The 72089-nt window shown below is 37.2% G+C and overlaps 2 protein-coding genes and 4 non-coding genes across 7 annotated transcripts; all 6 read left to right on the forward strand.

Moving 5' to 3' along the window:
* Positions 1 to 12499: 12499 nt before the first annotated feature.
* Trnal-aag (transfer RNA leucine (anticodon AAG)) lies at positions 12500 to 12581 on the forward strand. The gene has a single exon. It is a non-coding gene; the product is annotated as a tRNA-Leu (tRNA).
* A 7277-nt stretch (positions 12582 to 19858) lies between these two features.
* On the forward strand, positions 19859 to 19940 carry Trnal-uag (transfer RNA leucine (anticodon UAG)). Its single transcript has one exon. It is a non-coding gene; the product is annotated as a tRNA-Leu (tRNA).
* Positions 19941 to 29095: 9155 nt separating this feature from the next.
* On the forward strand, positions 29096 to 32217 carry LOC149116602 (uncharacterized). 2 transcript variants are annotated; one of them, XM_089282340.1, is made up of 4 exons: positions 29097 to 29359; positions 29805 to 29945; positions 30528 to 30653; positions 30977 to 32217. In XM_089282340.1, exons 2-4 carry the CDS (start codon positions 29839 to 29841, stop codon positions 31080 to 31082), a joined length of 339 nt encoding a protein of 112 aa, XP_089138466.1. In that variant the 5' UTR covers positions 29097 to 29359; positions 29805 to 29838; the 3' UTR covers positions 31083 to 32217. The 2 variants fall into 2 exon arrangements, with proteins under 2 accessions (XP_089138465.1, XP_089138466.1); XM_089282339.1 differs by lacking the exon at positions 29805 to 29945 and having other exon boundaries at positions 29096 to 29359.
* Positions 32218 to 43360: 11143 nt separating this feature from the next.
* Trnal-aag (transfer RNA leucine (anticodon AAG)) lies at positions 43361 to 43442 on the forward strand. Its single transcript has one exon. It is a non-coding gene; the product is annotated as a tRNA-Leu (tRNA).
* A 3591-nt stretch (positions 43443 to 47033) lies between these two features.
* On the forward strand, positions 47034 to 53463 carry LOC149116603 (uncharacterized). The gene is made up of 3 exons (XM_089283466.1): positions 47034 to 47270; positions 47458 to 47598; positions 48661 to 53463. The coding sequence occupies exons 1-3, from the start codon at positions 47189 to 47191 to the stop codon at positions 52815 to 52817; spliced, it is 4380 nt and encodes a 1459-aa protein (XP_089139592.1). The 5' UTR covers positions 47034 to 47188; the 3' UTR covers positions 52818 to 53463.
* A 1958-nt stretch (positions 53464 to 55421) lies between these two features.
* Positions 55422 to 55503, forward strand: Trnal-uag (transfer RNA leucine (anticodon UAG)). Its single transcript has one exon. It is a non-coding gene; the product is annotated as a tRNA-Leu (tRNA).
* The last annotated feature ends 16586 nt before the right edge of the window (positions 55504 to 72089 follow it).

Below are 72089 nucleotides of genomic sequence, written 5' to 3' on the forward strand. Positions count from 1 at the left end.
TTATTTCAAAAGAAGACTCGTAAAAAAGTTCTGTCATTATTATTTTTTTATTATTTTTTTTTACAATACTACACTTAATTACTTCTTACAAAAACTTAAGTTACTTACATCACTCTATCACTGCTTACATATTACAATACCAATCAACATTGCTTATAATGTAACAATATCACAATATTGTTATATTGTTATGTTACAATATGACAACCTCTTTAACAGGAGTTAATCCAAAATAACAACGATATTACTAATAAGGACAAAAAATAATAATAATACTGTACTGCAACTAACACATACAATACTACTACTGCTACTAATACACTATTCTAACAAGTGACGAAAGTAAATATGGGCGAAAAAATATATAGGGCCATGAAATACTAAGTTAAAGCTGTTCAAATGAAAAAGAGAACCTAAATATCATCCAATTAAATTGTCTGTTTAAACAAACTTTCAATGGAGAGAACAGGGAATTATACTGACAGGAGTATTTTGTATCACTTCTGTTGGAATGCGTTTTGTGTTCCTCGTAAACAAAAGTTAGTTTCTTATTTATGTTTCCACTGTAAAAATGTCTCAGATTTTTTTTATCAATACAACACACTTCTATACTCGTTGACCATCTGTTTTATTTGGCTCTTCAGTCACTGCTCAATCCGACCAACAGTATTTATGCAATTCTCAGCTACGGTGTTTTTTAGTACATGGTAGGCTTTGGGAAACAGCAAGTGAATATTAATCTACATTAGTAAACGTTTTTGAAGGAAAACACATCAGTTGGCAGAAGCTTGACAACTCACAAAGAATATCGGATATCACGTGCAAGATTTTTAGTGCACAGCAAAGTTCATTAAGTCAGGATTACCTTGCATTTAGCTGCTCTCTTCAAGAGGCAAATATTCAAATAAAAAGTAAACGCATCCGAACTAACTGTTGGTAACAAACTGTGTATCATTAATATCCTAAGGCAACACACAGGCTTGTCCAAACTAAGAAGTCTTCCCTTCTTCCCTTAAAATCTAAAAACAGCCTGGAAAAGTTAATCAGCAATGGGTTGTGTACCATTTTTCATATGATCTGTGTGATGCAGATTATGTGGGCTATACAGCCCGACACCTATTTCAACGCGTTGCTGAATACAAAAACTCGGCGATTGGGAAACATTTTCTTGCAGCTCACGGCAGTAATCACCTACTGGAGAAAGAGCCATTTTAATATTTTGAGAAAATGTCAGAGCAAATTCGATTGCTTATTATTCGAAATGCTTTACATCAAGAAAGTCAGTCTACTTTGAATACCCAGACGGTCTCAATACGTGTGGAACTTTTTGTTTAACTAGTAGCATTTTGTTTGTTATTATTTCCTAATTAGCAACCTATGTCCTTAGGGGTGTTTTAAGATTTGTTATTTCTAAACTTTTTGCCTTGATAATGATGTTAGGAAAACTTAGAAACGTCGTCTAACTTTTAAGCTTTCTTAGCCTTATTTTTTATAATGTTTCTAAAAAAATTTTATCGCAGTTTTTAATAGCTAAACGTTTTTCAAAACCTATCCTGTAAATTGTTATAAAATATAGAAAAACCTAGCAGACTTACTTATCACTAATGTCGGTTTAGCACATGATTGGTTTCCTCTGCACGCTTGGATAATAAAGAATTTTGATAAATACCGAAGATGACATATTAGAGATTAAATTTAAAATGATGTTACATTTGCTCTTACTTGATTAGCAAATATTGCACGTGAAGATACTATACTATTCGCATTTACAACCCAACTTAGAGTATAAATGCTAGCGCAGTATTTCCAACTCAGTTTCCACAAAATGTTAAATGCCTGAACATACAAATGTTTCTGGCTTTTTTAGGGCTCAGTTGTTTTCACACAATCTGTCGACATAATAATAATTACATTTCACATTACTGTAATTTAGCTCTTCCTGATAGTTAACTGTGATCGTGATGATATTGCCAATATCCTGGTTACATATATTTCATATATATTGCAACACAGACTAAAATAAATAGATCATATATTTATGTTTTTATGCATAGTGCCAGCTTCCGATAAAGTTCATATTAAAAGTGATATTTAGAAACGAGTAGGAATGAGCTAGTGTTTCAAAACAAAAACTTAGAAACAGGATTTTACAATGACACGATCATCTTAATAGAAGTCATGTCAAAGAAGGCCCATTTTGAATAAATGACCGACACCGACGTTTTTCTCAAATTTGTCGTCTTTAATTTTAATCTGCACTTCCTTGGTTGTACCTTCCTTGTGTATTTTCGGTCTTTACTTTTTTTCTGTAATTAGTATTATATATTTTTACCTAACAAAATTACGTTCTGCAATTTTTACTACTTAGACATTGTAAATTAGTGATATTTATAGGTTGTACATAGTGATTTTAATTAATTTTCTTTTCTGTTTATTTCGAGGGCCATTAGTTTATCAGTTTTGTTACTGTCAAATGTTACCCTCTCCGATAAAGTCTACCACTGCTACTACTACTACTACTACTACTACTACTACTACTACTACTACTACTTCAGAAAAAATGACATCAATTATTATGACGCCGCTCCCTTAACAAATGGCTATATAGTACATCTTCCGTTCCCCTCTACTAAGAAACTCGTCTACTGTAACATCGCCACTCCTTATTGTCTTACAACGATGTAACAAAAGAGGCTAAAGGTTCAGCCAATTGTTTTCCTGGTCACTGCAGGACAATATGTTCTCCCCCTTACTGAGATGTATATGCAGTTTCCCTGGAAACGTCTTAGAAACAGGAAAGAGATGGTTTAAAATGGTAAAAACAAAAAAGACTTCTTATTCAGACAATCACTCCTGTCAGTCAGACTTTCTCGATTTGCTTTTTGAAAAGCATGAAAATTTTAAATTTTCATATGAAGATATGAAGTATTTAGCTAATAGTGGCCATGCATGTTTCTAAAATTATAATGCATCAGTGATTTCCCTTGATGATATAGCAACTTCTCGTCTGATTTTAAAACGCAACACTTAAAGCTTAGATTTGCCCGGGCACTCAGAACAAACTCGAAAATATCTCTAATGACTGTGTTTCTATAATTATTGACACCTACCCCAGAAAACCATATAAATTGGCAGGTAAAGATTCAAAACCTCATTATCCTATTCTAGCATTTTGAGAATTATACAACGATTGCCAAGCTCAAAAAATGCAGGCAAACGCTTTGCTTCTGCTCTGTCTTGCGGTGATGATAATACCGCTTTGGAGTTTTCCTTTAACGAAACCAGGAGGTAAGGTTAGATTATAACTGAAATGATTTGTTGATGTTTTCGTCCATGTACATACCCTGCCGACGTTGTGTTCCAGATTGTTTTTTACTCATAAATGGTCACGTGAGTAGTCTCCTGGGGCCTACTAAGTGAATTTAGCGTCCAAAAACCTAAATACATTGACATTTGCAATTTCATTCTGTCGATTTTTTAATTATTGCATTAGTTCTTTATTGTTATGTTAGTTTTCTGACATACATTTCAAAGTGAAAAAATGCTATTTGTCAAATAGAAAAATAGCTGGTTCAAACAATGTTGCTGATACGTTGAATAAAAAGAAAATTTTAAGCTTCAGCTTTGCCTGACTGATAAAAAAAAAAAAACAGAACAATCTCGTACAAAATTTTATATAGTATATTAAAATATTGTATTTCACAGGGATACACAAGGGTGTTGAAAGTCCTTCCGAAGGCATGTCAATTGAAAATGGATTTAAAGACAACAAAAAGACTAGTGGCGACCTTATTAAAGAGGGTGACTTGAACGATCCACGACAAAAAGATGACGAGGAGAAAAATGGTAAGAGATGATTTGTACTGACTTATTTTCTTTGTTTGATAGTTATGTGGTGACAAAGCTGAACTATTTTTTAAGTCTATTCAACTCTTAAGCTTTTTGCTGCAGAAAGTATATAGTTTGGCCTTGCAAGTGTATTTATTTGTCAGTCAATTTTTTTCTATTTGGGCTGCCATTTATGCTCCTTTTGAAGAAACTCTTGAGCTTAGGCGGTACCCCTTAATGAATACCTTTTAAGAGCAAATTCCCACAAAAATCAAACAAAATCAAATTTCTTCCGCAAGGCTAGAAAACACAAATTCGCTCGTCTTTTGCATATAGTTAGCCCCTAACAAGAGTGCAAACAGGCTGTAGTTTTTTCCTTGAAATAGTTTTGTCTTTCCGAGAAAAGCGACATTTACGATTTAACTTTCAGACTCAATTTCATGCAATTTAGCGAGTCCCAACTGGGCTGAAAATCGACCATTTTCATTCGATTCGCCTTTCGCAACTATTGAGCGCAGAAAAGTGTTAATACAACCAGCTTATTGCAGAACTATTCCTTGTCTAAAAAAAGGACGATTTCAAGAATATTGGATTAATCTAATTATTTGGCAGTAAACTAAACCAGAGTGTTCTCCAATATTGGGTTGGTCAGTCGGTGAAAAGAATTGTCATTTTGACCATGTGCCATGTCTCGGAATTCCGAAAGATTTTAGATTTTAACCGACACTAGAATAGGTCTTTCAATATATGTAAACATAACATGGAACTAATTAAACCAACTTTATCGGTTACTATGACATCAAAATTAACAAAAACACACAAGCGCGACATCATTTCAAAAGTAACATAATGCGAGTCACTTAATTTTCGCGTCATATTATGTTTGCAACACTTATTTTCCGTTTTACTTTAATTTCGTAATTTTTTAAATCACGAAATTCGCGAAATTAACGTGTCGCGAAAATTTCAAGTAATAAGGTAGTTTTTCTAAGCTAATATAATTAGCAGAATCTGCAATATGAAAATTTCACTTCCATTTTGCATTTAAAGATGATTCTAAAGACGCTGACAAACATTACGGCCAGGACAAGGACGATGACAAAGATGATGAGCAAGCTGACGATAAAGACAAAAACGATGAGAACAATTATGATAAGGATGATGCCAAGGACAATGACAAAGACGGTAAAGATGATGATGACAATAATGATGAGGATGATGATGATAGCGATGATGACGGCGATGATAATGACGATGATGCTGACTATGACAATGACGATGATGATGATGATGATGATAATGATGATGACGACGATCATAATGATGACGCCGATGATGATAATGATGACGATGATTACAAAGACGATGACAAAGATGACGAAAAAGAAGACGACGAAGATGAAGACAAAGATGATGCCAAAGATGATGACAAAGATGATGACAAATATACTGACAAAGACGATGACAAGGATGACAAAAATGACGGTAAAGATGATGACAAAGGTAATGACAAAGATGACGAAAAAGATGACGACAAAAATGACAACAAAGATGATGACAAAGATCACGACAAAGATGATGACAAAGATGATGACAAAGATCACGACAAAGATGATGACAAAGATGATGACAGAACTGACAAAAAAGATAATGAGAAACACGATGACCAAAAAGATGACAAAGATGATGACAAAAATGATGCCAAAGACGATGAAAAAGACGACGACAAAGATAATGACAAAGATGATGACAAAGATGATGACAAAGATGATGACAAAAATGACAAAAAAGATCATGACAAAGATCATGACAAAGTTCATGACAAGGATGATGACAAAGATGATGACAAAGATGACGACAAAGATGATGACAAAGGTGATGACAGAAATGACAAAAAAGATAATGACAAACACGATGACCAAAAAGATGATGACAAAGTTGACGACAAAGATGATGACAAAGATCACGACAAAGATGATGACAAAGATGATGACAAAGATGATGACAGAAATGACAAAAAAGATAATGACAACCACGATGACCAAAAAGATGATGACAAAGATGATGACAAAAATGATGACAAAGACGATGAAAAAGACGACGACAAAGATAATGACAAAGATGATGGCAAAGATGACGAAAAAGATCATGACAAAGATCATGACAAAGTTCATGACAAAGATGATGACAAAAATGACCATAAAGATGATAACAAAGACGATGACAAAAATGATGACAAACACGATGACAAAGGTGATGAAAAAGACGATGACATAAATGATGACAAAGATGATGACAAAGATAATGACAAAGATGACGAAAAAAATGATGACAAAGATGATGACAAAGATGATGACAGAAATGTTGACAAAGATTACGACAAAGATGATGACAAAGATGACGACAAAGATGATGACAAAGATGGGGACAGAAATGACGACAAAGATGACTGCAAAGATGCCGACAAAGAAGATGACAAAGATGATGACAAAGACGATGACAAAGATGACGATAAAGATAATGACAAAGATGATGACAAAGACGACAGAGATGACGACAAGGATAATGACAAAGATGATGACAAGGATGATGACAAAGATGATGACAAAGATGATGACAAAGATGACGACAAAGATGATGACAACGATGACGACAAAGATGACTGCAAAGATGCCGACAAAGATGATGACAAAGATGACGACAAACATGATGACAAACATGACGACAAAGATGATGACAACGATGACGACAAAGATGACGGCAAAGATGACTGCAAGGGTGACGACAAAGATGATGACAAACATGACAACAAGGATGACGACAAAGATGATGACAAACATGACGACAAACATGATGACAAACATGACGACAAACATGATGACAACGATGACGACAAAGATGACTGCAAGGGTGACGACAAAGATGATGACAAAGATGACGACAAAAATGACGACAAAGATAACTGCAAAGGTGACGACAAAGTTGATAATAAAGACGGTGACAAGATAATAACAAAAGTGATGACAAAGATGACGAAAAAGATGACGACAAAGTTGATGACAAAAATGACGACTAAGACGATCAAAAAGATGATGACATAGATGATGACATAGATAATTATAAATGAAGCGTAATTATTTTTTATCATAAAGGACATTAACTATCGTGATTAATAATTGTTTTACTAGTTTTTTTTAACTTGTCGTACCAGTGAATGTGGATTAAAAACATTGAAAATGATATTTCATTGCTTGATTTTGCCAAAGATCCATCCGTTTCCAAAACCAGGGAATTCTATCTATTTTGAAAGGCTTGGTAAACATCTCGCGCTTTTCGATAAGGGCGGATTTAACAAAAAGAAATATCCGAGATTGCAGAAAATTCCTTTGACACAATTTAAAACAGGCGAGAGCAGCGAAGGCAAGACAGTTTATGTTCGGAAGCGAGGTTCGATATCATATTAGCGATGGAGAACTTCTCCCGAGGTACTTATTTGCTGTTATCAGTAAGGACCAAAAATGCCGTTGCCGTTGTCGGGTAAATGGGAGTTTTTGATAAGAGAACGTGGAGTTAACAGCGAGGTGATTGTAGAGCGGGGCATTTGTAAGGCGTAGTTCTTATTAACAAATTGACGTCAGTTTTAAATGCGTTTGTCCTGTTATTGATCATGAATTTCATCATATAAGTTTGCTGCAGACTACTTTGACAATCTTACAACGAAATTCATTGACAATAACAAGACAGAACCATGCAAAACTGACGTCAATTTGTTTTTTTGTTTTTTTTACAATAATTCATGTGTCTGTCCCCTTATTTCAAGTGAAAATTAGCCTGAGCGCGAGCGAGAATTTCTGCAGTTTTAGTAAAAACTGTTTTCGTACGAATATGAGTGCAATTAAGGATTTACCTACTAGTGATATTTGAAAATTCTCTCAACTTTAGGCGACTGCAATTTGCAAGAATTTTCAGATATCGCGATCAGTGTAAATATTTAATTGCTCGAACCTTCATACGATTACTCATTTATTAAAAGACTGAGAAAATCACGAAAGCGCGCGCATTAATTTGCACTACAATAAAAGTTGAATCTTAACGATAAATTGGACTGCTCTCAGCCAATCAAAAAAAAAGTAATTTTCTTAGTCATATAAATTGCTTGATTACTGCTATGGCAATTTTTTCACAAAGTTTTTGCTGCCTTTACCGTTTCTCAAGTAAACTCATATCATTGTTCGTTTCGTTTGACGAAGAAACAGAAACAGAGAAAAAAACTCAGAGGGCCATGTCCACGAGCAAATTTCATTTGCTAGTTTTATTTGACTTTTTTCCGGTACAATTCAGCTTACAAAAATTAACAATCAGATTTAAACAGAATAGAACAAGCTCCGTTACCCTTTGCTCTTGGGCTTTCCTACCCGCTAATGCCCTGGATCGACATTTATATTCTAACGTTTTGTTGGTTGCATTACTATGAGTTTGTATGAAACTCTTCTTGACAAGTTTGTTTCCCAGATAAATCAGTTCGATTTTCTAAGTACATTCACTTAAGGATCAGAAGATGGACACCCCTAGTTGATAAATAAATCAATCAATCAATCAATCAATCAATCAGGATACAATGCATTACCTCGCGACCGTCTAAAAACATGACGTAAATCTTGCGAAAAAAGGTCGTGAACATAAGCTTTCAAACCTCGCCTTGAAATCAAGTTTGATTTCATTAACTAAAGAATTACCTTAAATATCCTTTTTGATCTTTTTCTCAGCTCGTGAGCGGGCGGAATTCAACAAATCCTGCAATCTGATTGGTTCCTGAAGCGGGCGGAATTTTCTCATCCGAACCGCCACAGAGGGTGGAATCCGTCGAGTTTATCTATTTTCGTGAACGGAACGAGCGGTAATCGTCAATCTTTCGCCCTTTTGACTCTTCCATCGCTAGATCGACGATTATTCAAGGCAAATTTATCTCTATTCACCTTTAAATGGCAAAGAAAGGCACTGTAAGTAAATTCAATTGAGTTTTTTGAAGTTGTGAAAGTTTGTTTGGCTGTTTGTAGCTCGGCGCTGTAATGGCGCGCAATCCTTTGTGTGTGTGTCTCTGAACAATTTTAAGTAAAAAATGAGTCAATTTCAGTCGAGTTTAACTCTCTGACCGTTGCTTTATGTGAGAGAATTTCTGTGGAATATACTTAACGAATTTTCCTCGCTATCTGCTACTCAATTTACGGTAGAAAACACTGATTTCGAGTAGTTCGCAACGGTTGATAGAAATTGTTTTTGTAATACAACTGACTTCAATCTTTGCTCGAAATTTCACACCGGAAAAACACTTTCGGAGAACTTAACTGGAGAACTAAATGCAACTAACATAAAGTAGTTCGAAATATATCCGTTCTTTAATTCATCCTTCGTTGTCTAGTATCTGAGTTACTCGCTCGTTCGCTCGTTAGATTTTTTCACGAATGGTTTGTAGACGGCGCGTAAGCTAATTTAATGACAAAGCTGCGTAAACAAACCGACTTGTAAGCCAATTTCCCCCAAGAAAAAACGACAAACATGTTATTGTCCGGCTAAGGGGTGGTCCGTATAGTGAAAAACTGTGACCTCGGGCTTAAAAATGCTGCCCACGGCCTGCGGCCTCGGTCAGCATTTTCAAGACCTCGGTCACAGTTTTTCACAGTACGGACCTCCCAGCCGGCCAATAACATATATTTATTATACATTGAACTCACTATCTCTTTTCTGATTGGCCGAAAGCGTACAGCGAATTTTCGAAATCAGCGCCTGTGACGTCATAACTGCAGATTATACAATAATCAGGTCAAGGACACTCAACGTCACGGTTAATCATTATTATTCTGGATATCACAAAAAGCCTCATCCAATAATTGTTTAATATTCTTTAACACCCACAAATTTTATTATACTCTTTTAAGGTCAAACCCCTTAACTTTTTTTAATTTCTTTACGAAAACGTAAGAAGAGAAAACATTTTAAGATAAACACCACTACGATATGAACAGCTTCTACTCATTGTCGGTGAAGCGAACTACACTAAAAAAAAGTGTAAACCTACACGTTACATGATATTATTATATCTCTCAGTTAGTACGGGCGCTGTGATTGGTCAATTCAGTAGCGGGCCGTACTTTACGGTACGGCCCGCTAAATGCAAAAGTTTGTTTTAGTCGCCATGCAGAATGTCTCTTGAAGAAAACTTTGAAACATATTTAAAGGAAAAGTACGCGAACGAAGAAAAAGGACAAAACACAGAAACAGATAACCCAAAACGTTCGAGTCGGTTTCTTAGAGTTTTCACAGAAAGACGAGCACGAAGAAGATGACTCGAGTCAAGAACTAGATAACTTCATCGCAGCCGAAAGGTCGTCAAACACAGTGAAAAAGACGACGTACGAGTGGAAAAAATTTCAAGTGTTTTGCGAACAGCAGGTCAATGGAAATTCTACTGTAATGAACATACCTGCTGCTACTCTCGACAAGCTCCTTGGTAAGTTCTTTAAAGACGCGCGCAAGCAAAATGGCGGCGAATACGAACCAGACGGTATTTCAAGCTTTCCAAAAAGCATACACCGCCATTAAAAGAGTTAAAGCTGCCCCTCATTATCCTCCAAGATGAAGATTTTCGTCGTTCCAGGGAAGTGTTGGCAGCCAAGCGAACAACTCTCGTGAATCAAGGACGAGGAAACAAGCCAAATGCGTGCCGTGAATTAACAACGGAAGAAGGGGAAAAGTTATTTGAGAGCGGCGAATTTGGTTGCCACTACCCTGAAGCACTTCAGTGTACATTGTGGTGGTTCTTTTCCCTTCCCTTTCGTTTCCGGGCTACGGATGAGAGCAGGAAACTGTGCTGGGGCGACTTGGAGCTTCAAAATGATCCAGAAACAGGCAAAGAAGTTTTGGTTTGGATAGCAGAAAAAGGGAGCAAGACCAGAAAAGGCATGGAAGGTGCTCCCCAGCGACAGTTCAACCCAAAAATATTCGCATCGGGAACAGAAAGATGCCCGGTCCGCTTCTTTAAGCTTTTTGAAAGCCATCGTCCGGAAAAGGCAAAGGCTCCAAGTTATCCGTTTTTCCTTGCCATAAATCACAAAGTTTGGCTTGAGAAACCAAATGGCTGGTATAAGCTGTCACCACTCGGTAAAACCAGATCGGTAAATTTTTGCCTAAAGCAGCGCAAAAGGCCGGTCTACAGGCTTGTGGAAAGAATATTGCTAACCATTCGGTTCGGAAAACAAGCATCTCACGGTTACTTGATGGTAGAACTCCAGAAAATTTCGTAGCACAGTTAAGCGGGCATAAAGATTTACAAAGTTTGAGCTCATACAAGTCTGCTTCTATAACACACCGGCGAAAAATATCAGACATCTAACAACAGAAAGCTTCTCCACCGGGTTTAAGTTCAAATGCACCAAACTTTGTCTCTGTTGATGGAACAAGCTCGCAGCAATCTTCATTTGCCCAACAAAGAAGCTTCAGCTTCCAAGCGATGCCACATCCTTCTCTCTTCGCATCAGCAAACATCGGTTCAATTTCCAACTTTAATCTTGTTCAGCCTGCACCGAGTGATACATCTGGCAGCTTACATGAAAACGCCGCAAAACACAAAAAAACTGGATTGTAATCATTGAAAGAAAATTTTCCTCAAGTTGCTTTCGTTCGCACTGATAAAATTCATTCATTCATTTGACGCTGACATTGAACAAAGTTTGCACTTTCTACGTTTTGCCCTTCATAGTTCGGGCATTTGAAAATACTATTGTCGACAACGGGAGTTACTTGCAAAACGTTTTATCACTATTCGTTACAGAAAATCTTTGTAAACTTGAACTGTTGTAATTTTGCATTATCTTGGACTTATGAGTTTGAAATTTAAACGAACGTTTTGACAACTCAAGTCGCTTTTTGTGGAAACCAATAAATTGTCCTCACGTTTAGGATTTGACGTGCGTCAATCATCAATGGTCGTTCTGCTTGATTGAAATCTTCCCCATCTCTTTGAACCCAGAGATATAATAAATATCTTACTAACCTCGTTTTCTCGGACCGTACTGTAAATTACGGATCCTCGTTTTTTCCGCTCGGATTTATGGCCCTAGCGCGAAGCGAAGCGCGATTAATTTTAATCTCAAACGTAACTGGAGTTGGCGTAAAATTTTTGCCACGAAAAAAAAAAAAAATGAAGCTTAATATGACGACCAGCTTCTGGTCATTTTTTTCCTTGCAAGTTTCCATGTATATGTCGAATGAAGAGATATTCGTGTTATTGATATCTCACCCAGTGAAAGGCAAAACTGTTTATTACAATTGTTATCGCTAGAGTTCCGAGTTCTCTAGTTCCCGCGTAGAGCTGCCATAGATCGTAAACATAGGTTTAGCAACTCTATTGACCAATCAGAGCGTGCGTACCGTCTCAGTTATTTCATAAACAAGGATATTCCTAATTACTACAACTTCTCCGTTTACAAAATCATGTAACTGATTTCGAAAAGTACTACTGGAAATATGCGAAGGAACATGCCACAGTTTACACAGGTTTGAAAGACTAAGAAGAAGCTGTCTATAAAGATTTTTAAAGATAATGTTTATTCTAGATGATGTGGCAGGATATAGCTGTTAGCGCTTCTTGTCATGTCCGTGTCAGTTGTCATCTGGTAGCGTGGCCGAGTGGTCTAAGGCGCTGGTTTAAGGCACCAGTCTCTTCGGGGGCGTGGGTTCGAATCCCACCGCTGCCACTTCTTTTAGACCAATATTTGTTGGCTATGAAAATAAGCTTTTTAGAAGGACGATTTTCTTTTTTATAGAGTAGTAATATTTTAATTACCCAATTGCAAGGAACATTAGAATTGTTGAAAGGAAGTAAATTCACTGATTAAAATCTACAGAATTTGTTCTGGCAGAAAAGAGAGACGAACGGTTACTGATGGAAGCTATACTGTAAGATTATTGATTGAACTGGCAATTATAGTGAGGGAATCTAAACACCGGTCTAAAATCATAACAGAGAACTTGAACAATGACGACCGCGACCCCGAGGACAACGCTTAGTAAAATGAATTTAAATTTTACCTCAGTTCAAATTTCCAAATTGTCTAAATCTGTTCAGAGCGTCTATTGGTCTCAGAAGTTGCTCAAGCTAAATATGTAGTGCTAGCGTCCAATTCCAAATAAATATACGAAAAATAAGCCACCGTCGTTCGTGTTCTCCAAAATGCGCAGAATTTAGTCATTTCACGTTGTTGTTGTGCAGAGGACGGCAAAGAAATGTACAAAGATTTACAGCGCACGTGCGTAGTCATTGTTCTACTCATTAAACCTTTTGTCCTGACACTTTCAGTTGATTTATGCCATATCTACAATTCTTCAGACTTACGGAATCCCGCTGGAACATGCTTCCCATAAATACCAGTTACTTCCCTTGACGTGTCAGGGCTGACTGCGTTGCTTGTTTTTAGTTGCTTCTGCCGACCAGAATGCAAAGGGTACTGGCATGTGCGTCGCGGGCGCCAGTTTTTACCAAAGTGATTTCTATGTTTCTCACAGATCCATTGTCCTTCGAGCTATTTAGGGGAAAGGTCATGAGGCAAACCCAACCTGTTGAGAATTATCTCAAATTCTTATATGGAACCTATTACCTGGCTGAGGTGCCACGTTTGCGACTGGACATCGATATTTACCGCCAAATATCGTACGTCAGACGACGTACGATATTTCGCGGTAAATGAGTATACTTGATGTAGTTAGAATTGGAATCACATGGCTCAACCATTTTATATTTTTTGATACAGACGCAAACTATTACGCATTTCCTTTCCGGTGAACTGATTATATTGTAACATAAGGCTTGCTATTTATTATTTTATGTCATTAACTTAGCTGTCCCTAAATCATAGTTCAAGTCAATGGATAAAACCTTTAAATTTGTAAAGAAAAATATTCACTATAGTCTAACAGGCTTTTTTCAGCAATGTTAACTATGTTGAGATACCAAAATGCTTTTGGTTTCCTTGGAGAATGTGGTAATTTGATTGATTTTGAAGGAATATTTATTTTAGGCATATAGTATTCCTGTTTTCTAATGGTTACGGTTAAAAAATGTGTTTCTAAAATTGCTGTTGCTTTTCAGTCATATGTCGAAGGTCCTCAGTTCTCTATTTCAAAAGAAGACTCGTACATAAAGTAAAGTTATTTCCATTTCCAATGTAACAATGTCTCAGATTTTCTTAATCAATAAAACACACTTCTTATTCCGTTGACTATCTGTTTTATTGGGCTCTTTAGTCACTGCTCAATCAGACCAACAGTATTTATGCAATTCTCAACTACGGTGTTTTTTAGTACATGGTACGCCTTGGGAAACAGCAAGCGACTGTTGATCTACATTAGTAACCGTATGAAAAGGAAAACACATCAGTTGGCAGAAGTTTGACAACTCACAAAGAACATCGAATATCACGTCCAAGATTTTAGCCCACAGCATGACGATATGAAGTATTCAGCTAATGGCGGCCATGCATGTTTCTAAAATTATAATGCACTAGTGATTTCCTTTGATGATATAGCAACTTCTCGTGTGGTTTTAAAACGGAACACTTAAAGATAAGATTCGCCCGGGCACTCACAACAAACAGTCGCAAATATCTTTAACTACTGTGTCTCTGTAATTATTGACGCCTACCCCAGAAAACCATATCAATTGCCAGGTAAAGATTCAAAACTTCATAATCCTAGTCCAGCATTTTAAGAATTATACAAAGATTCCCAAGCTCAAAAAATGCAGGCAAACGCTTTCCTTCTTCTCTGTCTTGTGGTGATGTTGATACCGCTTTGCAGTTTTCCTTTAAGGAAACAAGGAGGTAAGGCTACATTATAACTGAAATGATTTGCTATTATTTTCGTCCGTGCACATAGCCTGCCGACGTTGTCTTTGAGATATTTTTTACTCATAAATGGTCAACGTGAGTAGCCTTCTAGTGCCTATTAAGTGAATTTAGCGTCGAAAAACCTAAATGCATTGACATTTGCAATTTCACTCTTTCAATTTCTTAATTACAACAATGATAATTCTTTATCGTTGTTAGTTTTCTGACATATACTCGAAATTGAAAAAATACTATTTGTCAAACAGAAAAATAGCTGGTTCAAACAAATGTTGCTGTTTCGTTGAATAAAAAAAATAAGCTTCAGCTCTGCCTGACTGATAAAAGACAGAACAATCTCGTACAGAATTTTACATAGCATATTAAAATATTGTATTTCAGAGGGATACACAAGGCTGTTGAAAGTCCTTCAATTGAAAATGGATTTAAAGACAACAAAAAGACTAGTGGCGACCTTATTAAAGAGGGTGACTTGAACGATCCGGGACAAAAAGATGACGAAGAGAAAAATGGTAAGAGATGATTTGTACTGACTTATTTTCGTTGCTTGATAGTTATGTGGTTACAAAGCTGAACTGTTTTAAAAGTCCAGTCAATTTTTTTTTCGTACAGAAAATATACAGTTTGGCCTTGCAAATGTATTTATTTGTCAGTCAATTTGCTTCATTCCTTATTCTATTTAGCGTGCCATTAATGCTCCTTTTGAAGAAACTCTTGAGCTTAGGCGGTACCTCTTAATGAAAACCTTTAAGCTTAGCGGTTTCTTGCACCTCACAAATTTGAGTGTGGCAAGTCTAAATCATAAAATGCTTAGTTGTATGGCGTTCTTTTCTAATCAGAGGCTATGGATTGTCTGTACTCACTTTCGCTACAAGTGATCGTTAGAATCCCAGAATAAAGTACTCGCTTCAATTTATTTAGATTCAAATGAATAGTGATATACATAAAGCTAAATTAAAGATACAAAAATTGAAATGAAGATCACTTTTGCAGATTGTCGCGTCCAATTCGTTACACAGTTTGTGGTACTGTGTTGTCGAATCTTCGAAATCTTGATCTTGCGTGCTCAATTCAGCAGCTTACAAACTGTTAATGTAATTACTTTTCGCAACACGTTTGTTTCGCAATTTTGAGGTGGGCTTATTTCGCGACACTTAAATTCCGCGATTTTGCGAAAATTTTGTATTTTTAATCACTTTCACTGCGCGTTTTTGAGTAACACAGAATTTATTTCCTTGGCAATGTTACTTTAACATGTCCTTGAATTAAATAAACCGACTTTTAACGAAAGTACTATAAATTCAAAATTAACAAAAGCGCAACAGTAACATAATGTGAGTCACTTAATTTTCGCGTCAGGCTATGTTCGCGACACTTATTTTCCGCCTCATTTTCATTTCGCGATCTTTTTAAATCCGAAATTCACGAAATTAACGTGCCGCGAAAATTTCATGTAATAATATTAGCAGAATCTGAAATTCTAAAACTATTCGATGGATAATTTTAAACAAGTAGTTAATATCAAAGTTTCACTTCAATTTTGTATTTAAATATGATGATAAAAACGATGACCAAGATGATAACAAAGATAATGACAAAGATGATGACAAATATGATGACAAAGATGATGACAAGGATGATGACAATGATGACGACAAAGATGATAACAAACATGATGATAAACACGATGAAAAGGATGATGAAACAGACGACGACAAAGTTGATGACAAAAATGACGACAAAGATGAAGACAAAGATGATGACAAAGATGATGACAAACATGGCGACCAAGATGACGACAAAGATGATGACAAAGATGGCAACGAAGATGACGACAACGATGATGACAAAGATGATGACGAAGATGACGAGAAAGATGACGAAAAAGATGTTGACAAAGATCATGACAAAGATGACGAGAAAGATCATGACAAAGATCATGACAAAGATGACGACGAAGATGACGATAAAGACGAGGACAAAAATGATAACAAAGATGACGACCAAGATGATGAAAAAGACGATGACAAAAATGATGATAAAGATGACAGCAAAGATGAGGACAAAGATGACGATAAAGACGATGACGAATACGATGATAAAGATGATGCCAAAGATGACGACGTAGATGATGAAAAAGTCGATGATAAAGGCGACGATGACGAAGATTATCACGACAATGATGAGGACGATGATGATGAAAACGATGATGTCCAGGAGGATGATGACGATGATGACAATAATAACGATGATGACGATGATGATGACGGCGATCATGATGAGGATGATGATGATGACGATGATGTTGACGATGATGATGACGACGATGATGACGACGATAATGACGACAATGATGACGATGATGATAATGGGAATGATAATAGCGCTATTCATTACCACCTTGACGAAAACGAAGTCGGGAACCGAGACAGGAAAGGAAACCAACAGAGTTATAAAAACGGTAAAATACAACGTGCCCAAAGAGGCGACTTCCTCACATCTGGAGGTTACACATACATTAATGCGTTTGCTAGTGTATGGCTTAGCGTTATGATAACTCTCTTACCAGTCTTTCTCTATTTTGTCACTGACATTATTGTTTTACTTTAGATGGCTGACTTGTGTCCATTTGAGCCTTGGATTTAGCTTTTTGAGCAAGAAAAAGACGTATTTGATATATATTTAATATTTAAAGGTGTAAGTTTTTTGATATTTGCTTAGTCCATATTTTAGAGGAATACAGGGTGGATTTGCGAAATCTTAACGAAGGCGCCATATTTACACCTTCAGGTCACCTACTGATTGGAATGATCTTTATTGGGATTACGTTTTTTTGTGCGCACATGTTGAGTGAAATCAAACAAAGTGACTTAAATTTACACAGACTTAACATGAAGCAAATTACTTGTTTATTTGTCGTGTTTCAAAAAAACACTTTGAACATTTTTTTAATAGTTTAAATTGCTTAGTAAGCAGATTATGCCATTATTTCAGAGAAATTGTACACTTGACGTTGATTAGAAGGAATGTCTTTTTATTATAAACGTTGATTTATTTAGTTGTACTGACGGTCCCACAAGCACCTAGCTTCAGTTTAATCTTAACTGAGTATAAATACATCATTATTATTTTCATTATAAAGGACATTAGTTATCGTGATTAACAATTGTTTTACTAATTGTTTAACTTGTAATACCAGTGAATGTGGATTAAAAACATTGACAATGATATTTATTTGCTTGATTTGGCCTAAGATACATTCGTTTCCAAAAACAGGGAATTCTATCAATTTCGAAAGGCTTGGTAAACATCTCGCGCTTTTCGATAAGGGCGGATTTAACGAAAAGAAACATCAGAGATTGAAGAAAGGTCCTTTGACCCAATTTGAAACAGGCGAGATTAGCGAAGGCAAGCGGAAGCGGAAGCGAGGTCCGATATTATCGATGGTAAACTCCTCCCGAGGTAATTATATCCTGTTATTAGTAAGGACCAATATTGACGTTACCGTGGTCGGGTAAATGGGAGTTTTTTATAAGAGACTATGGATTTAACAACGAGATGATTGTATGAGCGGGACATTTGTAAGGCGTAGTTCTTATCAAAAAATTGACGTCAGTTTTCCATGCGTTTGTCCTGTTATTGATCATAAATTTCATCATAACGGTGCCGAAGACTACTTTGACAATGACAAAATTCATTGTCAATAGCAGGACAGACACATGAAAGACTGACGTCAATCGTTTTCAATAAATTATGTCATAAATCATACATTCATATCTCTGTCCGCTTATTGAAAATGAAAATTAACCAGTGAGGGAGCAAGAATTTCTGCAGTTTTTGTAAAAAATAATTTCATATGAATGTAAGCGGTTGCAATTAAGGTTACGTTTCAATTCACTCTGCTCAAACTAACGGAAATTATTTTACTCTTAAATGTAACACATTCAAAACAAACAACACTGTTTGATGGTTGGATGCTAAGGCATTCCAACCGCATGAGAAATAACAAAGTGAAAAAGAGAAAGGAAAAAATATTACTGCGAAAAAGCTGATTATCACCATCAGACTTAAAGCGCTTAGAACAGCCCGGCTTAGACTTGTCGGAATCTTTCCTCAGTTTTTGTCCGCAGCATTCTTCGCCTCCCTGAGGCATTTTTCGTCTTCGGAGTTTCAGACCAGGTCATTTATCCGACTCATATTCTTGAACCACTAGCCAGCCGTCTTTGCTGCGGTCAGCAATCTTATTAACTTCTGCCTATTGCGAATGATTTGTTGTGCTTCCTGCCCCAAACTATATACTTGACTGGAGTCGTCAGTACTGGTTTTTATTCGGGAAAGGACGCTTTCTAGTTCGACGTTCACCTCAAACTGCTTATTGTTACCCTTGAATTTGAATTCCGAGGCGGACCTCTCTATTTTCAACTGATCTTCTATCTGCTTTCTTCTTGGTTTCCAGTTGAGTATTAAGATATCCCTTAAATCAGGGAGAAAAAAGACTCCGTCCACCAACTCTGAACTCTAAGGTTTAGGATTCTCTGGACTTTCTTTCTCTTTCGTTCTCTCAACAATAGATTCCGAGTCGGATATCACAGCGACTGAAACGAACGGCAAACACTTCGGAAACTAGAACGCGAGAGAGAGAAAGAAGTACCTCGTGCTAATGAATATATGGTATCCAATAGCCAATCAAAAGGTGCCACAGATACTCCCGCAAAGAATTGCTTACATACCAGCGGAAAATACATATTTACACTAAGAGTGATATTTGAGAATTCTCTCAATATTGAAAGAGCCTTTAGGCGAGTACAATTTGAAAGGTTTTTTTCAAATATCACGAGTAGTGTAAATCCTTAATTGCCCAAGCCATTATACGATTAGTCATTTATTATATGACTGAGAAAATCACGAAAGCGCTCGCATTAATTTGCACTACAGTACATTGGCCTGCCCTCAGCCAATCACAGTGAAGCAATGTTCTCAGTCATATAAATTGCTCAGTCATTGCTCTGGCAATTTTTAATAAATTTTTTGGCTCGGTTTAAATTTCTCAAGTAAAACCATATCAGTGTACGTTCGGATTCCAGATCTACAATTAAAGTTCACGAAGAAAATACCTCCTCCGTCAGATGCTTGGTAGCGTGGCCGAGTGGTCTAAGGCGCTGGTTTTAGGCACCAGTCTCTTCGGGGGCGTGGGTTCGAATCCCACCGCTGCCACTTTGTTATTTTACCTTATCATGATATATTTGTTTCGTTATGTCGTTTGATGAAGAAACAGACACCATATCCACTGGCAAATTTCATTTGTTAATTTTCAATGACTTTTTTCTGGTCAAATTCAGCTCACAAAAATTGGCAATCAGATTTAAAAAGACTAAAACAAGCTCCGTGACCCTTTGCTCTTGGGCTTTCGTACCCGCTAATGTTCTGGATCGATATTTATGTTTCCCTGTTTTGTGCGTCGTGGTAGTTACATTATATCTAAATATGAGTTTATATGTTTTTATATGTGACGAGTTTGTTTCCCAGATAAATCAGTTCAATTTTCTAGGTACTTTCACCTAAGGATCAGAAGATGGCCACCCCTAGGTGAGATGTATGGTATCAGGAGTCATAATCGGGGACGGAGACCGTAAGCGCGTACAATTTCTAGTATTGGGGTTGCCCCCATGATATGGGACAATAATTCTATTTTTTGAAAAAATTGCGCCATCGCCTGCGGTGCACGCGCGTACATGCTGCGAGGATTTTTGCGGAGGTCGCGCGGGGGAAATGGCGCCCGAAATTTCCGAAATTTTTCATGTTTTTGGCCCACAACTCAACGCGTTTAGGTCTGTTGGAATTTTTCTTCAGTATTTTCGTCGTAAGCTGCGCCAGTTTGAGTGAAGTAAGACAGTGTCGAATTTAGGTATTTTCCGCTTTAAGCTTATATATATCGCGCTGACCAAGTTGTGTTCCGACGGATGCTTCTTTTACATGAGCTGTACATTACTCCACTTTAAATTTAACATATGTTGAAGATTAACAGCTTTTCCATTACACAGCAAAAAAACTAGCTGGATATATTTAGATATAGCAGAGCTTCAGGAATTCAAAGTTTCCTAGCTCTTCTTGCCACACGCTTGCGAGGAATTTGCCAGTCTATCGCGACTGAAAAGTAAAACAAAACAATTGCTATTTTGGTCAGCCTGAGTTTCGCCTGAATTGTAAGCAAGGCTTGATGTTTCATCAAGGCCCAATAACTTTACGTCCGTAGATACTGCTCAGTTTTATTCGTGTAAAAATCCAGTAAATTCTCTGTTGTCGATGAATGAGAGCGCACCCCGATGCGTGTTTTGTACAGTCAGTAAACATGACAAATTGTACTTCCGCCGCACTTTCGTGTGAAAGCGTACATCGAACTCAAACAATAACTCTATAGTTTTTAGATCTGTTTACGATTGATAAATGTTTGAGAACATATTAATCAAAAGCTAAGCTGAAAATATGTGAATAAAGCAGAAATAATCAGCAAAGTTACGATGACGCTTTCTTTAATCAACTTCGAATAACGGTTTCGATTTTGTTGATCGACTTGTCAAAACTCCTTGTCTATTTTCATTTTCGCAGTGTAAAACTTCAATATGCTTATGTTGAAGAAACACACATGATGTTAGTAGCCCTTTTTGCGTTCGTGAAATTTGTTGCAGCATCTCAGCACAAAAGATAACGAAAGAAATCTTTGTCAAGATTTGTTGACAATTGAAAACACCGACTCGGACTTGAAAGTGCACGAGCTCCCCTATGCAAATGAGCTAATTGTACGTGTCAGACTTTCCTTTCAAAACTTTTGCAAACTCACCAAACAAGCAGAAACAATAAGAAACCATCAAAATAGGTTTGGTTATGATTAACCATTGTCTGAGAAACTCACAAATTAACTCGATACCTGAGTAGAGAGGTTTTTTTGCTATATTCTTTATAAATCAGAACAAACGCAAAAACATACGCGTAAGCTTACAACTAGCGCGAGCAGATCTTATTATTCATTCCCAGCGCGAGATTGAAGTCTTGTTTTTGACCCTGAAAAACCCACCTTTTCCGTTAGCTCAGAGCATAAAACTACATATAAGCGCCCTGGTTCGTATTCCCTGCCTTATTCCTTGCCATCGCTGTGAAAAATACGCAAGATAGTATCTCAAGGTCTCTCAACTATCACCATTTGATCACGCAACGTGACAATATCCACGCGAGAGCCCCCGACATGTGCGTGGATCCGCGCGGGTATATGACGTCAGGATGGCGCAATTTGTTCTAAAAATAGAAAAACTGTCTCATATCATAGGTGCGCGCGGATCCCAAGACTTACGGTCACCGTCCCCGATTATGGCTCCTGATGGTATGTAAAATAAATAAATCAGGATACAATGCCTTAGCTCTCGATCGTCTGAAAAAATTAAGTAAACCTTGCAAAAAAGGTTGTAAGCATAAGCTTTAAAAAACTCGCCTTGAAATCAAGTTTAATTTCAGTAACTAAAGAATCACCTTAAATATCCTTCTGTATTTTTTAACACGCACAAATTTTATTATACTCTTTTAAGGTTGAACCTCTTAGTTTAACTTTTTTAATTTCTCTACGAAAACGTAAGAAGAGAAAACATTTGAGATAAACACCACAATAATATGAACAGCTTCTACTATTTGCTGATGAAGTATATTCCCACATTTTTATTAAAGAAATGTAAAACTTAATATTAGATGATAATAGAAACCTTAGATATAAATTATTTCGGCCAGATGTACGTTAGCTTCAGTACACGAAGTGAAATAGAATGACACCCTTTCTTACAACCATTCCGAGACTTTTAAGTCATTTTGAAATAACACAAAACACATATAACTCATATAGATTTACCTACCAAATTTACAAACCAGATGGAACGCCAGAGTCGGGTTGTACCAGAGGCAGAGAGAACTTTAAGATTTATGTTTTTATCGGGTTTCCTGATGCTATATTTGCAAGGTTAGTTCTCTTAATGATGTCCGTATGTAAGTTCAATCCTTCAATTTATCATATTTATAAAAGGGCTGAAACTCGAGATATTGACACTCTTGTGAAGTGCTAATGCATGCACGCTAATATTAAGTGGTACTTTTGAAGCTTTTATAAACGATTTGATACTGAAAGAAATGAGTACTTATTTTAACTATCCATAGAAACGCGTAAAAATTCAGCAGTTAACAATGTATTTATCCTGCCATAGTCAGGAAATTTCCCAGGCTTTTTTTTTGTGTGGAATCTAATTTCACCTAAGCAATTTAACTTCAGTGTATTACTCTTTTAGATCTCTAAAATTCCTCCTAATAATAGCAGTTGGTAATAAGGTTAAGAAAGTGTCTTTTTTTTCAGTAAACTGAATTCCTTTCCGTGTGTAACGGAACGCTGTTATGATAGTGAAGAATAGGAATTTAAAGCTACAGTGAATACAATCCTTTAAAACGTTATAACTGTCCTTCTCCTCGTTCACAAACACCCTACTTACGTTAGTGTAAAATCAACAAATCAAGATCGTAAGAAATGGCTCACTTTAATCTAATTTACCACTAAGAAAAAGTAACCCCAGTACAACGTGATGCTTTAAATAAGTAAAATGGACATTTTAACTTCTGTATTGTTTCGATAGTACACAGTTACAATAGTAAATAAACGTCTAGACTTGCAATATATCGGAGATTTGAAAAAGAAAAGGGGAAACGGAAAACTCAACAATAATTACCTCTCTGTCCCTTTTTCCCGGCAACAAATCATACATTTCGAAATATAAGTGCTAAAACTTATTTACAACCAAAGTTGTCAATTATTTAAAGTAGGAAAGTAAATCAACACCATGCCAATATATTTTCTATCCTGTGATCACGTGCGATATTTTAGCCATAGGATGCCATATCCTGGCCAAAGTTCATTCATTGTCAATGAATAATTTAGCGTTTAATCAAACATCTTTTAATGTATAGATTTAGCCAAGCCTAAAATCGTAGCTCCTGATTCTAAAAATTAATTATAAAGGAAAGAAGGATTTGTTTAAATTTTTTCTTGGATCAGAAACTCAAAATATAATCAATCATGAGCATGTAATTGTTCAACGTGTGGGTTTGATATTCTTTCCAGTTAAATTTTAATAAACTATACCCACTATAAGCGTAACTTAAAGATTGTAAAAATTACGTACACAGAACATCAGGGACATACCAAGGGACAATTGTACAGGGAATATATCAGAAGGAAAGTCCACAATGCACCAGAGGTTAACTTGCACCAAAAGCTTGCCTTTGCATGTACCCCCTCTTTCTTTCCAGAGTAATAACCTGACTTGAGCCTGTGATCCAAAAACTAGTACCGGGTCAGCTGTCAATAAGTTCTAAACCTGAGCACGCGATATGGTCACATAATACTCGTCAGTGGAAACCTTGTTTTGACAGCTGTCAATAAACCATAACACGGATGAGCAATATCAAAAATGCTCTTATGTTAATGGTGCTATCTTAATTTTCAAGGTATTCGGCTTGGCGCACGGACAGTTACTTGACAATCAAAATTTTTAGATCGATGGGTTACAAAATTTTCGAAGGCATGGGGCTCCACTCGCGCACAGGAGCTCCGCTATAATGAGGTTCATTCCCTACTACTCAGGAACTGTTACTGGATTACCTTGAATTATTATTTTTTTATTTAGATAACGCCAAAAATTAAATTATAAGGAAGGAAGCAAATTATATCAGGAAGCTATAAGTATTTTACATTCACTATACAACTTGGGTATCCTACTGAAAGGTTATAAGGCATTGGTACATAGATCAGCCAAGCCAAGATATGTTTGAATTGACACATCAATAACATTACAGCAGAATGGATAAACAATAATTATATCCTAGTAATATACTAATATAATTTATAAAAAAAAAATTATACTGAACAACAGTTTGATCCCACTAATTCGAACTCAGCCATTTTGAATTCCTCGTTATTTCGAACTCAAAACCATATTCCTAATGGACTTGCACTCAAGTCAAATACTATCAGCTATTTCAAGCTATTTTTTGTTTCTCCTGGGGGTTCGAAATGGCAGGGTTCAACTTTATATAAAAGCAAAATTGTGTGTGAAACTTTTCTGTGTTATTTCTTCCAAAAAAATTATAACTAATAAAAAATTTAGGGCAAAGAAATCTTTTCTCTTTTTTTTTTTTTTTTCTTTTTTTTTTATTAAAAATAGCATTTTTATTTATATAATAATTTAGGATGAGGGGCCCAGTTCTCTGTAATAAAAATATATATGCATATAAAAAAATTTAGGGCAAAGTTCTCGCCCCATCCAGTTTTCTTTAAAAAAAATTATCATTTAAATACAAATAAAACATTTGGGGTGAAGAAGTTCTTGCTCTGCCCAGTTCTCTAAAACACAATACCATTTACTTAAAACTGTAATAAAAATATCATTTACATCCATATAAAAAGAAGTCCTTGCCCTGCCCAGTTCTCTGTAAAAGAAAATATCATTTACATACTTATGAAACATTTAGGGCGAAAAAGTTCTCACCCAGCACAGTTCTCTGTAATAGAAATATCATTTACACACATTTATTATATGGCTTGTGTTTGTAGCCAGTATAACGCGTGCTCTGATTGACTAATTCTAGGGCATTATTCTCCCATAAAATATGACGAGAAAAACATTTCAAGTGTCCGTTGTTTGTTGTCGATAAACAAGGAGAATGTAGAATTCTTTTAATATGCATTAGTTCACCTGTTTTGTGCAGTTGGTAATGATGAATGCATGGCCAGATAAGTGCTCCAATTCACAGATGGCTTTCTTCTTTTGATTTTGTTTTTTAGCCCATATAATTGACTACTTATTAACCCCGAACGTTCGGTCTTTAAGTGAAAATCTCAAATCTCAGCCTTGCCATATTGACCTTGCTGTCGCTCGATCAATACTGCAGGGTCTCGGTTTAAGATTTTCCTATAAAGACATCATTCTCGGTTAAATAAGTAGTTAATAAAACTACTAGAGCAAAGAAGAGGGGGGAGAGAGAGAGAAAGCAGAGAGAGGAGAACGCTGTCACCAACTAAACTTTTTATATGAATGTAAATGATATGTTCATTACAGAGAAATGGACAGGGTGAGGATTTCTTCACCCTAAAGTTTTTATACGCATATATTAAATGATATTTTAATTTACATTGTTCATTACTGAATATAGCCCTTTGCACATAAGACATCACTGTACATGCACCAAAGCCAGACATGTAAATCCCAAAAACCTCTCAAAAGGAAAATAGGGGCCATGTGCCCTCGACCAAATCAAATAGAAAGTCAAAATCAAAGTGGAGCTTCCGTGAGCACACAGGGTTTACATATATAATCTCGACATTTCAACTAAGCATTTCACCAAACTAAATTAACTGGACAAGAGAAAATCTAAATAGACACAATATGCATATATCACTACATCCGAGTATCAAACAGCTAATTCCGTTTTAATGAAGTCTGGACGACCGAAATTATCAACGAAAGGATACAAATTCAAAGTAAAGCCGAGAAATGCATTTACAAGCCTGAAAAGGACACTCCAGAAGTTCAAAAACTTGCAGTGCTAAAGTTTAATAAGCTTAAGCACAGATTTGAATATTATTTTTGCCGACGGCGTTGCAGTCATTTTATCGGCGGTGGCTTTACCAGTCTTTAACCCCCAAGCATTTCACCAAACCGAATAAATTGAACTAACAAAACGAGGAAATTCCACACTTTATAAACACAATTTGCAGATTCCCACAAACAAGCAAATTTTGTTGGCTTCGGCTTAAAATGGTTTATTGACCTTTGTTGGTTTCCAACAACAGAGGAAGAAATTTTAGCAGTCTATGAAGCGAGCGCCTGTGAAAAAAAAGATTCATACTCGCCTTGCAGTGTTTGCAAACAAGCTTACAGTTTGATTATTTTTAAACTTGAGGTTAGCGAAAACTATTTGTTTACAATATGCAACTTACAACAACTTCCACAAAGCGACTCAAGTATTATCATTTAGCGATGAGCGAAATTAAAACCATGTAATTTAATTAAAAAGTGTCTCCAAGCATGGCTTCAAGTCAGAAACACTTTGAAAAAATAGGTCCGTTATGCGAATTTGTGTGGCATTTCAGTCCAATAAAAGTTGATGCTCTATGGATAAATCAGAGAAATTGTAGCTTTACAGTGAATATTTATACATTTTGTCGTGTTGTAGTGATGAATGTTGAGTAAAGATACCGTAGAGTCCTGATTATAAGATCCCAGGCTACAGATGAAAAAACGATTACAGGAGAAACATGTTTGGACTGTAGTTTCCAGGAAATTCGCTCCCTTAACGATTAGTTACACGGAACTCTTTACCGTGGTAAATGACCCTTTTACCAGTGAGTATGACCAATATTTCAGGAGGTAAATTTCCCGTAGTTAATACCCATGGATACATCAAAAAGATCACATGCAGCGCCCTTGACATTTAATGTGGTCAGTTGCATTAGTGTTTTGATGTCTAGGGTATTACGAGCAAATCAGGTTTCTCTGTTTGACATTAATATGTAACCGAAAAGGAAAAATGTTTTTCCTCCATGTGCCATTTTTGTTACCTCGGCAAAATCCCGTGTAACCGTTGTTTCACAACGTATACTAAAACCCAGCAAAAAACAAAAGAACAAAAGTCAAGGGGGGGGGGGGTCATTGAAAGGGTCTTGGAAGTAAACACATTTTGCAGGTTAGGCTTGTTTTTCGCAGCAGGGGCGAAAACAAATGACATAATCGAAAAAAAAGTGCACACGAGGTGGTTTAGTTTTTGGTTGTGATTCTGGACCGTGCAATCAACAATCACGTGGCCTGTTTCGCCGGGATGCCAGATGACCTGCTACATAACTGGGACAATTAATGTTCACGAACACAACTTTTGAATCGCGTTGGCTAGGGGGTGTTTACTGTGGGAACAGCTTTATTTCATTAGCTACATTTGTCCTGGGATTTGTTGATTAGTTCCAGTGGAGACAAATAGATTAGTTAGCCTTAGCTCTTACACAGATGCTCCCCACCGCCCACCCCCCCCCCCCCTCCTCCTTCATGAAAAATTCAATCTGTATCCAGTCGAAATTGTTCGGAAAAGTACTCTAAAGCCATAAGAGTATGCCTGAACCAGGGAACGGCAATAGAAATATTGACCTTCCCGGTTCTGGTCGCGCACCCAAACTTGCTCGCCAGTGGTGAGTGGAGGGAGGGCACGGGCTTGGTGTCGTTTGTCATGATAGCGGAGCTCCCGAACAGGATTTGCTAAATTTACTTTTGACGTACCTATGTGAATATTTACATCTTGTGATTACAAAGTATTTCCTCGTTTTGTTAGTTCAATTTATTCGGTTTGACGAAATGCTTGGGAGGAATTTCCAGGTTAATTTGGTTGAAGACTGGTAAAGCTACCGCCGATAAAATGACTGCAAAGCTAAATTAAGCCGTCGGCAAAAATACACACTGTGATATTCAAATCTATGCTTAAGCGTGAATAATTGTTAAAATTTAACACTGCAAGCTTAAACGAATTTTCTTCATCCTTTCTTTCGTTCAGTCATCCTTCATTGAGAAGGGATTTGCTGTTTGATACTCAGTTGTAATGATATGCATATTGTGTTTATAATGTAGATTTCCTCGTTTTATTTTGTTGTTGTCCAGTTAGTTCGGTTTGGTGAAATGCTTGTAGTCGAAATGTCGAGACGATTATGCATGTAAACCCTGTCGGCAAGTAAAGCTCTACTTCGATTTTGATTTGCTATTTCATTTTATTAGTGCCACTGTTTTTGGTTGGGGGTACATGGCCCCTATTTTCCTAATGAGATGTTATTCCCTAGTGTGGTATTTACACTTATGGAAATGTTCCATAACAGTGAGATAGTACTAATTAAAAAAATGCTAAGAGCTGTGCTCGGTAACTTGAACAGTGAAAATGACATTTACATACGTAGAAAAAATTTAGGGCATAGAAGTCCTTGCCCTGACCATTTCTCGGTAATAAAAATAACTTTTACTTATGTACATTCAAAATTTAGTTGGTGAGAGTGCATTCCTCGCTCCACTCTCTCTCTCTGCTCTCTTTTTCACACTAATTTTTTGATTGACTAACTTATTAACCGAATGTCACTGACTGTTTTCTTTGTTGTGCTTTACTTTTTTGCTCGTCGAAGAAAGTTAACGTTAAAATCTGACATTTGAATGCCTCCTTTGCTAAAGTTAGTCACCATTTAATTGTTATCACTCCCTGTGAATTCATAGAGAATTACCACCTAATGTGGAAGTCCTCTCTTCAAGTGTGGGAAAATGACACCGCAAAAAGTTACAAAAAAGTTACAATGAAAGTAAAAAGAATTGTGAATGTCGATCATGACTTGGTGTACATTGTACATCATGTAAAGGTATGTGGTGAGTGCCAAAGGCATAACACTTCATGCATTTGCCTTTTCAGGACAAATTATATAACAGTGACATTTTAAAAGATGTGATCAGAAAAATAATGAGTATTGTCCAGGCAGTACCAGTTTATGGACGGCATATGCAGACAGTAAGAGGTGCTGTAAGCATTACCAGGTAATTAAGTTAGTTTTATGCTTATGACTTCTTGTACTTGGATTTTGTGTCATTTCGTCACAAGAATAGGTAATGAAAGATGCATTAGATGATGCAATTTATTTTCAAAGGCAAACTTAAAAGTCTGCCTATGGTGGATACGGGTTCTGTGTAAAGTGAATGTAAAGCAAACACACTGTTAAAGATGTACCTGCATGTTAATATTGAATAATCTGAAATTTCAGCGAGTTTGAAAATATATTATATCTATGACAGTTCTGAGGTGAGGGCTGTTACATGTACATGTAAATGGCTCATGCTCAATTTTTCACTTGTTATGATTTAGCTGCCAATATGTTCTGTAAATTAATTTTAATAGTCATCTGTTGGTGTGCAACGATATACACCAATATATAACCAAATATTGTACAGTGTAAATTAATTAACCAAATTATGCTGTTTTCAGTTGACCAACGCTACTACATGTACATTGTAATGTGATGTTGAAGCGCACAAATTTACAAACATGCCCAGTGTCAACTTGTCAAATGTATGAACTGGCCAGCCAGTCTAGATTACAAAACTTTCTGAAAGTTGGCCTTACCAGGTAAGATATTTCTTAAAGCATATTTTGTAATTAATGATTTCTCAGACATTGCGTGTGAATATCTTCTGTCTGATTTTAGCAGGAGGAGATGCCATACAAAAATGAAGATAGCTAACTGTCTTTGGGGATCAAGTTAGAAAACAAAACTTTTTAACTTTTTACATGTGTATACTACTTTGGTATTTTTATGAGATTTCATTTGGTAGAAATTTGGGGACTGAATATATTGTAGCCACTACATTTCAGTCTGATTTTCAGTTATATGTACAACCAAACAGCCTGGATGGCCCTTTGATTGGGACTACATGCACATTGTTGTACTGCAATGTTCCAGTTTCTTGTTTAAAGCAAATTGCATGTGCGCTCAAAAGCAAGTCGCCAAGTTCATAATAGTTATATATGTTTGCTTTGCATCTCAGGACAGAGCCTGCCACTGTGAAAGTTTTGGTGCCATCCCCCTAACATTTGATTCACTACTGTAGACACTCAGTAAACAACTAGCAATGAAGGACACTGTATATCAATGAAAGGAATGTCATCTGTTGGTTATAAATTATAATTGATATGTCTTTGTATGTTCAGTGGTGTTCAAGTAGCAGCGATATACAGTATGATTACATCCCTGTTCCTGTCAGTCAATATACGAACAGTGTACACATGGGCAACCTGGATTAAAACAGCAAAGATTTTCAAAGCAACCATGGCCAGGTGAGATATTTCTAAAGAAATATAAATTGAAGGTCCTTATGATTGCTTATAGGGATTGATTTTTATTGTAAACAATATTTTACTGAGTGTATTTTTCTTGTGTACTAATTGTTATAGAACACAGAGACTGCTGTCATAACAGAGATATTAATGTGTGAAAAGTTCCATAAAAAAATGCACTGGGAACAAATTAAATCATCATAGATGCAGCTTCTGAGAGATCCCCAATATTAATGGAATATACATTGTACATACATGTAAAAGAGTTCAATAATTTATTACTTAAGATTGTAATGCTTTGTTTGGTTTCTCTATATTCACAGACAACTTGATGCCATAATAATTTCTGCACAAAGTTCATTGAACAAACTGACTTGGAAGTTGAGTTCTGCAACCCATACTGTGTGTAGTAATATCATACAGCTGTAGCTGCAACATTGTTACAGATAAACTGTATTACATTATTAAGAAACACCTATGATACATGTATTAACTAATTATTTAAAGTGTCTGTTAAATTAATCAGTTTTTCTTGGAGACAATTTACTCATCATGTCATGGTTTATTCAAATAATTGCTTTTTCGGCTTAAAAATGATATTTATTGTGCTTGGTTTATGTTGCTCTTAAATCAATTTTGTGATAACTGGCATTGGGCATGGCATAAATTAATATTTTGCCAACACGAAATGGAGAACTGGGTCTTAAGCAAAGTTGCAGGATTAGTATTTTTGTAGAAAGAAAGAGTTGAGAAATTTGTGACATTCTACTGACAGCCTTGCCATTCGCAGCGTCCAATAAGGTTAATTTGTTCCCTAGTGTTGTGCAAATAGTGTTCTCTAATTTATAAATTATTTCAATCAGTTGTTTAAATGATTGCCTTATAACCCCATCTCCAGCTTTGGTGCATGCAGGATATTGATGTATTGTTTATCCATTTTGCTATAAATTATCTTTAATTGATGTGTCAATCTAAACATATCTTTGATATGCTGGCTTTTTCTGACAAATGTACCTATGCCTGATAATCTTTGAGTGCGTTTGGTTGTGTAGTGCAGACAAAATACACGTACATAATATAACTTACTTATAGCTTACATGGACTTATAATTCTTGGTATAATTTAATCATTATGAGCAAAATTAAGTAATGGAACCCAATAACAGCTCCTGTAGTCCACAATCTCAGTCGAGAAAAAGAACAAATCACATTGGAATTGAATAGTAAAATTATTATCAGAAGCCTATGCAAGTATTCATGATCAGCAACAAAATATCATATTTATCGTTCATGCCAGAGTGATTTTGCTTATACTTATACTTTAAGAGATGGTGCAAACCCTTTTAGCAGGAGGAGATGCCATACAAAAACGAAGATAGCTAACTGTCTTTGGGGATCAAGTTAGAAAACAAAACTTTTTAACTTTTTACATGTGTATACTACTTTGGTATTTTTGTGAGATTTCATTTGGTAGAAATTTGGGGACTGAATATATTGTAGCCACTACATTTCAGTCATACCCCACAACAACAAAAAATGTGTAAATAAACTTCTTTTGTGCAGGAGTCCCAATTGTTAACTAAGAAAGAATATAATGATTAATAACAATGTCATGTCTTTCTCAATAAGAAAGAACAGGAAATGTCACCAAAAAGCACAGAAGACAGTTCTGTTATGTGATCAACATTATTGGTGGCTCCCCTGAAATGCTTGAAATCATGGCTCTGTTTTCATCATTACACCATCTTACACCTCGATCTGCTGATGTGATCCTAGTTCGGGCTGAAAGTATAAAATCGCTCGTAGTTTACTTCACATACATGTACATGTTGGATTATTTTCATCAGTAACAACATTCCAAAAAATAACTGACGAGCTCCGCTTTTAGGCTTGGCTAAATCTATATATTAAATCTGTTGCTTTGACCTGTATTCGTCCTCTCTCAGTTGCACTCTTTGCCGGTCGGTATCTTGCACATTTGGTTTGAGGACGCTGGGCCTGGCAGGAACCTTGGCTCGCAGACGGCGCCCCATTAGTAACTCGCTGGGTGAAAAACCATTTTGCAAAGGTGTAGATCGGTAAGCAAGGAGGGCTGGATACGGGTCTTCATTCTTGCGGAGCAGTGCTTTGACCGTACGGACTGCCCTTTCAACTTCCCCATTGGCTCTTGGGTATTTAGGTGAGCTTGTCACATGAACAAAATCGTACTCAGTGGCAAACAGCCAAAAGGCATCAGAGCTGAATTGTGGGCCATTATCTGATACAATGATGTCAGGTATGCCATGTGTGGAAAATAGTTCTTTCAGGATTAAAATGACTCTGGCAGATGATTGGTCATTCAGTTCCTTGATCTCAAACCATCTTGAATAGTAATCAACGACAATCAAGTAGACCTTTGCTTTGAGTTCAAAGAGGTCGGCAGCTAGCCTTTCCCATGGACGTGAAGGGAAGGAGGTTGACATGAGTGGTTCTTTGAGCTCAGGGCGATCTTTGGCACAGGTGCTACAATTTGCCACCATGTTTTCAATCTGCGTAGAGAGCCCTGGCCACCATACAGAAGTTCGGGCTCTAACTCGGCACTTGGTTATACCAAGGTGACCAGCATGAATGCAGCCAATTATCTCCAGTCTCATGGACCTGGGAATCACTACGCGCTCGTCGCAGAGAAGCAAGTCATCGACAATGCTGAAATGGGCCCTGTTTTCCCAGTAGGGCCGTAGTTAGGGTTGGTGAGGCATATATGCTGGCCATCCTTGACTGCAATAGTTCTTGATTTGAGCGCATTCTTCAACAACAACAACAACAGTTTATTTCTACCACTGTAAACAACTAAAAGAATTTACAAGATTGTAATTATAAATATATAAATAAACAGTACAGTACATAAAGATCGTCAGCGTTCTGTGCCTCTCGTATCTGTGACAGGCGCTGTGTAGTCGCTGGGAGTGTGAACACTGTCTGGGCTGCAAAGCTCTCTAACTCGTCTACAAACTGCTCGTCCTTTTCCCTGGGACTTGCTGTAGGTGCACGGGAGAGTGCGTCAGCTGTTAGCTGGTGTTTCCCAGGCACATAATGGACAGTGACGCTGAACCTCGTTAACCTAAGGCGAAACCGCTGGATACGCGGTGGTGTCTTGGAGAGCTCAGTGGTGTTGAAGAGGGTTTGAAGGGGCTTGTGGTCAGTTTGTAGGACAAAATTCATGCCTACAACTTATTCACTAAACTTCTCACATGCCCAAACTCCTGCTAGTGCTTCTTTCTCTGTGACAGCATAGCGTTTCTCAGCATCACTGAGTGATCGTGATGCATAGCTGATGGGTCTACGATTCCCGTCCTGTTGTACCTGGAGGAGGACTGCATCAATGCCGTATAAGGAGGCATCAGCTGCGATGATGGCTGGTCGACTTGGGTCATAACATGCTAAAACTTCAGCTGATGTTAAGGCCGTTTTAATCTGTTCGAAGGCTCTCTGCTGCTGGGGGTCTGTCCACAGCCATGTGGTGTCTTTGCATAACAACTGACGCAGGGGTTCGCTCATCTCGGCTAGTCGGGGAATGAATTTCCCCAAATGGTTCACCATCCCCATAAAGCGTTGCAGGTCCTTCACATTTTGGGGAGGTGGAAATTCTGATATGGCTTTCGTCTTCATTGGGTGTGCATGTATTCCCTGTTCGTCAATAATGGAGCCTAGGAATTTCACAGAGGTCTTGAAAAACTGGCATTTCTGAATGTTGAGGGTTATGCCAGCCTCTTGTAGACAATGCAGTGTAGCTCTAACACGTCTGTCGTGTTCTTCTTGATCAGCTCCATGGACTAGAATGTCATCAATTCGGCAAATTACGCACTCTACATCTTTAAGGATTTCGGACATTGTACGCTGGAAAATCCCTGACGCAGAGCTTATGCCGAACGGAGGGCGGTTGAAGCAGTAGCGGCCAAATGGTGTTACAAATGTAGTCAGCAGTTTTGACGCTTCATCAAGGGGAAGCTGCCAAAACCCACCATTTGCATGGGGTTTGGTGAAGAAGCGACCTTTTCCCAGCTTGGCAAGACTCTCATCGACTGATGGCATTGGATCGATTTCTCGCTGGACCGCCTTGTTTAACTGGGTTAAATCTACACAGAGTCGGACGTTGCCATTAAGTTTGGGGACTGGGACGAGACCAGAGCACCAAGTAGTTGGCACTGTTACCGGTGAGATGACTCCCTGTTGAAGCATAGAGTCTAATTCTTTTTTGACCTTTGGCAATAGCGGATAAGGGATTTTCCTTGGCGTGTAAACGCAATGTGGCTTTGCGTCAGGTTGCAGCGTTATGCGGACTTCAGTCTTCACCTTTCCCAGGCCACTGAACAGTGAGGGGAATTCGGTTTTGAAATCAGCATTTTGTGGAGTGACTTCACCAATCTCGTCATCTGTACGAGTGATTAGCCCCAATGCAACACAGGCTTTTCTGCTTAGCAGTGGACATGTCTGGTCTGGTATGACATAGACTGGTTCAGTAACTTTTCTCTGGCGGTATGAGATGTTAGCTTGAAACATGCCAATGACTGGGATTTGAATATTTCCAGGGCCTCGTAAGGTTTGTTTCGGTTTGGCAAACTTCTGATCTTTTAGCCACGAGGTATGTGCACCAATGACTGTGACTGCGGCACCGGTATCCAGCTTGAAGCGAGTACTGTGGCCAGTAATCCCGAGTTGGGCGGTCCAACCCCCCCGCCCCCCCCTGTGGTTTGAACTTCTCCAAAAAATAGAACCTCATCTCCCTCTTCCTGCTCGTCATCATCTTCGAGCTCGTATACTTTCTTTGTTGGGGAGGCAGGGCTGCGACAAACATTTTCAAAGAGTCCCCTTTTTCTACATTTGCTACAGGTAGCATCTTTAGCCTGGCAAACTTGGCGCTGGTGTCTTTCGCGGCCACACCATCCACAACTTTGGGCAAGTTTGGGAGTTTCTTTGTTCGGAAGTTTTTTATTTCCAGACTTCCCTGAGTTAACAAATTCAACTAAAGCTGCTTTGTTGTCCCCACGGACAAAATCACGGTTTTGTGTTCTAGATTCTGCCTAACGACTCATTTGAACGGCTTGTGCGAGTGTAAGAGAAGCTTTTGATTGAAGTCGATCGGAAAGTGAATCATCAAGTACCCCCACTACAATTCGGTCTCGAATTAAGCTATCCTTTAACACACCATAGTCACAATTATCTGCTAATCTGTATAGATCCTGGATGAATGTGTCGACCGATTCTCCCGCTATTTGAGACCTTTTGTTAGAACGCGCTCTCTCCACGATTACGTTTCGCCGTTCAGCGAAATGGTCGTTTAATATTTTCTTGATCTCCTCGTAGGAGACAGTTCCTTCGTCTAATTGAAGCGTTTGAAGAATATCGTCGGCACTGTCACCCATTGCATAAAGGAGAGTACTGACCTGCTCCGTTTGTGGTTTACTGTTGAGCCCTGACGCTACTCTGTACCTGTCGAATCGGCGAAGCCACTTTGGCCACGCTTCTGCTACTTGTGGGCTGTTTGCCTCTTCGAACTTTCCGGGGAGAGGAATTTGTGTGGTCGTTTGGGGCTGATTAATCGGCTCCGACGCTGATGAACTAGATTCGTCGCCTCCTGGCATTGTTTAGCGTTGATTGTCTTCAGCTACCGCTGCCACCATGTAATATTTAGGCTTCAAAGCAAGGATTTATTCCGCACAAAAGACATACAATTCAAGAAGTGAACAAGATGGTGGATCACGAAAAGCACATGGACCCAAGATGCAACGGGGTCTTATAGCTAGAAAACCGGACGTCTGATGTAATGAACAACTAATCCAACAGTAAGTGGCGGGACCGCCATCTTGAAAACGGGACGACAAAAGTCCACGTAAAACGTTCCCGTTTTCTCTCTTAAATGTCTTACCAATAGTCTTGTCAATAGGAGGTTTTATACGTCGATAGTATACGTTTAATCCGCGTGTATCTGTGTCGATTGAACCAGCCGTTCCTCTCATCAATCCGTTTGAGTGTTGAGATGTTGTTTATTTCTTGATTTCCAATAAAATTTGCCTGCGATGTGATCGGTTTTTGTCTGTTTTGGAGCACTGTTGGTGGTAGTTATCAGGTCTTTAAATGCAATTCTTTGTGTTTCAACTTCGTTTGCCTTTTGTGCATTACCTATGCCCGCTGTATGGTGAAATTTGTTGGCTTTAATCGTACAGCAGCTTTGTTGGCTTTTGTTGTGAAAGTTTGTTGGCTTTTTTTCCTGTCTCGTTGCAACTGTTGACTTATTGCTGTCCACTGCAATTGCGGTGTTCAGTGTTGTAATTTCATATTCACAACGTAACAAAGTTCAAATTAGAGTTAACCTGAGTAAGCTGTTTTTGGTTTTCTTTTTGCCACTTACATTTTGGTGTACAATTTTGATGTAAACATATAAAGTATTTAAATAATTACGATTATGGTGAAATCAATTTTGCTGTATGATTTATTTATCTTTTGTCATAACCTGATAACTTGGCTTATTCCTGAACAATGCCACATCTTGAATGATGCTATAGCCTGTTCCCGGTTCTCGGTCAGTGGGCATGATCGAAAAAAGTGGCCGAGCGGGTTCTGATAGAGAAAAAGACCGAGAGCCTGGAACAGGCTGATGATGTTGCAACTGTCCAGCATCGCCATGTTTGTAATGGCTCCTATTTCTTAAGCCTCCAAGAATTTCAAGGCTGCATCGTAGTCTTTTCATCATATTCCAACTAAAAAACAACCCTCCACTAAATGTCACCAAATAGATATTACACCATAGCACTCAAAATAAATGACAGCAAATGCTAAAAAATGTGTTAGAATGCTGAAATGCTGTAAAGACAATCAGACATTTATTCTATTTAATTAATTTTTTTTTAATTCTAACAAGTTTTATTCCTATTAGCTCTTTTTATTTATTCTGCTTTTGTAATCATCTCCTGCTCTTCACAAGTCCACATCAGCCTATAGTTTCAATTATGACTTTATGTGCCATTTAATCCATCAAATATTTTCGCCTGCACATTTGTCCTTGGACATTATCTGTTCCTATCTTCTCGGAATGGATCATGTCCATGGAATGGACACCGAATGAAGGCTACTTTTCATTAAACCTGCATTACCAAATAAAGGAATGATTGATTAACTGAATCAATTTCTCCCTCAGACTCCGGAGGCCCATAAGCTTCATTTTCCTCCAGTGTGCTTAGCAGCTATGCTCTCATTCTGACCATATATGGCCATACATGTTGTGCTTGATCCATTGTTAGTGGTTTTTGTTTGTGGTTAGTGTGATAGCAGTCAGCGCTGAAAACCTTGATGTTAGCTCCAGAGAATTTCCCCTCTTTTGCTCTGTTTTGTGTCTTCATAGCTCAATGTTCAGTTATCCTTGTGTAAAAATGGTCGAATTTCACCACCCTAGCTTTTTCTTCATTATGGTGTTTAAGTCAATAAGGTTGGTGACATCTATTTTAGTTGCTGATATAAAAGAAATGTCACATTTTTTATAACTTCACACCAATAGACCAATTTCGATATATTAAAATTCAGCCTAAAACAATAGACCTCAGTACGAGGCTCTGGGGAAAAATACAGAGTTTGTGGGGTTTATTCCCCAGAGCCTCGTTCTGAGGTCTATTGTGTTGGGCTGAATTTTAATATATCGAAATTGGTCTATTAATTGAAACTATCGTAAATTTGAGATCTCAAATTAATTCCAAATTGAACTTGTCAATTGATTTATACTGACATTCAAGCTGTGGTAAGCTATTTCGCCTCCTTTCTCAAGCTCTCGCTAGCTCTGCTTCATAGCATCTCTCGGTATTGTTTCATCGCCTTTCTCTCAGCCCTAACTCGCTCTAATCAGCTCTAATTGAAAGCATTGTTCAGTATGGTTTCGCCTCCTTTCTCTAGACCTCGCCGCGCTCGCTCTCTTTCGCGATCTTTTCCTGTTACTAGAAATTCTTGCACCCGATTATTTTCTTTCACGTTCTGCCTCAGTCAAACCCTCTCTTGAAAACATTACATTTTCAACTCCGCTATTGTTTGTTAACATAACAATACAGCAATGAGAAAAGATGCCAAAAAAAGATGGCATTCTTGAGCTCCCCCCTTCCCGTTACCTTTAGACTCCCCTCCCCCTCCCCCAGAGTCTTTACGGACGGACGGACGGACGGACATCGCTCTTACGGTGACGTCATAACAAAAATTTACTCGGCTTGATAGGTTACCAAAATTTCTAAGGAATGGATGCTCCGCTGGCGCGCCCTCGGCGCGAAGGAGCTCCGCTATTATCTGTACCTTGGTTTTATCCCCTAATATGCTATAAACTTAATTAAAGAAGACGTAGTGAAGATATGACATGTTAATTAAAATTGTATAACCTGGAAACGAAAGAATCAGTCGGTTTATATGAAAAAGTAATCCTACTATCTATGTAAACTTTTATTATCAATTCTGTACTGTTTCGATGGCATACACAACTTGACAATAAGGAATTGTGGTATAGACTAGTAGAAGTATCTAAGAGTTTTCAAAATTAAACCTGTCGCAATTTTTCCCAGAACCAATTCATAAATTCAGGGTCGTAGCCAAAATACACCATTGAGGCAATGTCCAAGGTGAACTCTCCTCCTGGTTGTTTAGCTGTGTTTTACTCTCTCTCTTCAGAAAAAATAACAACAGAAATGAAAAAAAACTACTGAGGCAAGTGCCTGGTTAAGGCCCTAAAATTTGAAAATGAATTATTGATATATCGACCAAACTTTACTTTCTTTTCTATGGCGCAACACCATAGATTTGAAGTCTTATGCTGACTAAAAACAAGTTTCGATTCCTAACTAGAGCTGTTTTCAGCTAGTAAACCTTTATATTGTTATAAGGGAATATTACTCGTAACAAAAAAAGAATCATCAAAACTTTGTTTACCTTAACAACATGAGAAAACACGATGTTGAACTTCATGGCAAATATGACATCAAGCATAATTGTTATCAATCCTTGAGAACAAAAGCACTAAATAAAATACGTCAAATTGAAGATCAGGTGATGAAATACAACTTTAGGTAATTGATCATTTGCCACTAAACAGATTATAAAGCTTGTTTTAAAAGATTCATTTATCCTTCCTGATTTTCATCCATTGCTAACTGATTTTAAGTTTGAAAATGTGTCAATTTGTTTTCAAAATTTCAATAATCTATGTTTGCGAATTAATATGCAGTAATATACACAAATACAAGAGATGATAGTAGCAATTATGCAGATTAAACAGTGATGTCTATTTATTGCTGACATACTAATACACTTTTTAAGACTGACTAAACTTTAGCCGATGAGCGTTCATTAAATAAAATTCAATAGGAACTGGTTTCCCTTCACCATTATTCTCGCTGACAAATAATAAAATCTCGAATAAACAAATCGTTCACGAAAACATCGACACAATGCGCGAGTAACAACCGTCGAGAACTGAGTACCATGTCCAAAGATAACTTATGAGGGAATACTTTGGGTATAAGTCTGATATGGAGGATTGACTCTCTTACCTTGATCGTCTCTTACCAACAGCTGAAAATACGACTTACGACCCGGCACCCACTATAAAGACTCCTACACAGACCTTCTTTGGGCTCGTGACGCGATCTTCCTCCCCCACGAGCCAAAAGGAGCTTTTGCGTAGGAGGCTACCCACTATAGAGTTGATTACGTTTTGACAACTTCAGCTTTTTAAAGCAAATAACCTATTTCAGTTTGTTTACTCTTCATCGTCTGGACAATCGTCCACCTTTCAAGGACACTTTTCAGAGAGTTCAATAGCCTTTTTGTTCTCAACCCTACTAATACACTTAACAGTAACATTAACGGTTAGCGCTGGAAAACTGGTAAAAATAACGACTTGCAACAAAAAGATCCCAGATATATCCTCAAATGCCTTTAGAAAGTGAATATCACGTCTTCCTTTGAATGTCAATTCAGAGTTCATTCTTGGATGCAATAAAAAATTACGGCGTGCATGAAAACTTTGTAATTAGAGTGTAAAGTTTGGGTTGGCCGTTGAGGGAAGCACGGGTACCGACAGGTCTTCCGTGCGGAACTGCGCGGTTAGGGACGGATATGGACTATCAGCTTAGATGCTGTTGGATACACGGATAACGGGCGGGCGAACTTGACTTGAGGAAAGCTCGGAAAAGCACAGGCTCGCTGCACGGCATTTGTTACTCAGTGCCAAAGGTACAAGGTCGTTGTCTCTTGTCAGCCGGACAGTAAATCGGCAAGGACTTTCAAAGATCTGGAACTCTCTTGTCTTCTTTATTGTAGATTAAACCTCGTAGGTAACTCAGGGTAAATCAAGGTACATCAAGATAAATCGTGGTGAAATCGTGGTAAATCAAATGTTGTACAGTACATGCTTTCTTATATACACGGTGCGATAATAATGGCAGGTGACCTTTAAGGTTTACAGCAAAATACACAACTAAGTCTTATCAATACCAACATCCGTAAAAGAATTTTCTAAAAGTTTAGACCTTCCGTTCAAGATCAGTTCGAGGAAATTGCTTAAGACAGAGGTAAATAAAGGTGTTAATTTTACTGCAAATAAGCTACTTCATATCTGAGAGCAGGTAATATGAATAAATTACTGATATTAAACGAAATACTGGACAATAAGTGATCTTAAGAGTTAAAGAGAAGTTCCTTTCTACGTCAACATTTATGAATTTGTAATTATTCTGCATATAAGATTCATACATTGTTATCTTATGACATTTCCTGTAGATTACGATAAGTTTACAATTCTAAGTAAATTAAATTTAAGATAAGGATACACAGAAGAGCAAATATTCCGCACAAACCTACTTATATTTTTGGGGGATATTTCTCTTCTATGACACACGAAAGCTTTGTTTACCATGACAACAGTTCGAGAAAAATATAGATCAAAGCGAAACAATACAGGGTGTCCAGAATTTCTTGTCGACAGACATAATAAAACTGAACAAGATCTTTTCTAAATGTGTCATAATTCTCCAAGCCCTTACCTATAATTTTTAAGTCTTTAAGAGTATTTCCTATCACAAGAAGTTTATGTTTAAGATTTTGGCCATAATTGTTCGCATGTTATGTTTTGTGAAACAGCAAACCGCTGTATCCACCAGTAATCCAGTACATGGACGAACGAGTGCTGAAACTTAGCCAAACAGTAACAAAGTTTAGTTTAAGTATCAGTTACGTATCACGTGCTAATTATTTCTTTAAGCAATAGACCACTATTTCTATGGGTTAACTGGCGCAATAAACCACGCGGAATGTTGGGAGAACACGAGAAAAGCTTGTAAATCACTTGCCTAACGGCTCATGATTTACAATCTTTTAAAGTGTTCTCCCAACATTCCAGCGGTTTATTGCGCCGGTAAACCCATAGAAAGAGTGGTCTATCGCTTTTATCAAATCCGACGGGGAACTTCAGGGATTCGTAGGTGGAATCGGTCATCAAGAAAGTAAAAGGCTGTACGAAAAGTGTGCAAGTAGTTCAAAACTTCATGTGCTTCGCGAAGTGATTCAACGCAGTGTTTAATGATAACTTTCCAAAGTTTTGCGAATGGAATAAGGTTAGTTACAGAAACGCTGCTTCCGAAATTTATTCAAAATTTATTTTCTTATTGTGAAGGCTATGAAGTCTGTGTTTCTCTGTATTTTGCTAAGTGAAAACTATTGCTTGAAAGCTAAGCTTGTGGCAACCAAATTCATTTATCGTGATATTCATGCATGCATGCATTGAGTTTAAACTCAAAATTTCTGATAGAAAGAAATCTTTTCCCTGCTTTTTTGATAACCCAAATTGATCGGTCAAGCCCAGCTAACTTCGTCCTCCACAGACCGTGGAAAGCACCGAAAAAAGTGTTTAAAACTTTCTTAATCTTAATCTCAAACGTAACCGAAGTCTGCGTAAAATTTTTGCCGTGAAAGAAAAAGTTAAAGTTTAACATCACGACCAACTTCTGGTCCTTTTATTCCTCGCAAATTTTCATGTATATGTTGAATGAAGAAATGTTCGTGTTATTGATATCTCAACCAGTGAAAGGCAAAACTGTTTATTACAATTGTTATCGCTAGAGTTCCGAGTTCTCTAGTTCCCGCGTACATCTGCCATGGATCGAGAAACGTGGTTTACCGGTACAGTAGAACATAGGTTTAGCAACTCTATTGACCAATCAGAGCGTGCTTAGTATCTCAGTTGTTTTATTAACAACGATATTCCTAATTACTACAAATCCTGTGTTTACAAAATCGTGTAACTGATTTTGAAAAGTACTTCTGAAAATATGCCAAGGAACATGCAACACGTACAGTTGTACACAGGTTTGAAAGACTAAGAAGAAGAACGCATTGAACATTGTATCGCTAAAAGGAGAGATAGAATTAATTTTCATGAAAATAAATGGAAAATCATAAGAAAATAAATTTTTACTCATTTATCGTGTACTAGCTATACTTTGTAAGCACTGTGGTGGCATGCGTAGCTAATAGTTCTGTAAATAGACTGAGTAATTTTTGTTATTTATAGTGTAATAGTAGTGTAAGCACAAGCCCTGTTAGTAGGTTTATGTAGTTGTAGTAGCGAAACTAAAACAGTAATGTAATGTAAAAAATGGATAAATAAATAAGCGCTTCTTGTCATGTCGGCATCAGTTATCATCTGGTAGCGTGGCCGAGTGGTCTAAGGCGCTGGTTTAAGGCACCAGTCTCTTCGGGGGCGTGGGTTCGAATCCCACCGCTGCCACTTCTTTTAGACCAATATTTTGTTGGCTATGAAAATAAGCTTTTTAGATGGATGATTTTCTTTTTTATAGAGTAATAATCTTTTAATTACCCCAATTGCAAGGAACATTAAAATTGGTTTAAAGGAAGTAAATTCACTGATTAAAATCTACAGACTTTGTTCTGTTAAGGAGAAAAGAGAGACGAACGGCTACTGTTCGAATTTATACTGTAGGATTACTGATTAAACTGGCATTTTATACTGAGGGAATCTAAACACCGGTCTAAAATCATAACAGAGAACTTAAACAACGACGACCGCGACCCCGAGGACAACGCTTAGTAAAATAAATTTAAATTTTACCTCAGTTCGAATTTCCAAATTGTCTCAATCTGTTCAGAGCATCTATTGGTCTCAGAACTTGCTCAAGCTAAATATGTAGTGCCAGCGTCCAATTCCAAATAAATATACGAAAAATAAGCCGCCGTCCTACGCGTTCTCCAAAATATGCAGAATTTGGTCATTTCTCGTTGTTGTTGCGCAGAGGACCGCAAAGAAATGTTCTACTCATCAAACTTTTTGTTCGGTGGCGTTCTCGTTGCCGTTGTCATTGTGATTTGCTTTAGCTCTAATAAAAGTATTTCAGACGACGTACGATACTGCGCGGTAAATGAGTATACTTGATGTAGTTAGAATTGGAATCAAAGTAGGATTTTATAAATGGCTCAACCATTTTATATTTTTGGATACAGACGCAAACTATTACGCATTTCCTTTCCGGTGAACTGATTATATTGTAACATAAGGCTTGCTGTTTATTTGATGTCAATAACTTAGCTGTCCCAAAATCATAGTTCAAGTCAATGTATAAAGCCTTTAAATTTGTAAAGAAAAATAATCACTACAGTCTAACAGACTTTTTTCAGCAATGTTAACCATGTTGAGATACCAAAATGCTTTTGGTTTCCTTGGAGATCTAGAAACTGGCAATTTGATTGATTTTGACCGAATATTTATTTTAGGCATACAGTTTTCCTGTTTTCTAATGGTTACGTTTACGTTTCTAAAATTGTTGCTGCTTTCAAAAACAGCGTTTCTAAAATTTCAGTCATATGTCGAAGTTCCTTGTCTGATTTCAAAAGAACACTCGTACTTAAAGTTAAGTTATTTCTATTTGCAATGTAACAATGTCTCAGATTTTCTTAATCAATAAAGCACACTTCTTATTCCGTTGACTATCTGTTTTATTGGGCTCTTTAGTCACTGCTTAATTAGACCAACAGTATTTATCAATTCTCAACTACGGTGATTTTTAGTACATTTTACCCTTTGGGAAACAGCAAGCGACTGATGATCTACATTAGTAAACGTATGTAAAGGAAAACACATCAGTTGCCAGAAGTTTGACAACTCACAAAAACATCGAATATCACGTGCAAGATTTCTAGCGCAGAGCAAAGTTCTTTAAATCAGGATTGCCTTGTATTTATTTTGAGCAAAATAATATCCCAGTTGCTTTCTTCAAGAGGCAAATATTCAAATAAAAGATGAATGGATCCGAACTAACTCTTGGTAACAAACTGTGTATCATTACTACCCTAGGGCAAAACAACGAACTAAGAAGTTTTCCCTTTAAAGTACTTGGCTTCTAAATTTGCAAAAATACAAAACATATAAAATATATTTAAAAAACCTAACTATTTACTTGAATCTTAAGCGCAAATTTTTGTTTCTCTGAATGCTTAGATAATATAGACTTTTGGAAAACACCGAGGAAGACGAATATGAGAGATCAAATTAAAAATGATGTTACATTTGCTCTTACCTGGTAAACAACTATTGAACGTGAAGATACTATACTATTGGCATTTGCTACCCAACTTAAAGTATGAATGCTACTGCAGTATTTCCACCTCAGTTTCCACAAAATGTAAAATGCCTGAGCGCTAAAGCAGAACATACAGATGTGTCTGTTTTTTTTCTTTTTGGGGCTCAGTTGTTTTCGCACAATCTGTCAACATAATAATAATTACATTTCACATTACGGTAGTATAGCTCTTCCTGATAGTCAACGTTGATGGTGATGATATTGCCAAAATCTGGTTTCATATATTATTATATATATTGCAACACAGATTAAAATAACATAGATTATATATTTGTTTCTTTTGATACATAATGCGAGCTTCCGACAAAGTTTTGAATTAAAAGTGATATTTAGAAACGAGTAGGAATGAGCTAGTGTTTCAAAACAAAACCTGCCTGTCGCTTAGAAACAAGAAACTGTCAGAAAGGATTTCACAATAACACGGTCATCTTAATAGACGTCGTGTCAAAGACGGCCCATTTTGAATAAATGACTGACGTTTTTTAAAATTTTTCGTCTGTAATTTTGATCTGCACTTGCTTAGTTGTACCTTCCTTGTCTATTTTTGGTCTTTACTTATTTTTTTTATTACTATTATATGTTTTTACCTTACATAACTAGGTTTCGTACTTCAGAAAAATGATTTAAATTATCATGACGCCCCTCCTACAATCAATGGTTATATAGTTCATCTTTCTTTCTTTCGAGTCGAGCTCTCTGTTTTTGGAATCCCTCCTCGCAACCGTACTTTTACACCACAAAATATAAAATAAAGAAACATCTCGTGTTTTATTTAACTAAAATTTAAGAGTATTGGTCTCTTTGACTTAATTAAGACTCAGTTACACTGTAGAATGTTTACAAGAAACTGACACCTAGCAACGCCATTGCGAAAACGTCTTTCCCAATCATTTCCCTTTGTATCATAGCTGGGTTCAAGGGATAGTCACTTCCACGATAATGCAAATTTAATCATTCTAAGCGATGATCGAGTATTTACGTTTTCCCTGAAAAACACTCCAATATTTAACTTATTTCTTTTTCTGTTCCTTCCGAGTTTCCCTAACCACGACGTTTGAAATAGAAACATAGCAACTCATTTTGAGACTTTAAGTGGTCAAATATTTGTAAGTTACGTTATTCGTTGATTAAGAGCGAACACATTTCAGATTTTAATTACGTAATTGTCATCTTTTTGGACGATTTCCTTTTTTTTTATTTTGAAAGTTGCCAGATTATTTTAGGCTGTTTACCTTATAGTCCATGATATGGCTAATTTCTTAATTTCAAGTTCAAAAACTCAGCAAAAAATGCTGATGAATATCCAAAATGCCATCACTTTTAGTTGTTAGTTACAGAAACATGTTTGCTGTAACAACGCCACTCCTTATTGTTTTACAACGAGGTAACAAAAGAAGCTAAAGGTTCAGCCCATTTGTTTTCTCCTTTACCGAGATGTTTTTGTAGTTTCCCTGGAAACGTGTTAGAAACGGGAAAGAGATGGTTTAAAATAGTCAAAAAACACTTATCAGTCAATCAGTCAGTCTTGTCAGTCAAACTTTCTCGATTTGCTTGTTGAAAAGAGCGGAAATTTTAAAATTGTCACATGACGATATGAAGTATTCCGCTACTGGTGGCCATGCATGTTTCTAAAATTATAATGCACTAGTGATTTCCCTTCATGATATAGCAACTTCTCGTCTGATTTTAAAACGGAACACTTAAAGATAAGATTTGCCCGGGCACTCACAACAAACTCGAAAATATCTTTAACTACTGCGTTTCTATAATTATTGACGCCTACCCCAGAAAACCATATAAATTGCCAGGTAAAGATTCAAAACTTCAGAATCCTAGTCCAGCATTTTAAGAATTACACAAAGATTCCCAAGTTCAAAAAATGCAGGCAAGCGCTTTGCTTCTACTCTGTCTTGTGGTGATGTTGATACCGCTTTGGAGTTTTCCTTTAACGAAACCAGGAGGTAAGGCTACATTGTAACTGAAATGACTTGTTGTTTTCGTCCGTGCACATACCCTGCCGACGTTGTGTTTGAGATATTTTTTACTCGTAAATGGTCAACGTGAGTAGTCTCCTGGCGCCTACTAAGTAGGTACAGAACAATCTCGTACCGAATTTTGCATAGCATATTAAAATATTTTCTTTCGCAGGGACACACAAGGGTGTTGAAAGTCCTTCCGAAGGTATGTCAATTGAAAATGGATTTAAAGACAACAAAAAGACTAGTGGCGACCGTATAAAAGAGGGTGACTTGAACGATCCGGGACAAAAAGATGACGAGGAGAAAAATGGTAAAAGATGATTTGTACTGACTTATTTTCCCTGCTTGATAGTTATATGGTTAAAAAGTTGAACTGCTTTTGAAGTTTAGTCAATTCGTTTCCGTACAGAAAATATAAAGTTTGGCCTTGCGAGTGCATTTATTTGTCAGTCAATTTTTTCTTAACTCCTTATTCTATTTAGCATTCCATTAATGCTCCTTTTGAAGGAACTCTCGAGCTTAGGCGGTACCTCTTAATGAAAACCTTTTAAGCTTAGCGGTTTCTTGCACCGCACAAATTTGATTGTAGCAAGTCTAAATCATAAAATGCTTAGTTGTATGGCGTTCTTGTCTCATCAGAGGCTATGGATTGCTTGTACTCACTTTCGCTATAAGTGATCGTTAGAAACCCAGAATAAAGTACTCGCTTCAATTTATTTAGATTGAAGTGAATAGAGGTATACATAAAGCTAAATTAAAGATACAAAAACTGAAATGAAGATCCCTTTTGAAAATTTACTCGTCCAATTCGTTACACACTTTGTGGTACTATGTTGTCGAATCTTTAAAATCTTGATCTTGCGCGCTCAATTCAACAGCTTACAAACTGTTAATGTAATTACCTTATTACATGAAATTTTCGCGACACGTTTATTTCGCGACACTTAAATTCCGCGATTCTGCGAAAATTTTGTATTTTCAATTACTTTCACTTCACGTTTTTGAGTAACACACAATTTATTTCCTTGGCAATGTTACTTTAACAAGTCCTTGAATCAAGTAAACCGACCTTAACGAAGGTACTATAACGTCAAAATCAACAATAGCGCAACAGCGCGACCATATTTCAACCGTAACAAAATGTGAATCACTTAATTTTCGCGTCATGCTATGTTCGCGACACTTATTTTCCGCGTCACTTTTATTTCGCAATCTTTTTAAACCCGAAATTCACGTAATTAATGTGCCGCGAAAATTTCTTGTAATAAGATACCTTTTTTAAGCTAATAATATCAGCAGAATCAGAAATTTTAAAGCTATTATCTATACAAGTAGTTAATCTCAAAGTTTCACTTCAATTTTGTATTTAAAGATGATGGTAAAGACGATGAAAAAGATACTGACAGAGATACTGAAAAAGATGATGACAAGAATGATGACAAAGATGATGACAACGATGATGCCAAAGACAATGACAAGAAAGATGACAAAGATGATGACAAAGATGACGACAAAGATGATAACAAAGATGATGATAAAGACGATGTCAAGGATAATGGCGAAGATGACGACAAAGATGACGACAAAGATGATGACAAAGACGATGACAAAGATAATGACAAAGACGATGACAAGGATGATGACAAAGACGATGACAAAGATGACGACAAAGATGATGACAAAGATGACGACAAAGATGATGACAAAGACGATGACAAGGATGATGGCAAAGATGACGACAAAGATGACGACAAAGATGATGATAAAGACAATGACAAGGATGACAACAAAGATGACGACAAAGATGATGACAAAGATGACGACAAAGATGATAACAAAGATGATGATAAAGACGATGACAAGGATGATGGCGAAGATGACGACAAAGATGACGACAAAGATGATGACAAAGACGATGACAAAGATGACGACAAAGATGATGACAAAGACGATGACAAAGATGACGACAAAGATGATGACAAGGATGACGACAAAGATGATGACAAAGATGACGACAAAGATGATGACAAAGACGATGACAAAGATGACGACAAAGATGATGACAAAGATGACGACAAACATGATGACAAAGACGATGACAAGGATGATGGCAAAGATGACGACAAAGATGACGACAAAGATGATAACAAAGATGATGATAAAGACAATGACAAGGATGACAACAAAGATGACGACAAAGATGATGACAAAGATGACGACAAAGACGATGACAAAGATGATGACAAAGACGATGACAAGGATGATGGCAAAGATGACGACAAAGATGACGAAAAAGATGATAACAAAGATGATGATAAAGACAATGACAAGGATGACAACAAAGATGACGACAAAGATGATGACAAAGATGACGACAAAGATGATAACAAAGATGATGATAAAGACGATGACAAGGATGATGGCGAAGATGACGACAAAGATGATGACAAAGATGACGACAAAGATGATAACAAAGATGATGATAAAGACGATGACAAGGATGATGGCGAAGATGACGACAAAGATGATGACAAAGATGACGACAAAGATGATGACAAAGATGACGACAAAGATGATGACAAAGACGATGACAAGGATGATGGCAAAGATGACGACAAAGATGACGACAAAGATGATAACAAAGATGATGATAAAGACAATGACAAGGATGACAACAAAGATGATGACAAAGATGATAACAAAGATGACGACAAAGATGATACCAAAGATGATGATAAAGACGATGACAAGGATGATGGCGAAGATGACGACAAAGATGACGACAAAGATGACGACAAAGATGATGACAAAGACGATGACAAAGATAATGACAAAGATGATGACAAAGATGACGACAAAGATGATGACAAAGATGACGACAAAGATGATGACAAAGACGATGACAAAGATGCCGACAAAGATGATGACAAAGATGACGACAAAGATGATGACAAAGACGATGACAAGGATGATGGCAAAGATGACGACAAAGATGACGACAAAGATGACGACAAAGATGATGATAAAGACTATGACAAGGATGACAACAAAGATGACGACAAAGATGATGACAAAGATGACGACAAAGATGATAACAAAGATGATGATAAAGACGATGACAAGGATGATGGCGAAGATGACGACAAAGATGACGACAAAGATGATGACAAAGACGATGACAAAGATGCCGACAAAGATGATGACAAAGATGACGACAAAGATGATGACAAAGACGATGACAAGGATGATGGCAAAGATGACGACAAAGATGACGACAAAGATGATAACAAAGATGATGATAAAGACAATGACAAGGATGACAACAAAGATAACGACAAAGATGATGACAAAGATGACGACAAAGATGATAACAAAGATGATGATAAAGACGATGACAAGGATGATGGCGAAGATGACGACAAAGATGACGACAAAGATGACGACAAAGATGATGACAAAGACGATGACAAAGATGACGACAAAGATGATGACAAAGATGACGACAAAGATGATGACAAAGACGATGACAAAGATGACGACAAAGATGATGACAAAGATGACGACAAAGATGACGACAAAGATGACGACAAAGATGATGACAAAGACGATGACAAAGATGACGACAAAGATGATGACAAAGATGACGACAAAGATGATGACAAAGACGATGACAAAGATAATGACAAAGATGATGACAAAGATGACGACAAACATGACGACAAAGATGACGACAAAGATGACGACAAAGATGATGACAAAGACGATGACAAAGATGACGACAAAGATGATGATAAAGATGACGCCAAAGATGATGACAAAGACGATGACAAAGATGATGGCAAAGATGACGACAAAGATGACGACAAAGATGATAACAAAGATGATGATAAAGACAATGACAAGGATGACAACAAAGATGACGACAAAGATGATGACAAAGATGACGACAAAGATGATGACAAAGATGACGACAAACATGATGACAAGGATGATGACAAGAATGATGACAACGATGATGACAAAGACGATGACAAGGATGACGACAAAGATGATGACAAAGACGATGACAAAGATGACGACAAAGATGATGACAAAGATGACGACAAAGATGATGACAAAGACGATGACAAGGATGATGGCAAAGATGACGACAAAGATGCCGACAAAGATGATAACAAAGATGATGATAAAGACAATGACAAGGATGACAACAAAGATGACGACAAAGATGATGACAAAGATGACGACAAAGATGATACCAAAGATGATGATAAAGACGATGACAAGGATGATGGAAAAGATGACGACAAAGATGACGACAAAGATGACGACAAAGATGATGACAAAGATGACGACAAAGATGATGACAAAGACGATGACAAAGATGACGACAAAGATGATGACAAAGATGACGACAAAGATGATGACAAAGACGATGACAAGGATGATGGCAAAGATGACGGCAAAGATGACGACAAAGATGATAACAAAGATGATGATAAAGACAATGACAAGGATGACAACAAAGATGATGACAAAGATGACGACAAACATGATGACAAGGATGATGACAAGAATGATGACAACGATGATGACAAAGACGATGACAAGGATGACGACAAAGATGATGACAAAGATGATTATAAAGACGCTGACAAGGATGATCACAAAGATGATGACAAGGACGATGACAAAGATAACAACAAAGATGACGACAAAGATAACGATGACAAAGATCATGACAAAGATCATGACAAAGATGATAACAAAGATGATCACAAAGATAATGACAAAGATGACGACAAAGATGATAACAAAGATAATGATGAAGACAATGACAAGGATGATAACAAAGATGAAGACAAAGATGATCACAAAGATCATGACAAATATGACGACAAACATGACGAAAAAGATGATGACAAAGATGAAGACAAAACTGATGACAAGGATGACGACAAAGATGATGACAAAGATAATGACAAGAAAGATGATGACAAAGACGATGACAAGGATGACGACAAAGACGATGACAAGGATGATCACAAAGATGATGACAACGATGATGACAAAGATAACAACAAGGATGACGACAAAGATGATGATGACAAAGATCATGGCAAAGATCATGACAAAGATCTTGACAAAGATGACGACAAAGATGACGACAAAGATGACGACAAAGATGATGACAAAGATGACGACAAAGATGATGACAAAGTTGATGATGACGACGATGACAAAGACGATCGCGACAATGATGAGAACGATGATGATGAGGACGATGATGACCAGGATGATGATGATGAGAATAATGATAGCGCTATTCATTACCAACTTGACGAAAACGAAGTCGGGAACGGAGACAGGAGAGGAAACCAACAGAGTTATAAAAACGGTAAAATACAAAGCGCCCAAAGAGGCGAATTCCTCACATCTGGAGGTTACACATATATTAATGCGTTTGCTAGTGTATGGCTTAGCGTTATGATAACTCTCTTACCAGTCTTTTTCTATTCAGGTCAGTGACATTATTGTATTACTTTACATGGCTGACTTGTGTCCATTTGAGACTTGGATTTAGCTTTTTTGAGCAAGAAGACGTATTTGATATATATTTAATATTTAAAGAGACCTAAGGATGTAAGGTCTTTGTTATTTGCTTAGTCCTCATTTTAGAGGAGTAGAGAGTGGATTTGTGAAATCTTAACGAAGGCGCCATATTTACGCCTTCAGGTCACCTACTGATTGGAATGATCTTTATTGGGATGACGTTTTTTTGTGCGCACATGTTGAGTGAAGTAAAAGAAAGTGCTTTAAATTTACAGAGACTTAACATGAAGCAAATTAGTTAACGTTGTTCATCGTGTTGCAACGGACAACTTTGAACATTCTTAATAGTTTAAATTAGTTAGTAAGCAGATTATGCCATTATTTCAGAAAAATTGTACACATGACGTTGATTACGAAGAATTTTTTTTTTATCTTAATCACTGATTTATTTAGTTGTACTGACGGTCCCACAAGCTCCTAGCTTCAGTTTAATCTTAACTGAAAATAGATACAGCGTTACTGTTTTTATTAAAAAGGACATTAATTATCGTCATTAATAATTTTTTTACTAGTTGTTTAACTTGTCATGCCAGTGAATGTCGATTAAAAACATTGAAAATTATATTTATTTGCTTGATTTGGCCTAAGACACATTCGCTTCCAAAAACAGGAAATTCTATCAATTTTGAAAGGCTTGGTAAACATCTCGCGCTTTTCGATAAGGGCGGATTTAACGAAAAGAAACATCAGACATTGAAGAAAATTCCTTTGACCCAATTTGAAACAGGCGAGATCAGCGAGGGCAAGACAGTTTATGTTCGGAAGCGAGGTCCTATATTATCGATGGTAAACTGCTCCCGAGGTAATTATTTGCTCTTATCAGTAAGGACCAAAAATGACTGCCGTGGTCCGGTAAATGGGAGTTTTTTTTATAAGAAAGTATGGATTTAACAACGAGGTCACTGTATGAGCGGGGCATTTGTAAGGCGTAGTTCTTATCAAAAAATTGACGTCAGTTTTCCATGTTCTGTCCTGTTATTGATCATAAATTTTATCATAACGGTGCCGAAGACTACTTTGACAATGATGAAATTCATTGTCAATAGCAGGACAGACACATAAAAGGCTAACGTCAATTTGCTTTTTACAATAAATTATCTCATAAATTATAAGTTCATCTCTCTGTCCGTTTATTGACAATGAAAATTAGCCAGTGAGGGAGCAAGAATTTCTGCAGTTTTTGTAAAAAATAATTTGATCTGAATGTAAGCGAGTAATGAATTAAGGTTAAGAGAATTAAGAGAATTAAGGTTACGTCACAATTCACTCTGCTCAAACTAACGGAAATTATTTTCCTCTTAAATGTAATACATTCAAAACAAACAACACTGTTTGATGGTTGGATGCTAAGGCATTCCAACCTCATGAGAAATAACAGAGTGAAACAGAGAAAGGAAAAATTATTACCGCGAAAAAGCTGTTTAGCACCGTCAGACTTAAAACGTTTAGAACTGCCCGGCTTAGACTTGTCGGAATCCTTCCACAGTTTTTGTCCGCAGCATTCTTCGCTTTCCTGAGGCATTTTTCGTCTTCGGAGTTTCAGACGAGGTCATCTATCCGACTCATATTCTTGAACCACTAGCCAGCCATCTCTGCTGCGGTCAGCAATCTTTATTAACTTCTGCCTCTTGCGAATGATTTGTTGTGCTTCCTGCACCAAACTAAATACTTGACTGGAGTCGTCAGTACTGGTTTTTATTCGGGAAAGGGGGCTTTTTAGTTCGACGTTCACCTCAAACTGCTTTCTGTTACCCTTGAATTTGAATTCCGAGGCGGACCTCTCTATTTTAAACTGATCTTCTATCCGCTTTCCTTTCCAATTGGTTTCCAGTTAAGTATTAAGACATCCCTTAAATCAGGAAGAAACTTCGTCCACCAACTCTGAACTCTAAGGTTTAGGATTCTCTGGACTTTCTCTCTCTTTCGTTCTGTTAACAATAGATTCCGAGTTGGACATCACAGCGACTGAAACGAACCACAAACACGTCGGAAACTAGAACGCGAGAAAGAGAAAGAAGCACCTCGTGCTAATGATTATATGGTGTCCAATAGCCAATCAAAAGGTGCCCTAGATACTCCTACAAAGAGATGCTTACATACCAGCGGAAAATACATATTCACACTAAGAGTGATATTTGAAAATTCTCTCAAAATTGAAAGAGCCTTTAGGCGAGTGCAATTTGATAGGTTTCTTCAAATATCACGAGTAGTGTAAATCCTTAATTTCCCAAGTCTTTATACGATTACTCGTTCATTACATGACTGAGAAAATCACGAAAGTGCTCGCATTAATTTGCACTGCAGTACAAATTAAAACTTAACGATACATTGGCCTGCTCTCAGCCAATCACAGTGAAGCAATGTTCTCGGTCATATAAATTGCTCAGATATTGCTCTGGCAATTTTTAATCAATTTTTGGCTCGGTTTACATCTCTCGAGTAAAACCATATCAGTGTGCGTTCAGATTCCAGATCTACAATTAAAGTTCACGAAGAAAATACCTCCTCCGTCAGGTGCTTGGTAGCGTGGCCGAGTGGTCTGTGGTGCTGGTTTTAGGCACCAGTCTCTTCGGGGGCGTGGGTTCGAATCCCACCGCTGCCACATTGTTATTTTATCTTATATATATGTTTTGTTACGTCGTTTTATGAGGAAACAGACACCATATCCACTAGAAAATTTCATTTGTTAATTTTCATTGACTTTTTTCCGATACAATTCAGCTTACAAAAATTGGCAATCAGATTTAAAAGGAATAAAACAAGCTCCGTGACCCTTTGCTCTTGGGCTTTCGTACCCGCTAATGCTCTGGATCGATATTTATATTTCCCTGTTTTGTGCGTCGTTGTAGTTGCATTATGTCTTAATATGAGTTTATATGTGATTCTTATTGACAAGTTTGTTTCCCAGATAAATCAGTTCGATTTTCTAGGTACTCTCACCTAAGGATCAGAAGATGGCCACCCCTAGGTGAGATGTATGGTATGTAAAATAAATAAATCAGGATACAATGCGTTAGCTCTCGACCGTCTGAAAAAATGAAGTAAACCTTGCAAAAAAGGTTGTAAGCAAAAGCTTTAAAAACTCGCCTTGAAATCAAGTTTTCAAGACTTTCAAGTCATTTCGAAATAACACAAAACACGTATAACTCATATAGACTTACCTACCCAATGTACAAACCAGACGGAACGCCAGAGTCGGGTTGTACCAGAGGCAGAGAGAACTTTAAGATTTATGTTTTTATCGGGTTTCCGGATGCTATATTTGCAAGGTTAGTTCTCTTAATGATGTTGGTACGTAAGTTACACCTTTCAATTTAAAATATTTATAAAAGCGCTGAAACTCGAGATATTGACACTCTTGTGAAGTGTTAATGCATGCACGCGAATATTAAGTGGTACTTCTGAAGCTTTTATAAACGATTTGATACTGAAAGAAATGAGTGCTTATTTTAAATATCCATAGAAACTCGGAAAAGTTCAGCTTAACAATGTATTTATCCTGCCACAGTCAGGAAATTTCCCAGGCTTTTTTTGTGTGGAATCTAATTTCACCTAAGCGATTTAACTTCAGTCTACTACTCTTTTGGATCTCTGAAATCCCTGCTAATAACAGCAGTTGGTAATAAGGTTAAGAAAGTGTCTTTTTTTCAGTAAACTGAATTCCTTTCCGTGTGTGACCGGCCGCTATTATGATATTATGCTAATATATTTGTTGACCAAAAATAGCTACAGTGAATAAAGTCCCTTAGAACATTATAACTGTCCTTCTCTTCATTCACAAACACCCTGCTTACGTTAGTGTAAAATCAACAAATCAAGATCATAAGAAATCGCTCACTTTAAACTTATTACCCAGGCAGTGAGGCCTGGGTTTAAATTTCGGCTCCGTTTTTTTTTTTTTTTTTTTTTTTTTTTTTTTTTTTTTCCACGTTCAGTCACAAATCGCCGTCTGGTCTCTAAAGCGCATGCGCCACCTTTGCATGCGTACAGCACAAGGAATTTAGAGAGGTTGTCGTCGAGAAAAGTTAGCACAGATTCCATGATTTCTAGGGCAATGAAATCACATACAAACGAACACACCGTTCAAGGTAGACCAATACTAAAGGACGTTAAGCGTTTTCGGAACGGGTCGCTGCAAGCCTTAATTACGAGAGATCAATTTACAAGCGAACATTTTGAGTGAATCGTGAATCATGTCATACCAAAGGAGCCATCAACCGGGGCTATCAACTCTTCAACTTGATAAAAAGCATCTTCAGAAGCGTCTTCGTATTTTTAGACGTGATCGTGAACCAAGCAGAATCCCAGCACGAGCTCAAGAACGTCTGAGCAACAAGAGCAAAAAGGTTAGAGAATTTGTTTACGAATTCATCTATTCGAGTACACCTAAGTAAAATGCTCTGAGAAACTTCGTAAAGTATAATAAAGATAAAATCTCGAACTAAACGATATTCTCTCGTTATTTGCTTGTAACAGAGTTATATGTCTTAACAAGAGTGAAACTCATGTAGCGAATTATTGTACATTTAAGCTGAAAGAAACTAATGTATGTTGACCCCAGCAAAACAATTCTTGGCTTGCACTGTCACGCAATCCTTACGCAATAAAAACATTTATTTGAAAACCATTTTTAGTGGATAAAATCAAGAAATTGTGATGTTATAGGAAATTAATAAAGATGACAATCCTCGAATTTTTAAGTCTGTGCGTTTTCCCAAGCTCAGATATTCCTCGAAATATTTTGCACAAATTTATAGAGACCGGTATGGAACCGCCATGTTAGTGTACCTCCGCGCTACGCCTACATTGCGGCCGGAAAATATTGTTAACATCTGGAACTTACTTTGGCTATCTAGGCGACTGATTATCTGTACTGAACAAACAAGCATTTACATAAGCACTTTTCCTAATACTTTAACTTCTAAATGGGCCAAAAACCACGAGATAAGTATATGATTTCGACAACCGCGTTCGTAGGTCTATGTCACGCATCGCCATAACTATGAAATTCAAAATGTCTCGCTTGCTTGAGAAACGCAAATAACAACGACAAAGGCTAAGGAAAATAGACTGAAACGTTTATAGGTTGATATAAAGACCTTGACTCATTTCACACCCTAAAGACTTGCAAACGAGTAATAAGCTATTAATCGATTCCAAGAAATGCAATCAAAAGCAGAATAGCTTAAGCACGTCAATTCGATTGAATTTCGTACAACTTCAAATGCAGAACATTTAGCTCAATTGCAATATAGCTATTGCTTCTCAGTATAACGATTGCCTGGGTACACGCAGCAAAGCGTCTAGTTTATCACTAAGAAAGAGTAACCCCAGTACAACGTGATGCTTTAAGTAAAATGGACATTTTAACTTCTGTATTGTTTCGATAGTACACAGTTACAATAGTAAATAAACGTCTAGACTTGCAATATATCGGAGATTTGAAAAAGAAATTCAAAGGGGTAAAGGAAAACTCAACAATAATTACCTGTCTGTCTGTTTTTCCTACCAACAAGTCATAAATTTCGAAATATAAGTGTTAAAACTTATTTACAAAGTTGTCAATTATTTAAAGTAGGAAAGTAAATCAACACCGTGCCAATATATTTTCTACCCTGTGATCACGTGCAATATATTAGCCATAGGATGTCATATCCTGGCCAAAGTTCATTCATTTTCAATGTGTAATTTAGCGTTTAATCAAACATCTTTTAATATATAGATTTAGCCAAGCCTAAAAGCGTAGCTCCTGATTCCAAAAATTAACCATAAAGGAAAAAAGGATTTGTTTAAATTTCTCTTGGATCAGAAACTCAAAATATAATCAATTATGAACATGTAATTGTTCAGCGTGTGGTTTTGCTGTTCTTTCCAGTTAAATTTTAACAAACTATACCCACTATAAGCGTAACTTAAAGATTGTAAAATTTACGTACACAGTATATCAGGAACATTTCAAGGGACAATTGTACAAGGAATATATCAGAAGGAAAGTCCACGATGCACCAGAGGTTAACTTGCTCCAAAATTTTGCCTTTGCATGTACCCCCTCTTTCTTTCCCAGAATAATAACCTGACTTGAGCCTGTGATCCAAAAACCTGGTCAGTTGTCAATAAGTTCTAAACCTGAGCACGCGATATGGTCACATAATACTCATCAGTGGAAACCTTGTTTTGACAGCTGTCAATAAACCATGACACGGATGAGCAATATCAGAGACGCACCTATATTAATGGTGCTATCTTAATTTTCAAAGTATTGGGCTTGGTGCACGGACAGTCACGTGACAACCAAAATTTTTAGATCGATGGGTTACAAACTTTTCGAAGGCATGGAGCTCCACTCGGGCACAGGAGTTCCGCTGTAATAAGATTCATTCCCTACTACTCAGGAACTGTTACTGGATTACCTTGAATTTTTTTTTGTTTATTTAGATAACGCCAAAAATTAAATTATAAGGAAGGAAGCAAATTATATCAGGAAGCTATAAGTATTTTACATTCACTATACAACTTGGGTATCCTACTGAAAGGTTATGAGGCATTGGTACATAAATAAATAAATAAATATACATTTATATAGCGCCATTTTCCACTAATTGTCCATGGCGCTTTACAATACTTTAAAATTAAAATCTTAATTCTTTAAAAACCTAAAATCCTAAATCCTAAAAGTTAAAATCCTAAGAATGAAATACGCTATATAATACAATTAGGCTACAAATAAAAAGTAAAAACTACAAATCAAATGCACGCTTAAAAAGATAAGTCTTAAGATTAGCCTTAAAAACTGCCTCTGATGATGAAAGTCTGATCTGGAGGGGTAGTTTATTCCAGAGCCTTGGTGCCGCCACGGAAAAAGCCCTTTCACCATACGTTTTAAGATTTGCTCTAGGCTCATCAAGCAACCTGTTGTTTGAAGATCGTAGTGTCCGACCAGAAATGTTAAATCGCAGTAGGTCTCTAATGTAATCAGGGGCCAGTCCATTCAGAGCTTTGTAAGTTAACAACAATATTTTGAAAATAATCCTAAAATGAACTGGCAACCAATGTAAGCTCCTTAGTATTGGTGTGATGTGTTCCTGCCTTCTAGTCAAGGTAACAAGGCGAGCTGCTGAGTTCTGTACAAGCTGAAGTCTATTAATCAGATACTTTGGGAGACCGTACAGTAGGGCGTTACAATAGTCCAAACGCGATGTTATGTAAGCGTGAACAATGGTCTCAGTAGTACTCTGGGATAGGTATCGCCTAATTTTAGCTATACTACGAATGCGGAAAAATGCGCTCTTGCAGGTTATTTTAACGTGTTCTTTGAAATCCAAACATTGATCGAATGCAACTCCTAAATTCCTGGCCTGTTTACTAGACTTGATTACTTCATCACCAACTCGTATATAGTCGAGGGGTGGTCGTGGACGATATTTAGAACTAATAACCAAAAGTTCAGTCTTATCCCGATTTAACTTAAGTTTGTTGCGCAGCATCCAGTCCCCAATGTCCTTAACACATAATTCTACTGCCATCTTTGAGCTTGATAGATGATTAGGGCAATTGGACGTAAACGACAAGTACGACTGTGTGTCATCTGCATAGAGATGAAACGGTATGCTATGCTTTCTGGCTATGTCACCCAGCGGACTTGTATAAAGGGAATACAACAGGGGTCCCAGTACAGAACCCTGTGGTACCCCGTAGGGTAAATTCTTCTTTGACGATTCAATTCCATTGACAGAAACAAACTGTTCGCGTGAGTGAAGATACGAATGAAACCAATTAAGAGCAGTGTTCCTAATACCAAAGCGATTCTGTAGTCTAGATAACAAAATCGAATGATCGACAGTATCAAACGCAGCCGATAAATCGAGCAATAGTAATATAACCGATCTGTTTTTGTCAATAGCCTTCAAAATATCATTTTGAACTCTCACAAGCGCAGTCTCTGTACTGTGATGAGATTTATATGCCGACTGAAATTCTTCTAATAAGCCTTCATTTTCATTAAGGTGGTCCATTAATTGTGCTGCAACTGCTTTCTCCGTAACTTTGGATAGAAAATATAAATTCGAGACAGGACGAAAGTTCGAAAATAGTTCATGATCAGCTCCACTCTTTTTCAACAACGGCTTCAACATGGCAACCTTGAATCTATCAGGTACTTGGCCACTTGTAAGAGACAAGTTAACTATACGAGTGATCATTGGAAGCAGATAATGACGGCACCCTTTGAACACTGAGGATGGAATTGGATCAAGTGTACAGGACTTTGAAGACAGGTGATTCACAAAACCAGATACGACCTCCTCAGTGACCAGTTTAAATTCACTTAGCAGCTGACCAGCTAGACAGCTTTCAGACTCAGCATTGCATGAAGTAACTTGACCGTCATTCAGAGTTCCATCAACTTTGTCAAGATCATTGCGGATTTTAACAATTTTGTCACTAAAATATTCAACGAATGAATTCGGACAGAGAACAGTTATTAGGCCCAGATGGATAACGCTGGACTGGATTGGAGTGCAGAAGCTTCTCTATTGTCTTAAAAAGAAGTCCAGAGTTCCCTGAGTTTTCCTGGATCACTGATGAATAAAATGTGTGCTTCGCGGAGGCAATCATGTCATTAACAACACTGTTCTGAAACACTTACCGTTCTCTATCTGCAGGTAATCTTGTACGTCGCCAGTTACGTTCGAGCCTCCTCCTTATGTTCTTTTGAACACTAATGTCAGTTGAATACCAAGGCGCACAAGGACGAAGAACTACCTCACGGGTCCTTTCGGGGGCATAAACATCAAGGGTGGACTTCAAGACCCGATGATAGGAATCAACTAACGAATCCAAATCACGCTGTGATTCGTCAAACAAGGACGAATTCATGATAGTGTCATTGAATTCAGCATAATCAATCGAACGCAGCTTCCGGTGGCGAATAGTTCTTGTTGGAAATTGTGGTTTGTGCAATAATAAATGCATAAAAATAGCGTAATGATCAGAAATCAAAGGGTCATGAACCATAACATTGTCTATAAGTTTACACTGATTTCTAGTAATGATTAAATCCAAGATATGACCACTTGTGTGAGTCGGCGTAGTCACCCATTGTTTCAGATCGAAAGATGCTATTAGGTCACAAAAATGCAATGCGTTGACATCACGCGAAGAATCCACATGTAGATTAAAATCACCGACAATTAAAAGCTCGCCTGATGCTGTGGTCAATTCCTCAAGCAGGAGAGAAAATTCATGATAAAATGTTGACAAAGGCACAGATGACGGTGGGCGGTAAATAATTATCATCCTGATCATCTTTGAGCTCTTGAAACGAACATCCAAGAATTCGAACGACTGGAAGGAAGTGTTCCACTCACTATTTTTGCATTTAATATCCATACTTTCTTTGAAAAGCAAGCCGACACCACCACCTCTCGATTCCCGTGGAATGTGGATAAAATCATAACCAGTGGGACATAAATCACCAATCTCAACACAATCAATATTTCCAGGTCTGAGCCACGTCTCCGTCAAAGCAAGAAGATCAATACGTACATAGATCAGCCAAGCCAAGATATGTTTGAATTGACACATCAATAACATTACAGCAGAATGGATAAACAATAATTATATGGATTTATTTGCAGGCAAATAAAAGTTTTTATGTCACCTCCTCGTTTATACATTTAATTTGTATCGGGTGTTGACATGACATGTGTAGGTCATTCAAGGGTAAAGCTGGGTAGATTGCTGCGTTCGTATTACCGTCATTTGATACCTTAGACAATACCTTGGAGTTGTGCAAGAATCACCAGTCAGTCAGGCAATTTCATTACAATAGAAAGTAGGATTGTGTGATTGTCACACCCTATTCAGTAAAAGTACATAGCCTCGTTTTCCTGGAGCACAAGAGGGTAAAAGAGCGATGCTAGCTGTGACTCGCCCTCTTAGTCTGTAACGCTAAATCTTGAAGTCGTTAAAGCAATCAACCCACCTCCGCCCCTTGCTCCCCCGATAGCCTTTCTACTTATGTGTACTTTTATTATGCTGCCTTTTTCGTGGCCCTCACCTTTACTAGAGCTTAAATTACTTTTAAATCGTTGGTATGACGACTTTATATACTTTATGAATGATTATTATGTTATGATGTAGTTAATTATTAGTTAGTAATTTATCAATTAAAAGCGGCCACGACACATGGCCAAATTATTATCCCAACAGGTTGCTGTCGTTATTTTAAGAGCTCTAGCAAACAGAGCTCGACTGCTGGCTTAAATCAGTCGTGTAGTCAAGATGATTGAAAACCAGTCGATGGAAGGGGGCATAAATCCTATTAATATACTAACATAATTTACAAAAAAAATTATACTGTACTACAGTTTGATCCCACTAATTCGAACTCAGCCATTTTGAATTCCCCATTATTTCGAATTCAAAACCATATCCGTAATGGATTTGCACTCAAGGCAAATACTATCAGCTATTTCAAGCTATTTTTTGTTTCTCCTGAGGGTTCTAAATGGCAAGGTTCAACTGTATATAAAAAATAAATTGTGTGTGAAACTTTATTGTGTTATTTCTTCCAAAAACATTACAACTAATAAAAAAATTAGGGCAAAGAAATCTTTTCTCTTTCTTTTTTTTTTTTTGTATTGAAAATAGCATTTTTATTTATATAATAATTTAGGATGAGGGGCCCAGCTCTCTGTAATAAAAATATCAACATCATTTACATGCATATAAAGAAATTTAGGGCAAAGTTCTCGCCCCATCCGGTTTTCTTTAAAAAAATTATCAGTTACATACAAATAAAACATTTGGGGTAAGGAAGTTCTTGCCCTGCCCAGTTCTCTAAAACGCAATACCATTTACATACAGATAAAAAGTTTAGGGCGAAGATCTTCTCGTCCTGCCCCGTTTTCTGTAATAAAAATATCATTTACATCCATATAAAAAATTTAGGGCAAAGAAGTTCTTGCTGTGCCCAGTTCTCTGTAAAACAAAATATCATTTGCACCATTTAAAAATTTTAGGGGAAGAAGTTCTCGTCCTGCCCAGTTCTCTGTAGTAAAAATATCATTTACATACTTATAAAAAATTTAGGGCGAAGAAGTTCTCACACAGCACAGTTCTCTGTAATAGAAATATCATTTACACACATTTATTATTTGGCTTGTGTTTGTAGCCAGTATGAGGCGTGCTCTGATTGACTAATTCTAGGACATTATTCTCCCATAAAAGAATTATGACGAGAAAAACATTTCAACTGTACGTTGTTTGTTGTCGATAAACAAGGAGAATGTAGAATTCTTTTAATATGCATTAGTTCACCTGTTTTGTGCAGCTGGTAATGATGAATGCATGGCCAGATAAGTGCTCCAATTCACAGATGGCTTTTTTCTTTTGATTTTGTTTTTTAGGCCATATAATTGACTACTTATTAACCCCGAACGTTCGGTCTTTAAGTGAAAATCTCAAATCTCAGCCTTGCCATATTGACCTTGCTGTCGCTCGATCAATACTACAGGGTTTCGGTTTAGGATTTTCCTGTAAAGACATCATTCTCCGTTAAATAAGTAGTTAATGAAACTATTAGGGCAAAGAAGAGGGGGGAGAGAGAGAGCAGAGGGAGGAGAGCGCTGTCACCAACTAAACTGTTTATATGTATGTAAATGATATGTTAACTACAGAGAAATAGACAGGGTGAGCATTTCTTCACCCTAAAGATTTTATAAGCATATATTAAATGATATTTTAATTTACATTGTTCATTACTGAATATAGCCCTTTGCACATAATACCTCACTGTACGTGCGCCAAAGCCAGACATGTAAATCCCAAAAACCTCTCAAAAGGAAAATAGGGGTCATGTGCCCTCGACCAAATCAAATGGAAAGTCAAAATCAAAGTAGAGCTTCATGTGCACACAGGGTTTACATGCATAATCTCGACATTTCAACTAAGCATTTGACCAAACCGAATTAACTGGACAAGAGGAAATCTAAATAGACACAACATGCATATATCACTACATCTGAGTATCAAACAGCTAATCCCAAATTCAAAGTACAGCCAAGAAATGCATTTACAAGCCTGAAAAAAACACTCCAGAAGTTCAAAAACTTGCAGTGCTAAAGTTTAATAAGCTTAACCATAGATATGAATATTATTTTTGCCGACGGCGTTGCAGTCATTTTATCGGCGGTGGCTTTACCAGTCTTTAACCCCCAAGCATTTCACCAAACCGAATAAATTGAACTAACAAAACGAGGAAATTAGATACTTTGTAAACACAATTTGCAGATTGCCACAAACAAGCAAATTTTGTTGGCTTCGGCTTAAAATGGTTTATTGACCTTTATTGGTTTCCAACAACAGAGGAAAAAAATTTTAGCAGTGTATGAAGCGAGCGCCTGTGAAAAAAAGATTCATACTCGCCTTGCAGTGTTTACAAACAAGCTTGCAGTTTGATTATTTTTAAACGTGAGGTTAGCGAAAACTATTTGTTTACAATATGCAACTTACAACAACTCCCACAAAGCGACTCAAGTATTATCATTTAGCCATGAGCGAAATTAAAACGATGTAATTTAATTTTAAAAAAGTGTCTCGCAGCATGGCTTCAAGTCAGAAACACTTTGAAAAAATACCTATTGAAGACAAGGCAACTTGATAATTTTTATAGAAAAAACTTGAAAACACCAGAACAGTAGATCAGTCATAACAGAACTTCCGAAGTTAGGGACCGTTCATTTTTTATAAGGGAGGGGGGGCTGGTGGGATTTGGGAAGCACCATTTAAAAATCACATGACCCCCCCTCAGCTTACCAATTTTTTCACATGGCCCCCCCTTATAGCGGTAATTTTTTGGGATGACCCCCCCCCCTAAAAAAAAAAAATTGAACAAACAATATTTAGATTTCAACTTTTTTAATATTTCTCTATTATCCCCCTACTTCACGTTACTGTGCTCACTATGAAGACAATATTTACAATCCCTATACTACAGAGAGCTGTTGTTTAAAAAACAAATCAAAAGAAAGAGAAGTCAATTTCGGTTCTCCTAGTTATGGCTCGCCCTGAGCGTGTGGCATTTGGCCTCTCATTGGCATCTTCCTCATCTGAATTGATGAATGCAAGAATGACGTCACTTGAGTCATCTTCTCCCCCAGAGTCAATGGCATCACTGTCATACTCATCATTGTCACTTTCATCCGTTTCACTGCTGTCAGCACTTGCCCTGTTGTCATTTTGTGTCAATGTCCTGGCATTTCTCAGTGTTGGTTGGCCAGCTCTGAGAGGACTCTTCTGCTGCAAGCATGAATGTCTTACAATTGCCTTTACTTTCTCACTCTTGCTGCTTTTCAAATGCTGCTTCAGCCCGAGGTGGTTCACGTACTTGTTTAGTTCTGGAACACGTAGTGTTTTAAGCTTGGTTAGATCTTCGCACAACTCAGTCCAAGGATAATCCTCATATGATTTATCTTTTGCGTCCCTACTTAACTTTGCCTTTTCTTCTGCTCTCTTTTTCCTTTTAAATTCCAGCACTTCAAGATGCTGAAGATAATCCACCACAAACTTTGATTTGACAATAAACTTATCTGCAAATAGAGCAACGCTCTCTGGGTGAGATAAAACCAGCCTGCCACTTCCATGCTCTTTCTTCGCTTGGACCCTTGGCTGCCAGTCATCTGGATCACGCCCTTCTTTTGGGGTCTTCTGGTAGGGGAGGTAGTGGTATTCCGGTAGGCAGGAATGGTCAGGAACTGGTTTAAGAAAAAGAAGCAATCTTTCTAAGTGCGGATGGCCGTTCAGAAAGGGCGAGTGAGTTTTCCATGCCAGGGTACCAGTTGAAGCCCAGTGATGGAAGAAAACTGAACTTCTCCATCAAAGAACACAGGGCAATGGTGGAAAAGTTGAATGTCATATTGAAAGACGTAAAGGAACACGATTCCACACTCTTTCAGTCCAATGGGCTTGCTTTAAAGCAGGGCGAAGAATTTGCCCACAGTTTTAATGTAAAACAGATCAAATGTATAGAACCTAAGTTGACGAAGGTCACGCAGGACATGGAAGCACTGGAAAATAAGAAGAGCAATTATAACAGCATATTCAAGGGCATACTCAAACAGCACATCAACAAAAGGAGAAGGAAAAAAGAAAACCGCAGAGAGTCAAATGAAAGAAAGAGGAAGCGGACTGAAAACAACGTCCAACGAGTTTATGGAATCTGTGTTGAAAACCCACTAGGAAATGATCTTCCACAATGCCTTGAAGAGTGTATTAAGGTTGAGGATGTTGCCACGTCGTTATTTAGAAGAGATGGGCCATACGTCGCACAGCTCTTGGAAGGGAATTATTTCACCAATGCTGCAAGAAGCAGAATCACCACCAACCTTCAGCAGGAAGTGAGAGATTGTGTTTACACCTTCATGTACCCTGAAGAGTACACTCTGACGGAAAGCATTGCTGCTTCTTGCAGCATTGGTGAAAGAGACTCCCATAGCAGCACAAGCGGCGACGAAGAACTCGACGACAGCGAAGATGAAGATGAGTGCCAGTGAAAGTTGCATTCCAAAATAACTGTGTTCAATACTTTGTTTCAGTATCTACAAATGCTTTTTGTCGCCAAACGTTTTTTTAAAGCAGAAGGAAAGTTTGTAATAAATTTGTATCCTGCCTTCTATGTTTATTCTATAGCAATTTTTTTGATATTCAGACATTATGCCATTTTAAAGTTTTACTAAAATATTTCACGTGACCCCCCCTTTTTCCCTTATTTTTTTGGGATGGCCCCCCCTCGAAAGCCATTTTTTTTCGCATGGCCCCCCCCCAAATCCCACCAGCCCCCCCTACCTTATAAAAAATGAACGGTCCCTTAATTCGCGCGTCGAGATGTGTAATTAAAGAAGAAGTACTGAAGATATGACATGTTAATTAAAATTGTATAACCTGGAAACGAAAGAATCAGTCAGTTTATATGAGAACGTAATCCTACTATCTACGTAAACTTGTATTATCAATTCTGTACTGTTTCGATGGCACACACAACTTGACAATAAGGAATTGTGGTCTAGACTAGTAGTAGTATCTAAGAGTTTTCAAAATTTAGAGACTAAAACGTCTAAAATTAAACCTGTGGCAATTTTTCCCACAACCAATTCATAAATTCAGGGTCGTATCCAAAAAACACCACTAAGGCATTGTCCACGGTAAATTTTCCTCCTAGTTATTTAGCTCTGTTTTACTCTCTCTCTTCAGAAAAAATAACAACAGAAACGAAAAAAAATTACTGAGGCAAGTGCCTGGTTAAGGCCCTAAAATTAGAAAATGAATAATTGATATATTGATCAAACTTTAGTTTTATTTGGGGGCAACACCACGGATTTGAAGTCTTATCCTGACTAAAAACAAGTTTCGGTTCCTAACTAGAGCTATTTTCAGCTAGTAAACCTTTATATTGTTATAAGGGAATATTACTCGTAACAAAAAAAGAATCATCAAAACTTTGTTTACCTTAACAACATGAGAAAACACGATGTTGAACTTCATGGCAAATATGATATCAAGCATAATTGTTATCAATCCTTGAGAAAAAGAGCACTAAATAAAATACGTCAAATTGAAGATCAGGTGATGAAATACAACTTTAGGTAATTGATCATTTGCCACTAAACAGATTATAACGCTTGTTTTAAAAGATTCATTATCCTTTCTGATTTCCATCCATTGCTAATTGCTTTTAAGTTTGGAAATGTGTCAATTTGTTTTAAAAATTTCAATAATCTATGTATTCGAATTAATATGCAGTAATATACACAAATATAAGAGATGATAGTAGCAATTATACAGACTAAACAGTGATGTCTATTTATTGCTTACATACCACTACACTTTTTAAGACTGACTAAACCTTAGCCAATGAGCATTCAACAAATAAAATTCAATAGAAACTGGTTTCCCGTCACCATTATTCTCGCTGACAAATAATAAAATCTCAAATAAACAAATCGTCCACGAAAACATCGACGCAATGCGCGAGTAACAACCGTCGAGAACTGAGTACCATGTCTAAAGAGGGAATACTTTGGGAATAAGTCTGATATGGAGGTTTTGACTCTCTTACCTTGATCGTCTCTTACCAACAGCTGAAAAATACGACTTACGACCCGCCACCCACTATAAAGCCCCCTACACAGACCCTCTTTGGGCTCGTGGCGCAATCTTGCTCCCCCACGAGCCAAAAAGAGCTTTTGCGTAGGAGGCTACCCACCATAGAGCTGATTACGTTTTGACAACTTCAGCTTTTTAAAGTAAATAACCTATTTCGGTTTGTTTACTCTTCATCGTCTGGACAATCGTCCAACTTTCAAGGACACTTTTCAGAGAGTTCAATAGCCTTTTTGTTCTCAACCCTACTAATACTCTTAACAGTAACATTAACGGTTAGCGCTAGAAAACTGGTAAAAATAACGACTTGCAACATAAAGATCCCAGATATATCCTCAAATGTCTTTAGAAAGTGAATATCACGTCTTCCTTTGAATGTCAATTCAGAGTTCATTCTTGGATGCAATAAAAAATTACGGCCTACATGAGAACTTTGTAATAAGAGTTTAAAGTTTGGGTTTGCCGTTGAGGAAAGCACGTGTACCGACAGGTCTTCCGTGCGGAACTGCGCGGTTAGGGACAGATATGGACTATCAGCTTAGATGCTGTTGGATACACGGATAACGGGCGGGCGGACTTGACTTAAGGAAAGCTCGGAAGAGCACAGGCTCGTTGCACGGCATTTTTTACTTAATGCCAAAGGTACAGGGCCGTTGTCTCTCGTCAGCCGGACAGTAAATCGGCAAGGACTCTCAAAGATCTGGAATTCTCTTGTCTTCTTTATTGTAGATTAAACCTCATAGGTAACTCAGGGTAAAACAAGGTAGATCAAGATAAATCGTGGTAAAATCGTGGTAAATCAAATGTTGTACAGTACGTGCTCGCTTATATAAGCTCACGGTGCGATAATAATAGCAGGTGAACTTTAAGGTTTACAGCAAAATAAACAACTAAGTCAAGTCTTATCAATACCAACATCCGTAAAGGAATTTGCTAAACGTTTAGATTTTCCGTTTAAGATCAGTTCGAGGAAATTGCTTAAGATATGGGTAAATAAAGGTGTGAATCGGAAATAAGCAACTTCATATCTGACAGCAGGTAATATGAATAAAGTACTGATATTAAACGAAATACTGGACAATAAGTGATCTTAAGAGTTAAAGAGAAGTTCCTTTCCATGTCAACATTTATGAATGTGTAATTATTCTGCATATAAGATTCATACATTGTTATCTTATGACATTTCCTGTAGATTACGATAAGTTTACAATTCTAAGTAAAGTGCGGAACTAATCTACGACAAGGATACAAAGAAGAGCAAATATTACGAACAAACCTACTTATATTTCTGGGGGGTATTTCTCTTCTATGACACACGAACACTTTGTTTACCATGGCAACAGTTCGAGAAAAATATAGATCAAAGCGAAACAATACAGGGTGTCCAGAATTTCTTGTCGACAAACATAATAACACTGAACAAGATCTTTTCTAAATGTGTCATAATTCTCCAAACCCTTACCTGTAATTTTTAAGTCTTTGGAGTATTTCCTATCACAAGAAGTTTATGTTTAAGATTTTGGCCATAATTGTTCGCATGTTGTGTTCTGTGAAACAGCAAACCGCTGTATCGACCTGTAATGCAGTGCATGGACGAACGAGTGCTGAAACTTAGCCAAACAATAACAAAGTTTAGTTTCAGCATCAGTTACGTATCACGTGCTAATTGTTTATTTAAGCAATAGACCACTATTTCTATAGGTTAACTGGCGCAATAAACCACGCGGGATGTTGGGAGAACACGAGAAAAGCTTGTAAATCACGAGCCGTTAGGCGAGTGATTTACAAGCTTTTAGAGTGTTCTCCCAACATTCCAGTGGTTTATTGCGCCGGTAAACCCATAGAAAGAGTGGTCTATCGCTTTTATCAAATCCGACGGGGAATTGCAGGCATTCGTAGGTGGAATTGGTCATCAAGACAGTAAAAGGCTGTACGAAAAGTGTGCAAGTAGTTCAAACTTCCACTGGATGAAATAATGGATTTGATCATATTTGGCTTTAAGACAAATATGAGACAAATCTGATGTTATATTTGTCCTGGTTGTGAAGACAACAAATGTGGGACAAATATGTTTTCATATTTGTCCCTGATAAATGCAGGACAAATGCTGTTTGAAATTGAAGCCATATTTAGCCAAAATACAAATATGAGACAAACTAGACAAATGTTTTAAACAATGAAAGCCACAAACTAAGGCCCTGATGAGTCTCTCTCTCCATCTTTGTTTGTTTTTTTTTGTTGTTGTTGTTTTTTTTTTGTAGAATTCCCACTTGTCTGCAGGGCGTGTTTAAGTTTCCTTTCTTTGTACCACTACAGGGGTAGATTTATGGGTGGTGGATTGGGTGGTTAGTTAGCCCCCTCCTTTTGGAGAAGCAGAAAATAAAAATATCAAGTATCAAATTCACTTCCACAAAATTTATTTTTTTCAAAACAATTTCCCTGGAGATGGTATACTGTACATAGATTATTAGGAATGGTACTAAAGGATATTTTCAAAATTAAAATACTTGTCTTTTCAAATAACAGTATTTACACATGCATGAGGGCATGATATCTAAGCTGGTGAAAGCAAAAATTCTTATTTACAAAGACACAGTTGGACCCGGCTAATTCGAACAGTCTCGGTTATTTTGATTTCCTCTTTATTTCAAACTCAAAACCATTTCCTTTGGATCTGCCCTTCAGTCATTTACTATCAGCTATTTCGAACTCCAGCAACTTTTGAACTATTAATTTTTTCATTTCCCTTGAGAGTTCGAAATAGTGGGGCTCAACTGTACCAACAATAGATATTCAATCCTTCACTTCAAAAAAATAATAATGGGAAAGAAACTTATAAAACCTTCCGCAAATTATCCATGATGTTACCTTATAGCAATGAATGTTACCTTATAGCATGAATTAAACTTTTGAAGCAATAGACCACTATTTCTATGGGTTAACTGGCGCAATAAACCACGCGGGATGTTGGGAGAACACGAGAAAAGCTTGTAAATCACGAGCCGTTAGGCGAGTGATTTACAAGCTTTT

This window comes from Orbicella faveolata, unplaced genomic scaffold, assembly GCF_042242905.1.
Source record: "Orbicella faveolata isolate gen_17 unplaced genomic scaffold, um_ofav_v1 contig_12, whole genome shotgun sequence".
Lineage (NCBI taxonomy): Eukaryota > Metazoa > Cnidaria > Anthozoa > Scleractinia > Merulinidae > Orbicella > Orbicella faveolata.

Bases quoted from the DNA above. Each gene is read 5' to 3' on its own strand.
- LOC149116602 (XM_089282339.1), top strand. From the start codon at position 29,220: ATGCATTTGCCTTTTCAGGACAAATTATATAACAGTGACATTTTAAAA. The intron at 29,360-30,527 runs GTAATTAAGTTA...TTGTATGTTCAG, and splicing joins GGTGCTGTAAGCATTACCAG to TGGTGTTCAAGTAGCAGCGA. The intron at 30,654-30,976 runs GTGAGATATTTC...CTATATTCACAG, and splicing joins TTCAAAGCAACCATGGCCAG to ACAACTTGATGCCATAATAA.
- LOC149116603 (XM_089283466.1), top strand. From the start codon at position 47,189: ATGCAGGCAAGCGCTTTGCTTCTACTCTGTCTTGTGGTGATGTTGATA. The intron at 47,271-47,457 runs GTAAGGCTACAT...TTTCTTTCGCAG, and splicing joins TCCTTTAACGAAACCAGGAG to GGACACACAAGGGTGTTGAA. The intron at 47,599-48,660 runs GTAAAAGATGAT...TTGTATTTAAAG, and splicing joins AGATGACGAGGAGAAAAATG to ATGATGGTAAAGACGATGAA.